Source organism: Peromyscus maniculatus, chromosome 11 (assembly GCF_049852395.1).
Source record: "Peromyscus maniculatus bairdii isolate BWxNUB_F1_BW_parent chromosome 11, HU_Pman_BW_mat_3.1, whole genome shotgun sequence".
Taxonomy (NCBI): domain Eukaryota; kingdom Metazoa; phylum Chordata; class Mammalia; order Rodentia; family Cricetidae; genus Peromyscus; species Peromyscus maniculatus.
In genome coordinates, this window is record NC_134862.1 from 75,541,976 (window position 1) to 75,610,537 (window position 68,562).

Below are 68,562 nucleotides of genomic sequence, written 5' to 3' on the forward strand. Positions count from 1 at the left end.
ATAAAATGACTCCTAATGGTATTTCAATATACTCACAGACCAGTGCCTTGTTTAGCCATCATCAGAGACGCTTCCTCCCGCAACAGATGGGAACAAATACATAATTTGTTACGTATTATAATTTGATATACCTTAACTGCACTGAATGAGCTTTAACTAAATGAGCATCCAGTGCGTTAGGCACTGGAAACACGAAGAAGATGGCGATTCATTCTTTCCTGCTTGCCATGACATGGCTGTTTGGCTGTCTCATAGTTGCCAGAGGGAGGAGAGAAATATGTGCAGGAGAAAGTGTTTATTTTATCCCAATTCTATCAAAGCAAAGATGTTGAGATTGCAAGGAACTTGAATCACATGCGTGGTTGAAACCAGAATGAGCGCATGCGTGCTTCCTAATCAGCTTACTTTCTCCGCTCTTATGCAGTCTAGGGAATAGTGCCGTCCAGAGTGGCCTGGGGTTCCCCCCTCCCCCCCTGCAGACGTGCCTGCAGGCCAGCCTGATCTAGGCAATCCTACATTGAGACTTTCTTACCAGGTGATTTTTACATTGTGTCAAGTTGACAATTAAAAAGAACCATCACAAGAGACTGGAGAGAAGCTCTGGCCCTGGAGTGTCCTAAACTGCCTGGAGATTAGCCTGACTGCTGACAGGCTCCCATGTTGTTAAGACAGAACACATGGAAAAACTCAAGGCTGCACAGAGAGACAAAACAGAGAACATCCCTATTCCTCCAGCTCTAGCCACCATCAGACTGCAGTCTAATGAGAAACTTTTGCCAGAACCTTCTATTGAAATGAAGAGAGGTAATACATTTTTTTTTCAGGTGCTAAGCCCTGGGTTGATTTATTATGTAACAATAGCGAACTCAAATAAGCACTACTCATTTTTCAAATCTTGAATTATTTGTTTTTGTTTTATCCACTGGACTAAAAATCATCGAGGAGAATAATTTTTGTTTCCATGTCTTTTCCTTGTCATTTTATTTATTTATTTTTATTGCACCTGAAGAGAGAGTGCCACGTAGAGGGGAGAACTGTTGAGGGCCCCACATAAATTGTGCTTATTGACTCCGCCATTGACATGTAAGGAGTGACTAATTGGCTTCTGTTCCTGACTTAAGGCTGACATGATGATTCTGTTATGGTGAGAACGTGATGTAAGGTTGGAAGATTCAGGTTTAATCCCTGTGAGTCATTGTGGCTCCTGAGCCCATACTACCCAATACATTAGTTTTATTGCTTCTGAGATGATAAACAGATATTAAAGCTTATCAGCATGTGAGGGCTGTGATACAGGATAGTCCCTGGCGCATACAGAACTACCTCGTGCTTTTAAAACTTGAACCTTGATTTTGGATGACATTATCCATGGTTTGGGGTCCCAGGCTGAATAAAAATGGGAAAAGGAGAAAAAGTCAGCTGATCGGGGGCATTCTCCTCTCTTGGCTCTGGGATCTACGTAGATGTGAGCAAGCCTCATCACCACAGGTGCACGTCATCAGCCCTTTGCCATGTGTTTTCTGTCACAATGGACTGTTCCCATAAATCATCAGGCAAAACAAATTCTTGATCTCTAATGCTGTTTTATATCAGAAATTTTGTTTTGTTATAATAGTTGGAAATACAGTTATTGCAGAAAAAATTGGTTGAGGGGGGTAGGGCTATTGCTATGATAAACCTGACCATGGAGTTGTTAGGTCTTCAGATCCAGGAATAGGGAAGGCCATCTTGACTTAGTCCTATCATCAATATATCAAGTGCCTGATCACATCTACTTGCATTTTAGATATATATGTTTTGTACCTGAGAGTAAACAACTAATTTCTAGGTTGTACAGATCCATAGAGGATTGATTTTTAAAAATAATATTACTTTTTGCCTTTTTATAAGAAGTGCTGTCATACTAAGAACTTACTATATGTTTAATTCTTTTTGTGGGAGTATAAGTATATGTGCATACATGTGTGTGTTTATGTTCACATGCATGTATTGATATGAACTCACATGTGTGTATGTGGAAGCAAGAGGAGTACTTTGGGCACCATTTTGCAGGCACTATCCATCTTGTAAAAATAATATTTTTTGAGACAGGGCCTCAGTATGTAGCCCAGGCTAGCCGGGAACTTGCTCTGTAGACCAGGCTGGCCTTTAACTCACAGACATCCACCTGCCTCTGCTTCTCAAGTGCTGGGATTAAAAGCACACACACCAGGCCTGCATTATTTGTCTTTTGTTTTTGAAACAGGACCTTTCATTGGCCTGGAGCTTGACAAGTAGACTGGATAGCTATCTACTTGCCTATGTTTTCACGGCACTGTGATTACAAACATGTACTCCATTCCTGGTCTATAGAGCAAATTCCAGGCCAGCTTGGACTACACAATGAGGTCCTGTCTAAAATAATATTTTTATTATGTAAACAGTATGTATGACTGCAGGCCAGAAGAGGGCATCAGATCTCATTACAGCTGGTTATGAGCCACCATGTGGTTGCCAGGAATTGAACTCAGGACCTCTGGGAGAGCAGTCAGTGCTCTTAACCTCTGAGCCATCTCTCCAGCCCTAAAATAATATTTTTAAAAGATGGATAGTGCCTGAGTAATGACACACAAAGTAGTCCTCTCCATATACACACATGTCCATTCACATCAATAGTACAAGTGCACACAAACTTACACACATGCATGGACATGAGCCTCAGGTTCTGTTGCTTTCAAGGCAAGCACTTGACCAACTGAGCCACATCCCTAGCCCCACAGTGAGGATTGATAATGCTACGTCTCCTTTCTACTGACTCTTGAAACAGGAGATAGAGACTTGGGGGAGTTAAGTGAGGCGTCATGGTGCACTTAACAATAAACGTGGAGGCAGAGGGCCGCAATTTGGGCATTTTTTTTTCACATTTTCACTGTATGTCCTTAGGTCAATGAATGAATCATTCGGAGCCACAGCTTATCATTCTGGGGAATATGGATGGTATTTAGTGTACAGAGGCCCTCATGAGGCCCAAAGTCACAAGATTTTGTGGATGATTGATACAATAGGGGATGGAATTCATGTTTCCTTCCATAATCCTGCAGTAACTAAACTGCTTTCCAAGACAAGGAAATCTTCCTTTCACTTACTGTAACACCTCATTTCCTTTAAGTTTAATGTGTGTTTGCAATATATTTATTCCCAGTAGTAAGATGGGTTTTGTTCTATGTTCCTCCTGGAAACATTGAAAAAGTGAAACCCTTACCCTCTGCTCTCCCAGCTTGGATTTCCCCTAGCAGGTGTGGATAATAGCTCCTGTTAGCATGGTCCTCGGAAGTAGAAAAAAATGTCGGAGCAGCATGCTGCCTTGGGAGCTCAGGGTCTGATCGTGGATAAACTTGTGACAGGATCCTTCCATCCCTAGTTCCAGTGTCTGTTTCAGGACTGGGTTGTCCAGATTGTCCTATGCCCATGGGGAATATTCTAAAGCTTGTGGCGTGGATGAGGATGTGGTTTTCATGGAATCTCAAAGCTGCTTGTGTTTTAGGCTGAAGCTCACTAGTACTGCCAATGTTGGAAGTGAACAAACCTTTCCCAATCTTAAACTTTTAAACTAGTGTGAGAAGAAGGAGACTCATATCCATAATTCTTATAAAATTTCCTGGGTTTCAAATAATCAGCAGTGTCTTGGGATATAAGAATAATTAATGGCACCAAGCAGAGAACATCATCAACACAGAAAAATTTTAATTGGTACATGTAAGGGCGCTTGAATATATAATTGAACTAAAAGCCCAGAGGGGTTACTCATACAAATGAGAGGACAGGTTTTTGTTGTTTTTTTTTTTTTATTAATTTATTTTTTACATATCGACCACAGTTTCCCCTCTCCTCTCATCCTGTTCCCTCTCCCCACCCCTTCCTACCCCTCCCCCATCCACTCCTTAGAAGGGGTAAGACCTCCCATGGAGTCAACAACTCATGCATATCAAGTTGAGGCAGGACTAAACTCTTCCCCACTGCATCAAGGCTGAGCGAGGCATCCCACCATAGAGAACAGGTTCCAAAAGCCTGCTCATGCACCAGGGAAAGATCCTGGTCCCACTGCTAGGGGCCCCACAAACAGACCAAGCTATACAACTGTCTCCCACATGCAGAGGGCCTAGGTCAGTCCCATGCAGGCTCCCCAGCTGTCAGTCTAGAGTCCATGAGCTCCCAGGAGCTCCAGTCAGCTGTCTCTGTGGGTTTCCAAGTCAGCGTGGTCATGAAGCCCCCTGGCTCCTACAATCCTTCTTCCCTCTCTTCAACAGGACTCCCGGAGCTCTGTCCAATGCTTGGATCTCTGCATCTCCTTCTATCAGTTATTGGATGAAGGCTTTCTGATGACAATTAGGGTAGTAACCAGTCTGATTATAGAAGAAGGCCAGTTCAGGCACCCTCTCCACTATTGCTAAGACTCTTATCTGGTGTCATCCCTTGTGGATTCCTGAGGTTTTCCCTGGTGCCATGTTTCTCCCTAACACCATAATGGCCCGCTCTATCAAGGTATTTCTTTCTTTGCTCTTCTTCTCCATCCCTCTCCCAACTTGACCATCCCGATCCCTCATGTTCCCATTCTACAACCTCTCCCCTCTACCCCCTCACACACCCTCAGTTTACCCAGGAGATCTCATCTATTTTTCCTTCCCAGGGTGATCTATGCATCTTTCTTAGGGTCCTCCTTGTTACCTAATTTCTCTAGGGCTGTGGATTCTAGTCTAGTTATCCTTTGCTTTACTTCTAGTATCCACTTAAGAGTGAGTACATACCATGTTTGTCTTTCTGAGTCTGGGCTACCTCACTCGGGATGATTTTTTTCTAGTTCTATCCATTCGCCTGCAAATTCATGATGTCATTGTTTTTTACTGCTGAGTAATACTCCACTGTGTACATGTACCACATTTTCTTCATCCATTCTTTGGTTGAGGGGCATCTAGGTTGTTTCCAGGTTCTGGCTATTACAAATAATGCTGCTATGAACATCATTGAGCAAATGTCCTTGTGGTATGATTGAGCATTCTTTGAATATATGCCCAAGAGTGGTATTGCTGGGTCTTGAGGTAGATTGATTCCTAGTTTTCTGAGAAACTGTCATGCTGATTTCCAGAGTGGCTGTACAAGTTTGCAGTGGAGGAGTGTTCCACTTGCTCTACATCCTCTCCAACATAGCCGTCTTAAGTGTTTGTAGCTAGAGTTTTTCTGGTCCTGCCTGGCCCACAGTCAGGACAAATCTGTGTCACCCGCCAGTCCCACAGCCGCTCAGACTGAACCAAGTAAACACAGGGACTTATATTGCTTACAAACTGTATGGCCATGGCAGGCTTCTTGCTAACTGTTCTTATAGCTTAAATTAATCCATTTCCATAAATATATACCTTGCCACGTGGCTCGTGGTTTACCGGCATCTTCACATGCTGCTTGTCATGGTGGCAACTGGCAGTGACTCCTTCCTCCTTCCTGTTCTTTCCATTCTCCTCTCTGTTAGTCCCGCCTATACTTCCTGCCTGGACACTGGCCAATCAGTGTTTTATTTATTGACCAATCAGAGCAAATTGACATACAGACCATCTCACAGCAAGTGTTTTTGATCTTAGCCATTCTGACAGGTGTAAAATGTTATCTCACAGTCATTTTGATTTGCATTTCCCTGATGAGTAAGGATGTTAAGTAATTCCTTAAATGTCTTTTGGCCATTTGAGATTCTTCTGTTGAGAATTCTCTATTTAGATCTGTATCCCATTTTTAAATTGGATTACTTGGTATTTTGATGTCTAGTTTCTTGAGTTCTTTATATATTTTGGAAATCAGCCCTCTGTGAGATGTGGGGTTGGTGAAGATCTTTTCCCATTCTGTAGGCTGGAATTTTGTCTTATTGACAGTATCCTTTGCTTTACAGAAGCTTTTCAGTTTTAGGAAGTCCTATTTAGTAATTGTCAATCTCAGTGTCTGTGTTACTGGTGTTATATTCAGGAAGTAGTCTCCTGTGCCAATGCATTCAAGGCTACTTCCTACTTTCTCTTCTATCAGGTTCAGTGTGACTGGACTTATGTTGAGGTCTTTGACCCACTTGGACTTGAGTTTTGTGCAGACTGATAGATATGGATTTATTTGCATTCTTCCACATGTCCAGATCCAGTTATGCCAACACCATTTGCTGAAGTAGCTTTCTTTTTTCCACTGTACAAATTTGGCTTCTTTGTCAAAAATCAAGTGTTCATATGTGTGCAGATTTATATCAGGGTCTTTGGTTCAATTCCATTGATGCTGGAGAGGTCTTTCTGTATTCTGTGAATGTGTTGCTCTGATTGATTGATAAATAAAATGCTGATTGGCCAGTAGCCAGGTAGGAAGTATAAACAGAGAGGAGAATGCTGGGAAGTGGAAGGCTGAGTCAGGAGATACTGCCAGCCACTGCTGCCATGAGAAACAAGATGTAAAGTACTGGTAAGCCACAAGTCACGTGGCAACTTATAGATTAATAGACATGGGTTAATTTAAGATATAAGAACTACATAGTAAGAAGCCTGCCATGGCCATACAGTTTATGAGTAATATAAGTCTCTGTGTGTTTACTTGGGTCTGAGAGACTTCAAGCCCTATAGAGACTGGAGAAAACTCCAACTACACAATGATCCACGTGTCTGTTTTTATTACTATAGATCCATAGATAGAGCTTGAATTCAGGGATGGTGATACCTCTGGAAGTTCCTTTATTGTATAGGATTGTTTTAGCTATCCTGGATTTTTTGTTTTTCCAAATGAAGTTGAATATTGTTCTTTCAAAGTCTTTGAAGAATTGTGTTGGGATTTTGATGGGAATTGCATTGAATCTGTAGATTGCTTTTGGTAAGATTGCCATTTTTATTATGTTGGTTCTACCTATCCATGAGCATGAGAGATCTTTCCATTTGCTGATATCTTCTTCAATTTCTTTCTTCAAAGACTTAAAGTTGTCGTATAGGTCTTTCACTTGTTTGGTTAGAGTCACCCCAAGATATTTTATATTATTTGTAGTTAGCATGTTGTTTCTTTGATTTCTTTCTCAGCCCATTTATAATTTGTATATAGGAGGGCTACTGATTTTTTTGAGTTAATCTTGTATCCTGTCACATTACTGAAGGTGTTTATCAGCTGTAGGAGTTCCCTGGTAGAATTTTTGGGGTTACTTATGTATACTATCATATCATCTGCAAATAGCCAAAGTTTGACTTCTTCCTTCCAATTTGTATCCCCTTGATCTCCTTTTACTGTTTTATTGCTCTAGCTAGAACTTCGAGTACTATATTGAATAGATATGGAGAGAGTGGACAGCCTTGTCTTGTTCCTGCTTTTAGTGAAATGACCTTGAGTTTCTCTCCATTTAATTGATGTTGGCTTTTGGCTTGCTGTATATTGCTTTTATTACATTTTCGAATGTTCCTTGTATCCCTGATCGCTCCAAGACCTTTATCATGAAGGGGTTTTTAATTTTGTCAAAGGCTTTTTCAGCTTCTAATGAGATGATCATGTGTTTTTTTTTTTCTTTTAGTTTGTTTAAATGGTGGATCACATTGACAGATTTTCATATGTTGAACCATCTCTGCATCTCTGGGATGAAGCCTACTTGATCATGGTGGATCACTTTTTTTTTTTTTTTTTTGGTATGTTCTGGGATTCGGTTTGCCAATATTTTATTGAGTGTTTTTGTATCAATATTCATGATGGAGATTGGTCTGTAATTTTCTTTGTTGCATCTTTGTGTGGTTTGGGTATCAGGGTAACTGTAGCCTCATAAAAAGAGTTTGGCAATGTTCCTTCTGTTTCTATTGTATGGAACAACTTGAGCAGTATTGGTATTCACTCTTTGAAATTCTGGTAGAATTCTGTGCTGAAATCATCTGGCCCTGGGCTTTTTATGGTTGGGAGACTTTTAATGACTGCTTGTATTTCTTTGAGGGCTATAGGTCTATTTAAATTGTTTATCTGGTCTTGATTCAAATTTGGTATATGATATCTATCCATAAAATTGTCCATTTCTTTTAGATTTTCCAATTTTGTGGAGTACAGGTTTCTGAAGCATGACCTGGTGATTCTCTGGATTTCCTCATTGTCTCTTGTTATATCCCACTTTTCATATCTGATTTTGTTAATTTGGATATTATCTCTCTGCCTTTTGGTTAGTTTGGATAAGAGTTTGTCTATCTTGTTGATTTTCTCAAAGAACTAACTCTTTGCTTCATAGATTCTTTGTATTGTTTTCTTTGTTTCTATTTTATTGATTTCAGCCCTCAGTTTGTTTATTTCCTAGCATCTATTCCTCCTGGGTGAGCTTGCTTCTTTTTGTTCTAGAGCTTTCCGGTGTGCTGTTAAGTCACTAGTGTGAGAGTTCTCCAAATTTTTTATGTGGGCACCTAGTGCTATGAACTTTCCTCTTAGCACTGTTTTCATAAGTTTGGGTATGTTGTACATTCATTTTCAATGACTTCTAGGAAGTCTTTAATTTCTTTCTTTATCTCTTCCATGACCCAGTGGTGATTCAGTTGGGCATTATTCAGTTTCCATGAGTTTGTAGTCTTTCTGTAATTTGAGTTATTGTTGAATTCTAACTTTAACCCATGGTGATCTGATAAGATACAGGGGATTATTCCAATTTTTTTCTATCTTTTGAGATTTGCTTTGTGACTGAGTATGTGGCCAATTTTAGAGAAAGTTCCATGAGGTGCTGAGAAGAAAGTATTTTCTTCTATGTTTGAGTGAAATGTTCTCTAGATGTCTGTTAAGTCCATTTGAGTCATAACATTTTTTAGTTTCCTTGTTTCTCTGCTAAGTTTCTGCCTGGTAGACCTTTCCATTGGTAAGAATGTGGTGTTGAAGTCTCCCACTATTAGTGTGTGGGATTTGATGTGTGATTTAAGCTTTAGTGATGTTTCTTTTACAAATGTGGGTGCCCTTGTAATTTGGGGCATAAATGTTCAGAATTGAGATTTTATCTTGATGAATTTTTCCTGTGATGAATATGAAATGACCTTCTCCATTTCTTTTGATTAATTTTAGTTTGAAGTCTATTTTGTTATAGATTAGGATAGCTACACCAGCTTGTTTCTTAGGTCCATTTGATTGGAAAATATTTTCCCAACCCTTTACTCTAAGGTAATGTCTGCCTTTGAAGTTGAGGTGTGTTTCTTGTATGCAGCAGAAGATGGATCCTGTTTTCATATCCATTCTGTGTCTTTTTATAGGTGAACTGAGTTCATTGATATTAAGAGATATTAATGACCAGTGATTGTTAATTCCTGTTATTTTTTGGTTTTGTTGTTGGTGTTAGTAGTGTGTGTGTGTGTGTGTGTGTGTGTATGTGTGTGTGTGTTTCCCTTCTTTGAGATTTGCTGGTGTGAGATTATCTATTGCTTGTGTTTTTGTGGGTGCAGTTAACTTTCTTGGTTTGGAGTTTTCCTTCTAGTACTTTCTGTAGGACTGGCTTTGTGGAGAGGTATTGTTTAAATCTGGTTTTGTCATGGAATATATTGTTTTCTCCATCTACAGTGATTGAAAGTTTTGCTGGGTATAGTAGTCTGGGCTGGCATCCATGGTCTCTTAGTGTCTGCAAAATGTCTGTCCAGGACCTTCTGGCTTTCAGAGTCTCCATTGAGAAGTCAGGTGTAATTCTAATAGGTCTGCCTTTATATGTTACTTGGCCTTTTTCCTTTTCAGCTCTTAATATTCTTTCCTTTATCTGTATGTTTGGTGTTTTGATTGTTATATGGTGAGGGCCTCCCCTTTTTTTGTCCAGTCTTTTGGTTTCTTGTACTTTCATAGGCATGTCCTTCTTTAGATTGGGAAAGTTTTCTTCTTGATTTTGTTGAATGTATTTTCTGTGCCTTTGAGTTGGATTTCTTCTCCTTCTATTATTCTTAGGTTTTGTCTTTTCATGGTGTCTCAGATTTCCTGGATGTTTTCTGTTAAGAATTTGTTGGATTTAACATTTTTTTTTGATGGATGAATCTATTTTCTCTATCGTATCTTTAAGGCCTGAGATTCTCTCTTCCATCTCTTGTATTCTGTTGGTTATGCTTGCATCTGGAGTTCCTGTTCGTTTACCCAGATTTTCCATTTCCAGAAATTCCTTGGTTTGTGTTTTCTTCTTTGCTTCTATTTCAATTTTCAAGTCTTTAACAGTTTCTTCACCTGTTTGATTGTTTTTCTTGGCTTTCTTTAAGGGATTTATTGATTTCTTCCAATGTTTTTTGTCTTTTCCTCAATTTCTTGGGAATTTTTCATTTTCTCTTTAAGGGCTTCTATCATCTTCTTAACATTGTTTTTAATGTTGTTTTCTCCTGCTTCATCTGCATTGAGGTGTTCAGGTCTTGCTGTTGTAGAATCACTAGGTTCTGGTGGTGTCATATTACTTTTTTATGTTGTTGAATGTATTCTTACATTGCCGTCTACCCATCTGGGCTTGAGATATAATAAAATATAATATAAGTACAGGTGTTAATTCTTGCGATGTTCCTTTATTCCTTTATTGTCTGTTTCCTTTATTGTCTTTTCCCCTGAACGACAATGGGTTTTGGTGGTTGGCAGGTTGTCTGGTTGAGTAGGGTTGCCTCAGCTGAGGTTTGTGGGGGTTTGGGTGCCTAGATCTAGCCTATTGTCCAGTTCTTCTGGCTGGAGTGGGCTTTACTTGGGCTTATGGGCTCAGTTCTTCCAACTGGTGTGGGTTGTGCCCTTCTGATTGGTGTAGGTTTTGCCTGTGCCTGTTCTTCCAAATGGTGTGGGTGGCACTTGTGCCTATAGGGTGTGTTGATGTTGCTGGAGAGGGCCGTTCATGGGGGGAATGCTCTTCTTCCAATTGGTGCAGGTGGTGCTTGTGTCTCTAGGGGCTGCTGATTTGTGGGGGATGGTTGGCCGCAGAGGCGGGGGGGGGGGGTGATGGGTTGCATAAGTTTGGGCAGCTGAGTGAGTCTTGTACGTTACAGGGTCTAATGAGTGGCGGCCGTGGTGTAGTGGCCTGCTAGCAGGACCCTTACTTGCTGGTTGGCTGGTGGGGCTGAGATGGGAGGCAGAGGGGCACGGGATGTGCCCTGGGGTTTAGGATCTATGGATTGGGGCAGTTTATCTGGGAGACCAGTCACTCACGTCTTGTTCCAAATGGTGCAAGTGGTGCTTGTGCCTCTGGGAACTGCTGATTTTTTGGGGAATGGGGATGGTTGTGGCAGGGGGTGATGAGTTCCATAGGTTTGGGTGGATAAGATGGGTCCAGTGGGTGGTGGTGGTGTAGAAGCCTGCCAGCAATGAGAGGACAGTTCTGAAGACATGATTTTGTGACTTGGATTTCAGGGATAAATCTTCTTCCACAGGCTTGGATCCTTGAGAACAGAAATATGGAAAATACAAAAAGCGGAAACAAATTATGACCAAGACACTTCTGATTTTATAGTTTGTGAATGGATATATTATCATATAGTTATTTATTCTCAAAAGCTGTCATACATATGATGCATATAAGTGAAACAATACTCATTTTTAGAGCTGTTTGAGGTTCACAGCAGGTACAGAGGTTTCCACATATTTCTTGCCCCTACACTTGATTAATCTCCATGATTATCAAAATCTCCCACCAGACATACTGGATTTACATATGAAACTGATGGACCACTACTCAACTCCGGAAATTAAAACCCAGGTATCAACTTACCGTGGCTATTGCCAGGTATGGGGCAGTGCAATGCCACAGCTGTTGTATAAATATTGAACGTGACCCACTTAAAGCAGCAGTGTTTCTTGGTATTTCACTTGTGTGATATGTAAGACTTAAATATACCCAGAGGTGTCAACGTTTTCCCAGCTCACTCAGCCTCAACATGTAACTAACAAGAATAATAAATAATCAACTGTTTGTCTCCCAGATGTTGAATTTGAATAAGCTTTGGGTTTCACATCTATAATAAGTAAGTGCTCAACTTGGAATAGTCTTAATACTGTATTTCTTTATTTGGTTTGAAAATTCTGAGGGCTAATTCTTTAAAATATTTGACACATTTCCAGTGTAAGTTTTGATAAATGGTGGTCTTTATTCTAACATTTTTGGTCATTTATAATTTTTCCCTGAATTATAACTATTGGTTAAGATTTCAAGTATACTTACTAGTAGTATTGGTTCATAATAATAGTTGTATAACTTTGTAATCTTTTCTCTTTCTATTCTAATATGCTTTTCTTTCAATTTTGTGTGTGTATAAAAGTATCTTATTGATACCTTGTTGACTGGTCAATGTGAAAAGATCAAAAGACTATGGAATGCTCAGCCTTAAATGGGACATCTATCTCACACCCCTTCCCCCAAAGGATCAGAGATTATAGCACTATAGGTGGATGAAAAGATTTTAAGAACCAGAGGTCAGGGAGGGCTGCGGCAAAACAGTGTTTTCTGGACATGAGAAGGCTGTTGCACACATGATAGGGACTGTTTGCACAAGACCTGCATAAGATTAAACCAGCCATAAACCTCATTGTGGATGACTTGGGGGCTATGAAGGCCCATCTCTAGCTGCAGAACCTATCGACAACTGATTGCAGCCGATGAGGGCGGGTTTCAGCTTGCTTCAGGGATGCCACTCCTGATAAATTGCCCGTGCTCTTGTGGATGGCATCATACACACACCAGCAGCACTGAATGGACTCCGTGGGCTAAAAAGAGTACAGCAAGTTGGGAGGGCAAGTGGTAGGAGTCATGGGAGGATTTGATTCTGGTATTATATGCATATATGAAATTCTCAGGTAGTAAATAAAAAGGAAAAAAAACATTCAATACCTTGCTTGCCGTCTCACATTCTACATTGAAATTCTCTGGGTTTCAGGATATTTGTGTTTGGAACTTATAAGCAGTACTTAAACTTGTTTCTTTTGCTCACTCTGCCCTGTCTTGATCTCTGTGATAGAGATCCCCCAGTATGATGGGTGCAATAGCGCTGACTAGGCTCTTTTTTTGTTCTGCCTGCACCCACACCCTTAGAACTGGCACAAGTTGCTCAGGGCTGCGTTGGAAGGCACCTGAGAGAAGATTATGCAATGGCCTTTTGTAAAGAGGATTTCTTGAGGCTTTGTTATGTTTAGGTAAAAGACTGAGCCCAGTTTGAGATGTTATCTTGCCAAATGATCTCAAGCGGCTGTTCGAGGATGCTACTTCAGGAATCTCTTCAAGATAAAACACGCCTTCAGTTCTTAAAAAGTCACAACTCCTGTTTACTTTTCATCTTAGTCATTCCACGAGCCAATGGAGACCATATCAAGTGCTCTTTTAATTAAAACATGGTAAGTACAGATATTTCTCAGTCCCTCTTACTCACTTAGTGTGTGGGTCGCATTGGCTAAATCCCCAAATAGGCTTCCTTAGGCTGAGATCCTTCACAAATCGACACTCTCACATTAAATGTAGTTTCTTTGAAATATGCATCTTTTTGTTTTCTATTTTGACAAAGCTATTTGAGTGACTTTAGTTATCTTTTGGTTGAGAAGAAGTCAAGCGCTTTGGTCTCACTTACGGAGTGTTTTCTAATGTCCTAGAAACTTCAGGGCAGATAATATACTAAAATACATAGCTTCCATACCATATCATCATCATTATCACTGGTGGATTGAGATGAATCTGCCATTGCCCTTTGACATCAGGAAAAAGCTATCAGTCTTAAAAACATTGAAAATCTGTGCTAGTTGGAAGCCTGTTGATTCAAGACAAGTTGCAGCTTAGCTTCCAATAGGTACAGTGTGAAGGAGAGTTGTTTTCAGGGAGGAATTTTTCTGTTGACTACATGCACATTTGTGATACTGTTTGATTATATTTTAATTCTGCAGTTACATGAATCTTTCCTTATCAGTCATTTGTTGAGACACAGCCCTGCTTAACTTTGCATTAAGGGAGGTAATCCAAAGTGAAAATTGATTGACATTTCAGTTGAAGCTATATCAAGCTTCTAAATTTAATGTCTGAATCCTGGTGGCTATGTTTAGGATTTATTTTGGTTTATATGCACAGTATAGATGTGTGTGGTAAAGGATCAGAGGGTTCTGGTCCTAGGAAAGTAGCCTTCTATGCCTTTGAAGACTCATGTTCCTGAAACAGAACCATCTCCCTGAAAAGAGTTTGAGAATGCTATGAGTCATCTTTGGTGACAGTTGTGGGACACAATGACTATCTATCAGATGAAACAGAGCCATACAATGCTTGTGTAACAATATAGTCCTTGCATTTGATTATGGCTTTGTTTTCATACTCTACATGTTGCTAATCAAAATTTACATTCTGCAGAAAACCAATGTGTTTCAGTCACATTTGAAGAGGAACCTAGTTCCAACTTCCAAAGGGACTTATGTGAGTTTTCCACTTATCTATGGGGGCTGGTTGCCGAGAAGGGAAGTGGACACAAGCCCCCATCACTAACCTAACCCAGAAGTTATCTCCAACTCATAATCACTCACAAAGGGAAAATGAGTTCTCTCCAATGGAGTCTTTCTGTGTATACATACCACACCGAAGCGCAGATCCCATGCTCAGCAGTAGAAGGACAACACAAAGCAAATGAAAGAATGCTTAGTCTGGGCATTTTTGTAGCCTTATAGGTCTTTTGCTTATATATTACAGTTTTGTGATTTTTATGGGAATGTGAATGCATGAGTCTGCATCTTCATGTGTTTCTTGTGCTTTTTCCTTGTCTCTCCTTTTCTGTTTATTTTGTTCTCTTCTGGTTTGTTTGCTTTAATTTCATCTTCTTTTTATTATTATTTTGGATGCTGAAAGGAAAAGTATCAGCTCAGTGGCACCAAGACCAAGTTCTCAGCACAAGGGAGATTTATTTGCCCCAGAAGGACAAAGGACAGGAAGTAAGACACAAAGACAGGAGAGAGAGGATGAGGGAGAAGGGGAAGAGAAAAGGAAGGGGGGAAGAGGTTATTTGTCCTGGGAGGACAAAGGATAGAGAGGAGACAGGCGTGGCACATAGGCAAGTGTCAGTTTATAAAGGTAAGAGGGTAAACCTCATGTTAGGACGAGGTGTTTCATTTTAATTGGGCATGCTCATTAGGTGAGTCAAAGGGGGCTTTTGATTGCTGGGCTTCAATACTTTGATAGCTGGACCTTGGTGGTCAGCCTCAGGAGGAGGATGTCACCAAATAAGGTACTAGACCTTGGTGGCCAGCTTTAGAAATATAATCTAATGGTTTTTAGCAAGGAGAGGGAATGGGAGAGAAGGACAAGGCCTGCCAGAGCCATGCTTGCCATGCTCCAGCTGGCTAGAGTCCCTTCAGAGAGCTGTTTGATTTCTAATGAGAGAGAGAAGGAAGAGTGTAGATTTGGGTGGGTGGGGAGGTGGGATGATTTGGGAGGAGTTGGAGGAGAGAAAACTATGAACAGAATATATTGTATGAAAAAAATCTATTTTCTTTTTTTTTTTTTTTTTTTTTTTTTGGTTTTTCGAGACAGGGTTTCTCTGTGTAGCTTTGCGCCTTTCCTGGAGCTCACTTGGTAGACCAGGCTGGCCTCGAACTCACAGAGATCCGCCTGGCTCTGCCTCCCAAGTGCTGGGATTAAAGGCGTGCGCCACCACCGCCCGGCGAAAAAAATCTATTTTCAGCAACAACAACAACAACAACAACAACAACAACAATAGTAAAAGATGGGCTGGAGAGATAGCACAGCAGTTTAAGAGCATTTCCTGCTTGTCCCAAGCACTGGGATTCAATTCCCAGTACCTACATGGAGGCTCACAAACATCTCTAACTCCAATTTCAGGGATTCCAATGTCCTCTTCTGGCCTCCATGGTCACCGCCCAAATGTGGTACACAGACAATCATGTAGGCACAAAACTAACACACAAATAAAATAACATCTCAAGAAAAAAATTTTAAAGTTAAGACACTGGAAATTTAAAAAATATAAAATCCAAGTCAAGTTCATCATTGTAACAAACTTGTTACGATTTATTAAAGTGGAGTTGTAAGGTTATTACTGAATATTTTCTAGATCTATTTTATCCTAATAATATTATTGTCATTTGAGTACACACACACACACACACACACACACACACACACACACACACACACGTAATTAAAAATTTTAGAAAGAATACAAGTTATAACTTCAAAGGCAGGTCACTTATATTGCTTGTATTCCAGTCAACTAAACACACACCACACACACACACACCACACACACACACACACACACACACACACACACACACACACACCCTCAGTGGAACAAAATACCATTTTTACTCAGAGGGTAGTGGCCAGGTACCATCACGAGAGAGAAATTATTCTTAGAAACTGAACTACCCTGGGAGCCTGAGACCCGGGAACAACTTTAGTCCAGGAGCCTCGGTTTGGTCTGCCACAGCGTCTGGGTGAGAAAGGCCCAGGGAGGCAGGAGAGGAAGTCAAGAGGGTTGGATGCTGACAAGCTGAAGGGTACGTGTGGCTTGTACGTGTGCAGGTCCATGAAGCTTGCGCTGAAGGAGGGAGGCAGTGAAGCACACAGGGAGAGTTAATGGCCAGGAGCAGACGTTATCAGCTGAGCGTAACCTCGGAGTCTGATAGCTCTCAGCCTGAATCCAGTGACCAGATCAACCTCTGAAGTCACTTTTCTGTCCACCCCCCACCGTGGAAGAGGCTGTGAATTCAAGTTTCAAGGGTTTACTTGGTGTCCACGGCTACCTTCTTTTGGGAAGGTGATGGAACCCCAGGATATCTGGAAAGTGTGAACACAGTCCCTTTGCCTTTCTCAGCCTTAATGCTGAAGTTGCTTCCCACACTCCCAATGCATGTGGGGTCCTCTACACCCCAGTAACGCATTGGCTACCCCAATACACTAGAAGGATGCAGCCACCGCTAATCTCTCTAGTGTATAAAGCAGGCATGCCCAATCAATCTGCGATGGCAGTGATGATGGGCTACAGGTTGGTCCTATGTACCCTGGACTCACAGAATTTCTATGTTAATGGCCCTCCCCCACCCTCACGTTTATAGCACAGCTGGTCTTTTCTTCTTACCACAGTTCTGCCCACAACTTCCTCAAAGTGTTCCTCGTTGGCTTCCTCTTGGATTATACTTCTCCATTCAGGCATATCTGTGTCTGTGAATCCCAGTTCAAGTGGGTACCAGGCTTCTGAGTCCACACTGACCCCCAGGGTGGCCCACACCCTGTTCAGCATAGGAGATGAGGCCTTTGGGGTTTAAAGATGTAAAGATGCATGATCTTCTTTCCTTGGCCAAAATTTTGACTGTAAGACCTCTCCTCAAAGGATTTCCGTCTAGGGCACCAGGGAGCAAGCTAAGAAGTACAGGGAACATCCTTTTCCAGTTTCTGCTTGCTGTGTGGTAGGACTTCTTGGTTCTCGAGTATCCCAGGCTGATGTCAAACAGATAGTCAGTAAGGAGGACCTTGTACACCTGAGCTTGCATGCATTTTTCAAGTGTTAGGACCACAGGCACCTGCCGCCATGACTGGCCACGTCATGTCTCCCATTTTAAACTTTAGTTTCTTCAACGTGTCAGTGTGGGTCCTAGTGCCTTGGTGCTTTCTTTTTCTCTTTGGCTCATAGCTCTGCTGGGAGTTCTTCTCCTCTTTCCTTACTGTTTGCTCAGTGCCCCACCAGTCCTTATAGTTTCTCTGCTCAAGTTGACCTGGTTTCTATCTACTGTTGACCGTTCTTCTCCAGACCACGTGTGTCTCAGGTGTACCGATGCCGGGCTTCAGGCTCATGGAGGCATAGGAAAGCGATGTTGTCTCAAACCCGCTCTCCTCCCCTTCGTTCCCACATCTTTTAGCCATTTTAAGTATATTTTAACATCTCCACTTTTCCACCTCCATGTTTCTTCTATTTTGTCCATTTTCTGTGGAACAGCTGAATCACAGTATGGCATGTCCCTGGTTGAACTTCTTCAAAAAGTTTCCATCACAATTCAAAGTATGCCTACGTGTTTCTTCTGTCTGTTTTCTTTGCTATTACCTCATGTATATGCCAAGTCCGCTCCTTATTTTAAGCCCTCACTCAAGTATCACCTAACAGGCATGTCTTTCTATTAGATGATGCTGTTATGTTGAATCATATATGCCTTCTCTCTTAGTCCAGCCACTTCGGTGATGGTACTGCATGTACTCATCTAGCCTCAGGTTGACAGCGTCTGCCCTAAACCCACCCACCAAGTCTCACGTCATCTCCAGGTTCTTGGGACTCTCACACAAGCACACTCAGCTTTGCACACACACAGACACGCTTTGGAAGTGCACAGGAGCTGACATCCCCATGGCTGATTCTCATCTAGTAGCAGATGAGACCCAGTAACTAATCTAGTTTCTTATGCTTTGTGAGGGTAACCGTAATTATACAAAGCGGGGAACGGGAAGCCTTGGTACCCTGGCAGCAATAATGCACACTTACATTGGTGCCTTCTGCCTTCTTCTGTTCTTACTATTTATAAATTAATTAACGTGTGTGTGTGTGTGTGTGTGTGTGTGTGTGTGTGTGTGTGTGATGTACATGCACATATGTGCATACGAGTGCTTGTGGGGGCCAGAGGTTGATGTAGGGTGTCTTCCTCCACTGCTTTTTGTCTGGTTTTTTGAGACAGGTTCTCTCACTAAACTCCAAGTTCATGCTAGGTGAATGGCTGGACACGCTGGTCGGAGAGCTCCACGGATCTGACTGTTCTGCGTGCCCACATGTTTGCAGTCACGTGCCACGGCCCTCAGCTCTTCTGTGTGTGGGAGATGTGAGTTCAAGTCCTCATACTTACACAGCGGGCATGTTACCAAATGAGCCCTCCTGTTCCTCCCTAATTAACCACCCGCACGCAAACCCTTGTTTTAGCCTCTGCTTTTGAGTGAATTTGAGGTAAGGCATCTCCCGTTACCACCTTATGTAAAATTATATTCAATTCTGTTGGTCCTTACCTCGGTTTGCTTTTAATCTGAACTTAATATACGTCGCTGCTTGATCATATTTTCATTTCACACTTCAGTGGTGCTTCTCTTGTAAATAGCCCTTCACTCTGTCTGGCCAAGGCAATTTCTGAATCAACTCTAATTTTGTTGCTGATGTCTGATGACACACTTGCATGGACAGTGACACTGGCTGGTTAGTTTGACAGTGTAGATAATAGATCCAGTTAGTAGAGACCTTGAATAAAAAAAACACTTCATGTTCAGAGTCCCCAATTGAACACCCTGTTAGATCTGCTGTAATTGTATACTCCTCCACGCCTGGCTGTCCATGAAAGCTAAACTTCCTGGAGTGCTTAATTTGAGTGTGAAGTATTTTGCTATGTGAGCAAAAGCTCAGGCTCAAAGGAAGACTGACTGGAGAGGTGCCTCGGTGGGTGAAGCTCCCGTCACACAAGTACGGGGACCTAGGTTCAGAAGCTCAGCATCCACATTAAAAAAAAAAAAAAAAAAGCCAGGTGTGGTCCTGCACATCTGTAATTTTAGTAGAAGGCAAAGACAGATCCCTGGAGCTCTCTGCCTGGCTGATAGGTTCAAGAGATAAGTTGATAAGCACTCTGGAGGCAGAGACAGGTGGATGTCTGTGAGTTCGAGGCCAGCCTGGTCTACAAAGTGAGTTCTAGGACAGACACCAAAAGCTACAGAGAAACCTTGCCTTGAAAAACAGAAACAAAACAACAACAAAAAAGTAAGATGATAAAGAGTGATAAAGAGGTATTTAGGAAGATATCTGACTTTGACCTCTGACCTCTACATCAATGTGCCCATGCATCCACAATGCCATGTGTATGAACTACACATGTACACATGTCTGTTGTCAGAATATGTTGAATAAGGAAAGATCCATCTGAGACACTTGCTGGCTTTTCCTCTGCCTCTGAGTATGTGATTGGCTCTCAGTAATACACTATAAGGCTTGTCACCATGGTGGGACCACTATTTTTGTTTGTTTGTTTGTTTGTTTGTTTGTTTGTTTGTTTTTTGGTTTTTTGAGACAGGGTTTCTCTATGTAGCTTTGCGCCTTTCCTGGAACTCACTTGGTAGCCCAGGCTGGCCTCAAACTCACAGAGATCTGCCTGCCTCTGCCTCCCAAGTGCTGGGATTAAAGGCGTGTGCCACCATTATTTTGTAACGGGCCGTATAGCCTTGCAAACCCAGGAGCAGAGCCGGGGTCAGACTTCAGACACCAGCACATCCTCTCAGCCGTGGGGACAGCTGCGCAGTAGAGCCTGCTGAAGTCCCTCTGTATTCGATTATTCTGCATGGCAAGGGGCAGTGGTGGCTAGAGGGAGTTGCTGGGGGCTCTGTGTCTCCTGTGGTGCCAATCGATAAGGCATTCACAGTCTGATCCACAAAGATTACTGGGGATAGCAAACAGGTCTTGATCTTCCTGATTCTGACGTTTGCCACTTGAGGCAGAGATGCTGAGGCCTATAGAGATAAAGCCCCTTCCAGGCAAGAGCTGCTCAGTCCTTCCTCAGGCTGCATTGGCTTGTCTACAGGCGTGGTGAGCTAACTGTACTCCTGAAACACAGTTCCAGTGATTACAACAGGCACATACCCATCCAGGGGCCGGCTCAGTGGGAGAATCCGAATTCTGGAGGTACCGCCCTGCCTCTGGGCCCAAGTCTTGGGCTGCAGGTCTTGAAAATTCCTCGTGCACCTGACTGGCCCAGCTGGTGGTGTGCACCAGGGCCCCGATGCTCATCTCGCAGCAGACTCAGGTATCTGCTACAAGTCTGTGCTAACAATGGTGGCTGAGCAGTGCTGTGGACCAGATGCCCCTCTGGGACACAGACCTCTGAAGACGGTGGTGGCAGATGAGAAGGCATCCTGTTGGTCCACCAACTCTAGGAGGCAGAACTGCTCTAGGCCACCTTGGCTTCACCTTCTGTCTTTTCAAGGATCCCATGCGCTTTCCCAGCCCTTTCCTCTTCACTGTTGATGGTCGGCTGCATCTTTACCATGGCAATTAAGTGAGGGAGGGGTCATTTTTTCCAAAGTCACAGCATGGCAAACTCTTAACCACTGGGCTTTCCTGCCCCTTGTGGGCTTCTTTTTGTCTTATGCTTTTTTAGGTTTTCTTATCTTGCTTCCTGTGTCCTGTGTTTGGGGAAGAAGACTTTTTACTAATGGCCACATTGAGAATGTTTCTAAAATATTCCTCAGCATGTATTTTTCTATATTTCTTAAAGTGTGTTAAGCAGACATTGGCACTTTCTGGTAACATGGTAACTTTTTAATACTATGTTTTCTAAAATTATGAAAATCTAGAAATACGGACATTGCAACTAACTGACATTAACTCCATTTAAGTTTAAATTTGCTTTAGCTTATTTATTTATTTATTTTTGGTTTTTCAAGACAGGGTTTCTCTGTGTAGCTTTGCGCCTTTCCTGGAACTCACTTTGGAGACCAGGCTGGCCTCAAACTCACAGAGATCCGCCTGCCTCTGCCTCCCAGTGCTGGGATTAAAGGCATGCGCCACCACTGCCCGGCAACTTTAGCTTATTTTTGAAAGGCCAGGGGCTGCTGTCCTCTGATGTTTATCTAGTTTATGCCTTTCTCAGCTTTATAGTTAGTGAACTGTGCTACGGAAGAATTTCCATCAGCTTGTAAAATTTTTCCTTTTCTTTCTTTTTCTTTTGATTTCTTCCTTCCTTCCTCTCTCTCTCCCTTCTTTCCTCCCTCCATCCTTCTCTCTCTCTCTCCTTCTTTCTTTCTTTCTCTCTCTCTCTCTCTCTCTCTCTCTCTCTCTCTCTTTCTTTCTTTCTTTCTTTCTTTCTTTCTTTCTTTCTGGTGGTGTTTTCAAGACAGGGTTTCTCTGTGTAGCCTTGGTTGTCCTGGAACTCACTCTGTAGACCAGGCTGGCCTCAAACTCACAGAGATCCACCTGCCTTTGGATTAAAGGCGTGTGACATTCCTGCCCTGCTACATTTCCCTTTTCCTAGTTACTTCTTTGTTGGTGCCCTTTTGAGTTACTCAGTTGTGTGTGGCCCAGTCAAAACTGCCAAATTATCCTTGCACAGACTCTAGTTATATATATTTACTTCTGTAGAAGAGAGAAAATGACAGGTGCAAGATTCGGTTAGCCTCACAGTGGGAAAATGTAAATTGCTGTCAGCAATAAAAGGAAATATTCTCGTCGCATTATGGAAAACATCTAGGCTACTCTAGTGTTTTGCAGCAGTTGCATAATCCTATTTATTTGTTAGTATTCACACCATTCACAAATTACACATGGCTGAGAGTGTAGCTTCAAAAATGTGTCTCAAATGGAAGTTTCCGCAGTGGCTGGCAGTCACCTTATTTTCATCTGCTTAATAATCACAGTCCTTCTTGTGCATCTTTGTGACTGGAATTCTTATTTTTGGGCTTTGCATTCACCTATGTAGGTGTTTATAGCACTCCTGCTCCAGTTTTTTACTCTTCTGCATCACAGATATGGAAAGAGGGATACTGAGTGGGGCAAGACGCTGCAAGATGCTAGAGACTCCTAAAGGTGGTATGTGCACCATGCGGGTAGGAGAGGGCACCAGTGTGGGTGGGAGAGGGCACCTATTCTGTGTTTGTGGGGCGTTGCTCATCTAGGTGTCCTGAGGCCAATCACTGCAACCTAATTACACTCTTCTAGAGAGTCACATTTTATATGAATTTAATTCAGTGCTCCAAACTGCTGTCTGTATAAAAAAAATCACATTGTCCTTTTACTCATTTTTCAAGTTCTTTCATTCATGACACACATATATCTAAATTAAAGTGGTTGTGAGCCCATGCCATGTTCTCTGTTGTGTGTGTTCCTGACCTCAATGGAAGGAGCCCGAGAACAGTTTGAGGTAAGCCAAATCTACATGCACCCGGAGAATTTATAGCACACACAGGTTCTCTAGTTAAGGGTGGTGCCTCACTGATAGTTCTTTACAGGAACAGAACTTGTAGAATGAATGTATGTTAAAGAGAGTTTATGAGATGGACTCATATGATGTCATGGAAAACTTAGACATACAGCCATGGGGAACATAGGGTGGCTGGGAGAGCATGAGGTGGCTGGGACAGATGCTGGGGAGGTCCCAGCAGCTTCAGACTGTTCCAGCAAAGAAAGAAGCCCCTGCTATGGAAATACTGGCCAGGGATACAGCAGGAAACGTCAGAGAAGTTGCAAATATAGTAGGCGGGAACCTGGCATATTCTCTGAACAGGTGAATAGACCAAGGGTACTCTGCTCTCCCTCTGTATCATAAAGTCTCTAAGAACATAAAGTTCCCAATATTTTTCTCAGAAAGGAAACTCAGGTCTTTCTATGTACCTATTTACTGTAAACATCTTGAAGGATCTATTTAATTCTCAGCAACTTCATTACCTGCCCGTTATTTATGGGTGGGTCTTCCAACAGACGTGCATATAGAATACCCCTCCCAGTTCCAGGTTGCCACCGTTGCTTCGTCCTCCTTTCTAATAAAACTCCCTGGGGTTACTTCTGCTTTTAACTTTCAGGACACAATTACTGTGCAAAAGAATGACACCAAGTACTAGGAGGTACTTGCATTCAGATGACACCATGTATGATGTCCCTAACAAAATAGCACATGGAGAGGGTAATGCATTTAATAGTCCTGTCATTGGAATTTCTTGCGTGGTTTGGGTAAACAAGCAGGCAAGTTACTTGAGTTTCATTTTTTTTTTGGGGGGGGGAGGACATGGGTGATTCTGCCAATTAAGGTGTTTTCTAGCTCTGTTCATGCTGCCTTGTCAAAGATCATGACCTAATTTGTATTTCCAACTTCCTCAGGCGACTGGGATGCAGCCAAGAATTGTAGCCATCACGTCATTTAACATTTATGAGGCTCAGGACTGAGAGGCCTCACTCATGCTGTATTTATTTATTTGTTACAGTATTCTGTAGGGTAAAGAATGTTACGATTCACTCATCACAGATGAGAGCTGTGAAAGATGATTTTGGTTGTCACCCTAACTGGATTGGGGTGGTGGTTGACTGAGGATTGGTAAAGCAGGTATACTTTGGGGTATCTGTGGGAATCCCTCCAGGGAACAGTGGTAGCATGTCAGTGAACTGAGATTGGGGATAGCTGCTCTGAGTCACAGTCGAGCAGGCTGGGAGCCTAGACTGAACGGGACAGTAGAAGAGTGAAGATGTCTCATGTAGGTACTGCAGTCACCCATAGACATCAGATTCCAGGTTCTTCAGCCTTTTCCCTGGTGGCTCTCCAGGGCAGATTCAGGCCTTCAGCCTCAACTCAGGGCATCTTTAATGTTCCAAGGCTGCCAGCTTCTTTGACTGGACATTGGTGGATTTCCTTATTTATGCCGCCTACGGATGGCACTTGTGGGACTAGTCAGCCTCTAATTGCAACAGGCTCTCTAATGGACTCCTTTTATAATCATGTATATTCTGTTACTTGTGATCCTTTGGTGAACTCTGCCTTGCACAAGATCACAGAGCCTTGCTCAGGCGAGTCAGCTTGTCCAGTGTTAGCAGTATGGGGTGAGACGAGGGTTTGAACTGTGGTCTTACATTGGAGCCTCGGGGCTATAGCAATATATTTCTGGGCTCCTCTTATGGTCTGGATTTTTGGATATTCAGTGTAAAGAAAGAGTTAAGGATGGTGTTATTAAAACTTTGTTCAATGAAGTATGAAATAGAATAGCCAAAAACATTTCAAGATATGCCACATACTGCATTTGTTTTTGCTATAACATTTAAATATTAAAATATTAACTTTTTGGATGAATAAAGACATCAAAATGAATAATATGAATTTAATTTAAATGAATTATATTATTAGGGATGAGAAATTAATAACTTGCCCATTGCCACTTGGAATTTGATGCCAGAATTGAAGTCCAGCTCTTAGTCAGAACTTATTCATTCTCCTTATTTAATGCTCTGGCCCAGAGGCCTGGATGCTCCGCCAGCCCTGACCTTGTGTCTTTGAGACTGCACTTTCCTTTTTCTATACTGAGATGTCAACAGTGACCTTGAAACTGGTCCCTGGGGTGTGTGAAGGTGGGGCATCGGCTGGCATGGGGATGGTAGAGAGTCCGCATAACTCTGCAGCTTGGGAAAACAGAAAGACATGTTGGCATTGAGGCTTCTCACTGAGGTTCAGCTCATCAAGGAACTAGTGACAGAGGCAGAAGCAGTGTGTTAAAGAGACCTGAAGGACAGGAGGATAGCCAGAAACTGGGCCGTTAGCAGGAAACTGAGTAAACCATCCACCCTCTAAGCTTCTGTCCACCAGAGACTGCTACTGCCAATGGAGAGAGGCATAGGAGAAACTGAGTCAATAAAAGGGGGGGTCTTTGGAGAACAGAACATTTCTGTATTGGTGGTTTTCTTTTTATTTTTTTTCCTTTTTATTTTTGGTTTTTCAAGACAGGGTTTCTCTGTGTAGCTTTGTGCCTTTCCTAGAACTCACTCTGTACCCCAGGCTGGGCTCGAACTCACAGAGATCCACCTGGCTCTGCCTCCCAAGTGCTAGCATTAAAGGCGTGTGCCGCCACCGCCTAGTGTTGGTGGTTTTCTTAATGAATACACAAGCACGTCACAGCAGCAGGCAGAGAACATCATGTTTGAAGAAGAAACGGCACAAACATCTCAGTGCACCTGAAATAACAGGAAATGAAAATGTGTAGACAGATTTCTAAACATCATATTAAATAAGAAACACAGAGCCAAATACAGGGGTAACAGCCGAAGAGATCAGAGAAATAGCGAAGAGTCACTGACTAACTTTAGCTTACCACCACATCGTAGCTTCCCAAGAGAGAGCTTTTTCCTGTCTAACCTGCGCTTTTATTGCCTTCCTGTTCTGCCTTCTCACTGGCTCTGAGCCCAGCCACATCACTTCCTTGTCACTGTCTGTCTGTACAGACCTCCAGGTCTCTATGGTTGGTACTGGGATTAAAGGCTCGTGTCACCACACTTGGCTGTGTCCTTGAACACACAGAGACTCTGCCTGCCATGTGATCAGATTAAGGGCATGTGCTACCACTGCCTGACTTCTGTTTATGGCTCGCTATGACCTCTGATCTCCAGGCAAACTTTATTTATTAACATACGAATAAAATATCACATTTCATCACAAATAAAATATCACCACAGAAATGACCTTGCCAAGTGCTTTGAATGTGGCATCCTCTAGGTTCCACACCAGAGATTATCACATCAGGATCACAAAAGGGCCGCGTATAGGGGAGTGTGGGAAGTAAAACTGACATCTGGTGACCAGGCCAGTTCTCAAGTGTGAATGATTTCACAAATGCTATTTTAACCTCCCACAGCTCCTGGACTTATTTGAAATCCTAAATCATGATTCCCATTTTACAGATGACGAGATGAACATTAATGAGAACAGAAATCTGCTCGTCTAAACTTACAGAGCCTGGAGAACTCAGAGCCGTCTGACTCCAAAGCAAAAGCTTTTAGACGCTGACCCACGCTCCTCTTGTTCAGTGAGCACCCCAGGTCACCTGGATCGTTAGCACATACCGCAGACAGATGTGGACGAGACATATGTCAACCTCTACAAGTCTCTTAGGACCTTAAGAGGTGGATTCTGACTCTGCTTGAGTCGATGTATTCATTGACTCATGAGAAAACTTGTCAGCTGACATCATGTGGCCATCCACACTGCCTCACACTGATACTCAACGTAGCATACCGTGACATATTATTCATTTCTTCCCTTCTAACAAAGTTATAGCAAAGACATATACAAATAGTCTGAAGCTTAAGAGCACTTTTTTTTTTTTTTTTTGAGACAGGGTTTCTCTGTGTAGCTTTGCACCTTTCCTGGGACTCACTTGGTAGTCCAGGCTGGCCTCAAACTCACAGAGATCCGCCTGGCTCTGCCTTCCGAGTACTGGGATTAAAGGCGTGAGCCATCACCACCCGGCAAGAGCATACATTTTGATAAGGAGTTATTTTTAAAACTATGAGACTCACTAATTTTATTATAGAAAAGAATAAATCCTGACTGAGTCAGCTGTTGTAATTTTGGAGTCTTAAAATGTTCAGAAAAATTCATATTTTCTGAATAGAGTGGATGAAAGGTATTTAGCATTAAGTGAATTTCTGGAAAAATATGCAGATGTATTATTTCTGATAAATATTAATAAACTGACATATACTTGATAAGCTTACATTAATATAATACATAGGAATGTGCACTTGATATGGAAATGGTCTTAGGCATAAGTTAGTAAGTTTTCTGAGTTTTCTTTCATGAGAATAACTACATCAAGGCCACCAACAATTACATTTTGTTATTCTGAAGCAATATCAGGCCTATTTCATAAGCCATAATTTATTGAATTTTATACCTGTGGTGTTGGTTAAAGTAGTCATTTGAAAACCCACTGGATGTTCTTGTAAATTGAAATTAATGGGAGTTAATGAAAAAGTGCAGAAACTTTTACTGGAAAAGTGGATTAAAAATCAAGAGAGGATTTAGCTAGAATAGGAGCATGAAAATAAAAGGACTCAGGGAACAGGGCAAGGAACGAGCTACATATAAAAGAAATCAGAAAGGATCCCATTTAGAATAGATGCACACACACACACACACACACACACACAGACACAGACACACACACACACACACACACACACACACACACACACACACTGCTAGGAATAAATTACGTATTCCTTAGGAAAACCTCCAAGCAAAGAGGAAATCAAGAATTTCATGGACGGCTGGCCTTAATATTTGAAGTGTTTAGGAAGAATGAATTAATCTCACTTATAAGTCACTGGGGGAGTGGAGTATTACACACTAATAGACAGTATTACTAGACAGAGTGTTACACTGTCTAATAAACTTGACCTTCTTTCTACACCCATTGAAGTTCCTAGAGAAGTTAGTCTGATACGTCTGCCTTATGATCTGCTAACTTGTCATGTATCAGGCAAGTTTCCACTGCTTCTCTGTGGTGAGGGACAGAGGTGTGCAGGGTCAGGTGAAGTAGCAGGATCTTACTTGCTGATTGCATATCTCCTCACCTAGGACCCTCTGCTCTATACATACATCTCCAGCCTCCCTCGTTCGGCATTGCAGAAGGCGCCCAGATTTCATGCTTGTCATCTCTCATTATGTACCCATCCTTTCGTTCCCCCATCTCCTAAATGAGTCCTTTTTCCCCCTTTTTGTTTGTGTTTGGACCACAGTTACGTGAGTCATTATATCTCTCCTGAACCCAGAGACAAATTGGGATGAATACATAGGAAAAAAGTGCATGGAATTGAAAATATGACTTGGATTGCTGGTTATTCTGACACAAGACTGTAGCTTCCACATGCAGCTGGTTTTGGCTTCCTCATAGTGCCCGAGTTGATCTTCGGGTGACCCTCAAGGGAGTTTAGGTTTGAAATTTATCCACAGTGGCTGTTTCACACCTGTGAGATCTCATAGACAGAAAGGGAGAGATCTCAGATACATGAGGAGACTTTTGCTTGATGAAAAAAGAATGGGTCCCTTGGACTTCACAGTCACTGGGTTGGGACAGTGGAGGTGACTTTGGGGTTAGCATGGGCCTCCACATAGAAGAGGAGAACACTGAAATAGTCTGTCTGTTATGCATGTAGTCAGTTAACTCTGAAATAGTTTTCACTACTTAGAGCTATGGAGGTGGATTTTTTGGTAGTGGATTTTACCTAAGAAGGGGGGAAAAAGCCTTGCTAAGTTTCAAACCATTGGTCCTTTGGATATCTAAGTCAACACTCTGAATGGGAGAAAAGCAGTGACCGTTCTGTGGCCTTTCCATAATGTAACGCTGGAATTTTAACCTAGAATAATGAATATTTTTATCCTCTCCTACTCCCCATATCTTTTATTTTTAAGGCAATATATTTTTAGTTTTGGGCTCTGAGGGGAACTAACTAGACAAATGATCCTGTTAGTTGGTTGTTACTAGGGGAAAAATGGGCAAGTTTTTCTGTTCTAAACCATGTATAAACTTAAAGATTTTGATGGGCGTTTCTTTTCACTTTTGTAAATTGCGATTTTCACAATAAATTACATCATGTTGGGGGTGTATGTCAGAGTTAAAATACTCAGCAGGAAGTTCAGAGATGAATGAGGATGTGGGAAGCTTGCCCGAATTGTTTTTCCCTTTAAACTCTTCTGGCTTTGCTAAAGCCTGTACAGCTCCGGGGTTTCAGGCAAACGTTTGTCTGTGTGCAGTGGACTTAACGTGGTTTACCGAAAACTGTCGGGATCCCCAAAGTGTGTCTTTTTGAGGCCCAGATCTTTGGTAAAAGGTGACCTCCCTTATAGAAGCTGCTCATTCTTGTTCATAATTCCTCAAAAGGGCTGGAGCCCCACTCTATTATATATTGAGATAGACATACAATTAAAACAGCAACCATTGAATTATAAGTAACTTTTTCCCAGAGATTTTCTGAGATTATGCTCCCTATATTCATTAAAATATATGTTGGTTGTAAAAATATTTTGAAAGGTGTGTTTTATATTAGCCCACTATCCCCAAAACACTGATCATAATTAAGTTCACTATGAGATGGGAAATCAGGTCACAATGAATGTGTGTTGTCCTTAGGCTACACATGTCTTCAAGACATTTTTATTAAACATAACGTCTCATGAACCTCATCACTTTTTTTGTCTAGGTTTCCTTTTTGTGGTTAGGCTAATAAAAACAAATGCTGAATTTGTGGTCTCCCTGTGGCACACATATAAATCATCACACGGGTATGCCTTTTATTTTGAAATGTCTTTTATTTTGAAATTCTCCAACTTACAAAAGAGCTTAAGGGATAGATAGTACAATGAATATTTTTATCACCTTTGCCCTAGAATCACCATATATTTAAAATTTTACTTTCCTTCCACGCCCTCACAAAGACTTTTTAAAAATTAATCAACCATTTTAGCCAACTCATTCAGCACATGGCATCTTCTGCTTATGAGGGTCTTTATTTATAATCTTAGCACCCATTGATATTATCATGAATTCAGTAAGATCACACAAAACAGTGCACATCAAGATTTGTCCGGTTGTCCTAAAATATTGGTCTATGCCTTCTTAATTTCCACTATGATAGAAAGATTTACTGATATTTTTATTTGATAACACTGACTTCCTGCTAGACTGTCCGTGAGATATCTTGAGAATGTTTTACTATCTTCATTTCTCTGATTTTTTTTCATGATCACATTCAAGTTAAGCACTTTTTGTAAGACCACGCAGTGTTGGACTTCTTACTGTATAATGACGATGTGAAAAGCGATAGACCTGAGTTTTCAGCATTGTTTGATCAGTGAAAGCGATACCTCTCAGATTTTCTACTGCAAAGGCACATTTTCCTCATCTGGGGGAGATATACTGAGGCCATATAATGTACTTCTGAGCATTGTGCCTGGCTTAATCTTCCCTGTACCATTGTTTATTTATTGAACCCCACTTATTATGTTCCATACCATCATGTTTTGGGTAAACTTATAAGGCATGTCCTTTCACCTCTGGAATAAAGTAGAAACAAGCTATGATATACATAATAAAGATAATAATAATAAGCTGTTTTCAAACTCCTTCCATATAAAGCTCTTGGGAGAATCATAACAGAGTAGCTGTTTTCATTTAAATCTCTGAACGTTTCCTAGTCAGTCTAATGAACATCTCTTCCCTTATTCTCACTTGGCGCTGAAGCATGCATGTCTAATAATAATGACTGGTTCTCTCTAGTGCTTGCCTCTCTCTGTCAGTGTGACTTTAGGAATATATCACTTGCACGATGACTAACACGGGAACAAAGAGAAAGATGACGACAACACAGATACATCTGAGCCAAAACAGACTAGAGGGCGATGCCTCAGGGTGTTTGAGCACACGGGTTCTCAGGGGTTTGAGGATCCGTTCTCTCTGAGTGAGGATGGCTGCCCGAGCCCCCGCCCATTTCCCTGGCCCCTGTAGACGGTACTGGTATGGGGTGCAGGGTCCCCAGAAAATCTCCTTGGCCAGCTTTATGTCCCAGAGGAAGAGAGAGAGCAGGCTGGGTTTGACACCTAACTCTGAAGCGATTTCATCCATGTAGTCGATGTACTGCACTCGATGTATGCCTCTGGGGCTTTTCACAAACCTGGAACAAGAAGAAAAATACTCGGACGCCTGTGTTAGATCTCACCCCTGAGTTTCCAGTGGACTTGGTTTCTGCTTTGTTGCATGTTTATTTTCTTCTGTTCACAAATCATCTACCTTCATTTTGTACACATGATTTACCACAGGTTTTAAGGATAAGTCATATTTTACTGACATCTTTAAGCTTCCCAAAGGAACCAGTAAAGTGACATAAACATAGAAATTGTTAAATGAATGATTAGATTAATTCTTGGAGAGATATGTGTGTTTTTTCCAGACAGAGAGTCCAGTTCCATTATATAAAAGTGATAGGCAAGAATCATGAGTTGAGTAGAACACTGTGATAAACTGTACTATTTCATGGTTCCTAGCTACATAAAATATCTTGTTATATATCAATTTCTGGATACAAATTATGGTCTAGAATACTCTTAGGCAAGAGCAACTTGGTCCACAACCTTGGAAATTTAGAAGCCCTTGGCTAAATTTTTCTTGAGTAAAAGCGAAACAAAACCAATATTATAGACAACTTATGAACTACCAAAAGTTTTCAAAATGTTTAAAAGACACTAATGAGTATTTTAAAAATATCATAAAATGTGAATGAGCATCTAACTAAATGAAAAAGTTAGTTGGGAACACAAACCAAGGCATAAGAGAACAGCAATAACCCATTAATTAAGGCAAAAATTGAATCCATGAAATCCAGAAAAGGAGAATTGGTGTATAATAAAGGTAGTTTCTTGAAAAAGAAAGCCAGATAGTAAAATAATCACGTTTCTTAAAGTTATGAAGTTGTGATAAGAATATTTTATCATGTCTCTGGTTTCCCTAGGGATGCTCTTGAGGAAAATGCCCAGAGTAGCTGATAAACCAATCAAAATAACTGCGTATCTAGCTACCAGCTACTGCATTAAAATGTTTGTTTGTCTCCTGGATTCTGAATTTAGCTATTTATTAAGTATTCTTCTTACAAGGAGTGATTGACTGCCTCCTGTGGGTTTTTTTTCTTTTGTGGTTTGTTTGGAGACTGCTGGCTGCGTAGACTAGAGCATTCTGGGGCGGTTCCCTTAGTGTAGGGACTCGTGCTCCATTTGCGGGGCGTGTTTACACACTCACCCTTTGTGCCATTGAACAGAAGCAATCATATCAGATCACAGTGAGGCACAAAGCATGTGAACAGAAAAACAAGGAGTTCCCTCTGGACGGGTGTCATTGACTTTGACAACAACACCAACCAAACTCCCCCAACCAAGCTCCTTACTCCTTCTCCATTTTCTGTTTCCTTCTGTTGATGGCTGCCAGCATGTCACTCTGTGAGGGCAACTTTTTCAGTCCTGAGAAAACAAGACAGGCTTTGGAGGACTGTCAGGAGGGCTGGGTAAGAGAAGCAAAAAAAAAAAAAAAAAAAAAAGGCTGGCTCTGAAGTAGAATGGTTACAGCCATCGAATCTCCACGGAACACACAGTCAAAGCCACGCATAGAAAACTCCCCAGAAGGCCATTCTCTCTTCAAATCAGCTTTAGATTATCAGCAAGGGGAGTCAGTTTTGTCTCACAAGAAAAATAGGTTTTTGAGTTTTTTTTTTTCAGTTTAAATCTATGCTTAAAACTCATGAATATTAAACATTCATGTTAATATGGCTTTTCGATCAATACATAATATTTGCATATATTTATAAAATACGATGTGAGGCTTTAATTCATGTATATATGGGGTAATAACGAGCTTGGAATAATTAACATATCTGTTACCTGAAACCTTTTCATTCCTTTTAAAAAGTTTTTAATTAACTTACAAAGTAGTAGGTTTCCTTATGGCAGAACTGCAGAGATAAAATAAAGTTGGGCTCATAGTACCATAGTGATGGGGGGGGGCAGGCATAACTGATGGTATGCAAGTAAAAGCCATAAGAGGAGGCAGAGAGATGGCTCAGCAGTTAAGAACACTTGCTTCTCTTCCAGAAGATACAGGTTCAGTTGCTAGCATCCACATTAGGCCACTTGCAGCTATCTATATAATTCCAGTTTCAGGGTTTCTAAAAACACTCCTCTGGGTTCTAGGAGCACCCGCATGCACCTGGTACACATACATACACTCAGGCACAAATACGTACATATAATAAAAGAAAACAAAATTAAAATAAAAAAAAGCCACCAAGTCATTTGCCACTAAGAGTAAGTTTCCCCTGTGAAAGTTAGATTGCTCACAGGATGGACAACTAGGGTGTTCCTTAAATTAAAGGGACAGATATGAAAGATAGATTGTAACCCCGCCCCCAGCTCCCCTTTTCCAATAGATCAGGGCTATCAGCCACTCTAACAATAGAGTCCCCAAGTCAGCTGAGGGATCTCATTTTTCAATGTTAAGATTCAACCAGAACTAGAATCGTGGGGGAACCCAGGCCAGTGCTCTACCACTGAGCTACAACCTCTGGCCTTGGCAGAATAGGAAATAGACAGAAGAGAAAACTAGGTACCCTTAGCATCTGAGTGTGCGGTCAGGGGCACAGGTGCTCCTGTGGAGACTCTCATACCTGCAAACACACGTGCAACCCATCGGCTTTGGAGCTCTGAGGTGGGAATGGTGGCCCCCACTGGCTGGAGGATGCCAATGAAAGCTAGGGTTGGCTTCTCCAACTTGGGAGGGAAGATGAACTTAAACATTGTGTGTTTGCTGTCCAGGATCTCAGAGTTGTCATCCAAGAAAGGGAAAGAGAAGGTGTAGCCTGTGGCAAAGACGACCACATCTACAGCCTCCTCAGTGCCATCCTCAAAGATGGCGGACGTCGAGGTGAATTCTTTCACGTTTGCCTTCACCTGCACTTTCCCAGTAATGATGCGATTTGGCAGGTCGTCACTGAAGATAGACTGATGGCTGAGAAATCTGCATATTAAGGAGTATAATAATATGGAATGAGATTGAATATCCTCATAAAGAAGCTGAGGTTGTTAGCAACTAAAAAACCACAGCAGTATTTCAATAATTTCAATATTGTTTGCTACCCTCTCTGGACACCTGATAGTGTTTACTGGTGAAGAACTAGGTTTTGGAGTCAGAATGGGCTTTATACTTATTCTACTTTTTCTCACTGTGACTTTCTGGGCAGGTCATGAAACAGTTTATTCTCAACTTCCAAATCTGTAAGACAGTAATAATGACATAACAATCAAACCAGACCTCACTAGTCACATCATGGTAACATGGGATTTTTACTAGAAGCAAAGTTCTTCAATATTGACTTAGGCATTTGTGTTTGGGATCATGTAAAAATCGACGTAAATTGGTGACCAGTCTCTTTTAAGGGTCCTAAGAGGTGTAACTGCATGACGTTAATATTAAATCTTCACTGGGAAATAGCTGCACTTAGTGACACACTGATGTCGTGAGTATAAAGTCGAGTTACAAATTTCTTGCACAAAGCCCCATTCCCAGGCATGCTTCATAGTTGGCACATTTGTCTTCTCTCCTCTTTTACCAGGCTTACACACCCAATATCATAAAACTAGGCAGGTTCTTACTCTGTAGCTCAGGCTGGCCTGGAATGCATTGTGTAGTGTAGGCTGCATTTGTACTTAGTTTTGCCACAGCTTCTGGAGTGCTGAGATCATAAGCATGATCCACTATGCCTGGTTTACTTAGCCTTTTCAAACACAGAAATCGATGTCATGTGGGGAGGAAAGAGGACCAAGAGAGACCATATGATGACACCAAATTATAAGTGTCAGTTTCTGGCAAAGCACCGAGAAATGAAATAGAAGGAGAATATCTATGGAATTGGAAGAATCAGTGAAGCATGAGAGGGATGAGAAAACTAGATAGATTGAGAAAACTGGATTGGGTGGAATGGTTGTGAGGAGGAAGAGGGAGAATCAACCCACAGATGTCATCTGAAACCACAATAGCTCTGGGAAGTAGGGTTTCATGTGGTGGTGAGTGTGGATGGTATAAGTGGCTGATGGGATGATGGAAGAACAGATCAGAACAGCCAGATTCAGATATGTCTGCACTGCATGAGTGTGGGGTGGTCAGAACTATGGATGATGAAACTGTCCTAGCTGACAGCAGGCTTGAAGGTTACTATGGAACCATCCATGCAAATCCGGAAGATGAATAGAAAGCACTTGACAGGTGATAGTGGAAGAGGTAAGTGAGGTATAAAGGGGCACAGTGAGACAGGGTGAATAAGACTGGTGGTTGAATGTAAGACTGCTTCACCAACGTGTATCCCACATGCATTCTTTTATAGCTCAGCAGAATGGCCAGAACACCTAGTTGGCAGGAAACAACTTTGGTATTTCCAGTTAAGATAAATTCTATTAAGACTCAGAATGTCACCCTTTAGTTTTTATTTCACACATCTACCTTATAGCATCACTGACTGGCATTGCGTTTTTGTTTTTGTTTTAAATCATTTGTTTTAAATTGTATGTGGTGTGTGTGTGTGTGTGTGTGTGTGTGTGTGTGTGTGTGTGTGTGTGTGTGTGTGTGTGTGCAGTGTCCTTGGAGGCCACTAGAGGGCGTCAGATCCCTAGGACCTGGAGTTACAGGCAGTCGTGAGCCTCTAGATATGGGTGCTTGGAACAGAACTCTGGTCCTCCGCAAGAGCAGTAAGTGCTACTAACTGCTGAGCCATCTCTTCAGCTCTGGCATAGCAGCTTAAAAATATTTGTTTGTCTTAAATTCGGTCTAGATCTTACCTGTGTTTTGCCTGCAGTCCATAATTGGCATGATTAAACCTTGCATTTAATTTATTCTCTGCCCATCTGTTGATCAAGAATGTGGGATAGAACCTTTGGATGGTTCTGTTATAACGGGTGAAGAGTGTGGTGTCCAAGGGATTCCCATTATCCCAAACTCGGTTCCATATCCATGCCCCTCTTCTTGTGCTGAGGAAAACCTGTGTAGAGGAGTGGTCACCCGGTAAACCTTTTGTTTCTAATCATATTGGCCTAAAATTCTGATAGTTTCACCTTTTAATTGCCAAGGAGGTAGGATTAACTGCTCACATCGCCTGCCTGCTTCTCTCCTCTTACGCTGTGAACATGTCTAGTAACTTAGCAGCTTTTCAGTTCACTTACTGTTTGTCATGGGTCTTTCTTCCCCTACCTGTGCCAGATGTCTGAAATGTGTTAGGCTCCAGAATGTGAAGCCTTGATCCCAAATAACTGACTACATTGGGAGTTATAAGTTCACCCACACATTCCCGGAAAGCCACATCATTCTATAGTCCACGGTGATGGAAAAATAGCTGAACACAAAGTACGTAGTAACAACCAAAGTGAACGGGGAAAATTCACTCTGCAAATGTCCTCATATTTACAGATGGACAATCCCATACAAATAGTATACCGTCACAAAGCCCAGGATATACCTATGAGAACTAGCTCTGCTCCCTAGTTGGAGTCATTTAACTGAGATTTTGAAGCAGGATGCAGCTTTTTAATGAAGACATAACCACTGTCTTGCAAGGTCATAATCACAGAGATTTATGATTCATGTTTTATATACACAAAGCCTGGTGTGAGTCAGTAGACCACAGAATGGCTGGTTATATACTATGTGGGCAGAAAGCATCCGGTGTTTGAAAACTCATGTGTTCCTGAGCTATCTTGAATTAATATCAAAGACTAACTGTGAATGACAGAGAGTGACCTTCCATGCTCTCTAGAAGTCAGCAGCATTTGTAGCCGAGAGGGCTGCTTGTTTTTTCTTACTCTTTATATTCTTAATTAGTGAGATCCCATGGACCTGCTGCTCTGTGCTTAGCTATTCGTTCATAAATCAGCAGAGTACCTCCATTCATGTCCATGCATATTGTTCTCTATAAAATCATGTCCACTATGAGCACTTGGGATTTTTCTGTAGATTTAATTTCAGTTTTTAAATATTTATCTCCCCAGTGTAGCCACAAGCTGATAATTCCAGTAATTGACTCTAGTTCACTATCTTTCACAGCTCATTCATTACGTAAAAGAATATCAGTATTTAGGTATCTTTCTATTATTTCCTTTATATATATATCCAGAAGAAAATAACGCATAATCGCCTTTCTCAGCTTTCAGCCAAAATAGGAGCACTGCTGCTAGAGCCAGAGAGAAAGCCTGGACTCACGCTCTCTGCAGGTATCAAGGTTATCCCCACGAGCAGAATCAGGGTAGGACACCAAACCTGTTCAGCAACACGGCTGATCTCGCCTGCCACATCTGCTCCAGAATTCCCGATGCCGATCACGACCACTCTCTTCCCCACAAAATTGTCTGGGTGCTTATACTCCCAGCTGTGGAGATGGCTGCCTTGGAACTTGGTGATTCCTGTGAAGGAAGAGTCACATGCCCCAAGTCACAAGCAGAAGTGGCAAATACGCACGGGGCAGATTTCATTCCTAAACTCTAAGTTCATGTGTTATGTAACCCCCTTCTCTGATCTTGGCCATTTATTGCCAGTGTTACAGAATAGGATTCTCCAAGGAAGGAAATATTCACCTGCAGCAACTCTGTGCTTAAGTTCAAAATCTAAGCACATGAATGTTTTTCTTTCTTTTTCTTTTTCTTTCTTTCTTTCTTTCTTTCTTTCTTTCTTTCTTTCTTTCTTTCTTTCTTTCTTTCTTTCTTTCTTTCTTTCTTTCTCTCTCTCTCTCTCTCTCTCTCTCTCTCTCTCTCTCTCTCTCTCTCTCTCTCCCTCCCTCCCTCCCTCCCTCCTTCCTTCCTTCCTTCCTTCCTTCTTTCTTCCTTTCTTTTCTTTTTCTTTTTTTTGAGACAGAGTTCTTCTGTGTAGCTTTGGAGCCTTTCCTGGAAATCACTCTGTAGCCCAGGCTGGCCTCAAACTTATTCAGATCTGCCTGCCTCTGCCTCCAGAGTGCTGGGATTAAAGGCATGCTCTACCACTGCCCGGCTTGCATGTTTCTTTTAAATTGTCCGATTTTAATTTGCCCAATATGATCACTTGTAGCTAGAGTTTTCCTGCCTTGCCCACAGTCAGGACAAATCTTTGTCACCCGCCAGTCTCACCACCGCTCAGGCCCAACCAAGTAAACACAGAGACTTATATTGTTTACAAACTGTATGGCTGTGGCAGGCTTCTTGCTAACTGTTCTTATAGCTTAAATTAATCCATTTCCATAAATCTATACCTTGCCACGCGGCTGGTGGCTTACCTGCGTCTTCACATGCTGCTGGTCATGGCGGCAGCTGGCAGTGTCTCTCTGCCTCAGCCTTCCTCTCTCCTTGTTCCACCTACTTCCTGCCTGGCCACTGGCCAATCAGTGTTTTATTTATTGACCAATCAGAGCAATTTGACATACAGACCATCCCACAGCAATCACTCACGCAGCAAGAAGAGGCCATTGACTTTTCATTGCTCTCTGTTTCTCTGTGTGCAACTGTTGGTCATTCTCTGTGACTCTGATTATGCATCTCACAAATAAGTGAGCACCTTCCCATATACAACAAAAACTGTTGTTTAAAAGGAACTGAATACAAACCATATATACAATTTTGTAACAGTCACATAAAAATAAGAACAAATGATATTTTCTATTATTATTTTTAGGGGTTTTTGTGTGTCTGCATGTGAATATGTGCACATGAGTACAGCTGCCTGGGGAGTTTAGAAAACTGTGTTGAGTCCCCTGGAGCTGGAGTTACAGACAGTTACGAGCCACCTGACGGGGTGCTGGGAACCAAACCTGAGTCCTCTAGAAATGCAGCAAGTAGTCCTAACTGCTGAGCCGTCTCTCCATCCCCAATTTCAATGACATTTCTTATTCAAACATTATCGAAAATATTAATATATAATCAACACACAAAAGCATTGATGAGATATTTTGTACATTTTTCTGTACAGTCTCTGAAATCAGATGTTTATTTTACATTGAATGTTTGTCTCAGTTTGTGTCAGACGTATTTCTTTAAAAATTTAAGAAATGGGCAAGGGTAACTATGGTCAATACTTAAAATAAATGGAAAAAATGTTAATTAAATAAAAATTTAAGAAATGGTCTGTAGGGTAACCTCCCTTTGCGTATATATCTCTGCTTCCATTTTAGTGTTTTTATGGGGTTCCTGTGTGTGAGAATGAGTGGGTCTCTGTTTCTTGTGCCTTCTCTTGGGTTCTTTTCCTCCAGTTTGCTCCCTTTATCCAATTCTGATGTGTTAGTGTTTGTTTTATCTCATACTTTATTTCATTTTTTTATTACGCTTTAGATGCCTGTTTGTTTTCTGACAGAAAAGGAGTGGATCCGGATGGGAGGGGCATTGGGGAGGAACAGTGAGAAGTAAAGGCAGGGGAAACCGTAATCAGATACATTATGTGAAGGAAAAAACCCTCTATTTTCAATAAAGGGAAATGAATTAGGAAATGGTTTATTTGTTTTTATTTTATGTGTATGGGTGTTTTGCCTTTCATGTATATCTGTGCACCACATGTGCGCATTGCTGTGGGGGCCAGGAAAGAGTGTTGTGTCCCCTTGAACTGGCGTTCCAGACAGTTGGGAGCTGCTGTCATGTGGACGGTAAGAACTGAGCCCAGGTCCTCTGGAAGAGCAACTAATGCTCTCAACCCGAGTCCTCTCTCCAGACCTCGTGTGAGTTGTGTTTCTAGTGCTCAATAATAACACATGGCTATTTGCTATTTTATTAAATCAGGTCAAATTTTGAATATTAGAATCTTTTTATTTGTTTATTAAATTGTTTTCATAAAACATCTATTGATCATGTTTTCCCAACTCCTTCCAGATCCTCCCTGTTCCCTATCCACTTTTATGTTCTTTCTTTCATTTCATTTTTTAAGATTGAAAATAGAGTTTAAAACATCTTTAAAACGAAATTAGTTATACCTCAAAAATATTAACCAATATTGGTGTAAAGTCCAGTTTTGAGGGGGCACTGTCTACAATTCAACGGTACTGTGGCCTCTGCAATGTCTTCAGTTTTGTCTTCCTGTTCCAGTAGTCATCATCCTCCCCCTCCTCTCCTTACTGATGACCTTGCCTTTATTCTCCTCTCAATTTGTCTTCCATCCCACTGACATACCAATGATATAAAAATATGATCAGGTATCTTCTCCACACACAGTCAGTCAGTCAGTCAGTCAGTCAGTGAGTCAACCAGTCAGTCAGACAGACAGAGACACCACCTTCTCCCTCAGTGGTTTTCCATAGACTCTCCATACTCCTCTCTGCCAGCCACATCAAATGTGAGTCATTCTCTAAGTTCACAGTCTCACACCCACTGCTTCTCACACGGTTTCTTTTCCAGAAAGGCCCTTCTCCAGGCTTGTGTTTGTGGCAGGGACTCTAGTTTCCAGTTTGATTGTTGCGTCTATTGTCAGAGCTTTCCTGACTGTTAAGGGAGTGCCTTCCTCTGTAGCCATTCTGTATCAAATAAACACATCTGCCCAGGTCTGTGACAGTACAGCAATGCAACTCTTGCAATATTAGGACTTTTCTTGTACTTCATTCAATTAAATACCTGTAAAGTCCTGCAAGGGCAGATACTTCTCAGTGTAGTGACCACTGCAGACCATGACCCCATCAAAGATATATGTTTTCTGCTTTCCGTCAACCTCCACCACAACGTCCCACTGGCCAGAGGATGAAAAATCAGGGCGCTTCCTCACCCTGCACACCTTTGTCTGGGAAACAAGAAACAAACGGGAACAGCTAATCCTAGAGCACTCCATATCTTCTCCTGTTTCTTTTTCCTTAACCTGGACATTTTGTGTTTCCATAAATAACATAGTTATTCCTTCTGCTCAGAGCTCCTGGTTCCTTTGGATTTCAATACAAAATCAATAAATGTAGTCCTTCTCAAGGATTGTGGTGTGTTGGGAAAATAATACATTAACTCCTCCCCAATCCATCTCACATTTTAGTTTTAGTAAAATTAATTGGAAACCAGATTTTAGGGATACCCCCTGCAACAAGGCTTTTATGCTGAGGAAAAACTTAATACAGAGATATGTCTTCACTATTCATGAGAGTGGCAGAGACATGGATGGGAAATGCAGACTGAAACTGTGCCCCAGCTGGCTCTGACAGTGCACACTTTACCTCAACCAATGAGCAGGTGGTAGGCGGGGTTTCACTTCTTACCTGGAACTGGATGTGTTTTATCAGCCCGAAGTGCCTGGCATACATCCTGAGATACTCCATCATTTTGGTGTTGTGCATGTAGTTGGGGTAATGGTCAGGGATGGGAAAGTCGCTGAAGCCTGTCATCTCCTTGGATGTATTGCAGGTCAAAGATTTGTATATCCCAGGCCTTCCACTTTCTGGTGTCTCCTAAAGGAAACAAACCAACCCTTGGCTACCAGAAATTTAGGAAAGAATGCACACTGAGTTTAGGGATGGTGAGAGCTGTGATGTTGGGTGTATATTTTATTAAAAATTCTTATCACTGTTGGGGTCTGTAATAATGCTCAATTGTACAACAGCATTAGAATCTTTTAGAAGGAAGTCCTTAGAATTTTTATGGTGACAGACCCAAAATGACACCAGTAATTCAGTCGCTCTAAAAGTAAGATAATAAATTCTTGAAACGCAAGAAATAAAATGAAAACAAAATGAAAGGGATTTGGGGTGAGAAACCTGCAAAGGATGAAATGAGACTGTCAGTTTGATTGGCTTGGGAAGAACCTAGGAGATAGCAAAGTACGCCTCTGGTTTCATCTGTGAAGGCATTTCCAGAGAAGCTTACCCAGGGGGAAAACCTACCACGGATATGGGTGGGACAATTTAATAGGCTGGTGTCCTGGTTGGAAGGAAGAGGGAAAGAGCAGAAAGCCGGTCTGTGCGGCCATTCTCTTTGCTTTCTGGCTGCCTTGATGTGAGCTGCTCAGCTCAGTCATGCCATCCCTGCCCTGACGGACCAAAGCATAGGAAACCATGAGCCCAAATTAACCTGCACTCTTAGGTTGCTTTTCTGAGGTATGCTGTCACACGGACTAGAAAGCTAACAGGATTCAGAGATTCTTCATGCACTTGAGAAGTTTCAAGTTTATATAAATAGAAGATAATGCCACTTTGTAAAGAATAGTTACCTTATTTAAAAATCTATGTGAGCTAATTCATGTTAGAAAGTATCCCTCTCTCTCTCATGCACAGATATCATCATACTTTATGAGAATATAATTTATAAAATCACCTCGTATCTCCACAGCCCTCCAATGTCACTGCTTTTTTCAAAACATGTAGGCTCAAGTCCTTCCTCCAAGCAGCTCTTAATGGCACCCAGTCCGCTGACCCCGGCACCTATGACCGCAATCTGTTTTACTTCCATGGTCTCTGAATAAAGAAGAGTTCTTTCTGTTTTGCCTGAGGAGCAAAATCAAGTTCATCACCAGGTCGGTTCTCCCATTAGTGTTAGCAACATTGCCGTTTGTTCTGATAGAAATTTGATTTTTTTTTCTACCATGGCTTCTATTGTCTTGATTTGGAACACACAAGTACACATGCATGTGTGCACACACGCAAATATACACATCAACATACTATGCACACACACAACCACTTACCCCCACACAAACACTCCTCCAATACCAGATTGTTTGGTCATTTTATTCTTTGGATTTCCTTGGTGTCTGTTAATTTCTGATTTCGTTAATTTGGATATTCTCTCTCTGCCTTTTAGCTAGTTTCGATAAGGGTTTGTCTACCTTGTTGATTTTCTCAAAGAACCAACTCTCTGTTTCATTAATTCTTTGTATTGTTCTCTTGGTTTCTACGTTATTGATTTTAGCTCTCAGTTTATTTCCTGCCTACTACTCCTCTTGGGTGTGTCTGCTTCTTTTTGTTCTATATCTTTCAGGTGTGCTGTTAATTCACTCATATGAGAATTCTCTAATTTCCTTATGTAGGCACTTAGTGATAGGAACTTTCTTCTTAGCTCTGCTTTCATTGTGTCCCATAAGTATGGGTATGGTGTGCACTCATTTTCATTGAATTCTAGGAAGTCTTTAATTCTTTCTTATTTCTTCCTTGACCAGGTGGTAATTCAGTAGAGAGTTGCTCATTTTCCATGAGTTTGTAGGCTTTCTGTTGTTGACGAAAAGGTAATTTTGTTCTAAAAATAAAATTTTTCTAATTTAAACAAAATAGAGTTGCATGTAGTTACAGATCATGAAAAATACCATTAATAATAGAAACATCCAAGGTTTTTCATATTGCATTAAATTTTGTCTTAAAAAATATATATATAATTGGAAGTGACTATGATTTTGGCCTACTCACTCAGGGCTGGCATAAAGTTGCATGGGGATATTGTAATTAGTCTCAAGTGAACAGAAACCAAGATATCAATATCAATATATATATATGTATATATACATACATACATACATATATATATATTCAGATGAGCTATATATCGTGACTCAACACTTGGTAAGTTGACATGGAATATTTTGGGGAGTAGTCTTAGTTTTGATGATATGGGGGGCAATGGTAGAAAAAGCATATTTATTCCTTATTTAATCAGAGCTCTGGGCTGGCGAGATGGCTCCAAGGGTAAAGGAACTTGCCAGGAAAGCCCAGTTATCTGAATTCTGTCCTTGGAACCCATGTGAAAGTGGAATGAGAAAACTGGCTCCGTAGAGTTGTCCCCTGTCCTCCACAGGTTGCTATGGCATGTGCCCGATAACAATAGGTTAACAAAGTTAAAACAGAATCCATGTGTCCATCTCGCTTTTAGAGCCCTCCAGGAACCAGGCTCTATCGTACCATGTTTCTCTCCGTTTGCCTCTTCCTCTTGCGTGCTATCACTCACTGCACAGAATATTGGTGACACCCCCTAGTCTGGTATTTTCTTAATCCCTTCATCAGAATACCTTCTCTTTCCCTGTGTATCCAAGCACATCATCAAGACTGAGTTCCGAGAGAAATATTGTTGCTGGTCCCCTTTTACCTTTTCTTTGACACCCTTTAGTTAGCATATACTAACTGTAGAAATAGTGGGATTGTGACATTTTATACACACGTGAAGAGTAATTTGCTTATATTTGCCCCCGTTACCCTCTTCCATTTCTCTGGTCTCTTCTGGATCCCCCTTCTTTCTTAAAGTTGTCCCCATGCCTTTTTTTATCTTCTAGAATCCACATGTAAGAGAAAGCATGCAATACTTGACTGAGCCTGGCTTCTTAGCTTAAGCTGATGATCTCAATTTCCATCCATTTTTGGGCAAATGACCCGATTTTGCTCTTCTTTGTGACTGAGTAAAGCTGTCTAGCACCTTTATTTATCCATCTATTGACCAGCAAGAGGGCCGACTTCATAACTTAACTACTGCGAATGAATCTGGCCATTTTAAATGTCCTTGTGCTTCTCTTGTTTACCATCGGTTGTCACATTTAGAAATTCACTCTAGTCATCTCACTTTCTTTTGCACTACATTATATTGGACACATCACATTCTTCTGCAATTAGATGGTGAAGCATGATGGGGACATCACATTCTCTATGAGTCTGCATCATAATGCCAAGGGACAGCATGGAACTCAATGACACAGAAATGTGCTCGGTTCTCTTAAGACTACGTCCTTATCTCTATCTTGGTTTGATGGGGTTGGGGTTCCAGCTCTACTCCCACCTGGGATAAATCGGAGGGCCTTTGCTTCTTGTTTTTCTTCTCTCTACACTATGATCATGGTTCATGTGGAAGGGGAAATGGCCCCTCTGGAGGGCGACATGCAGACTCTGGTACCTATGTTAGGAGCTATAGCAAGCCTGGGACTGTGTCCTCTTTCTGAAGCTCTTTCCTATGTCCTGGAATGGTGTAAAGTGAACTGTGGTCACCCATGTATCCAACATGATGTGGTCTCTGAGAAATACATTCTCCCAGGAAGTTTCCAGTCTAGACTTGAGGAAGAAGAACTAGGAATTCTATTCAGGTTGTTGGGTAAGCTACCTTCTCTAACACAGCTTTGCACTTTGGGCAACAAGCCTCCATGGTTTTAATGCCTGGTTTCTTCCAATGTTCTTTCTTCACTTGTAAGAATCAGTAATGAGACATGTTTATATTTTAAGTACCTCCACATTCAAAATAATTGCATACAGTCCATTCTTTCATTTCTCAAAATACAGATTCTATGCTTATTTCAAAATGGTGTTTATAATTCACTTAATCTCATGATAAATAAACTCATACCATTTAAACTTTCATATACATTTACCATCTAGAATGTTCATAGAGAGCTACTGTAGTTACGAATTGTTACACAAACTCAGGAATTTTGTTTATTCTTTTTTTCTATTTTACAATCTTGCTTGCTAATTTTGCAAAAATCATGAGATAGATAACTAAAAAAAAAAAAAAAAAAAAAAAAAAAGGGAACAGGATTACAAGTTCTACCAAGAAGTTGTCCAGTATACTATACATGGGTTTAGACTGTTATTTTATGAATATGCTTATATGTATATCTATGCATTGATACCCACAAAACTTTAATATGCTACACAGCATGCCACTTGATTTTCAGTGAAAAATATTGTAAAGATATTTCTATTTATATGGAGGCTCTCAGGAAATGTTTGGTAAATGAATTGGTGAATTTTAATAGGATAGGATATTCGGTTGTGTAATATTCTGTGGCAGTTTAGAATCTTCTTGCTTGTCACTGCTGCAAAGAAACAAAGGTTATTTTACTTTTCAAAAGTTCTTCTCTGGCTACAAATGTTCTGTTGCTTTACTTTCTTTCTATGAAAATAGAACCACTGACGATCCAGGCTATGAGACATAATTGTCTCTGTCGGACAGTGCCTGGAAGGTAGCACTTGCTCAGTACATGGGAGTCAGCATTTTAATGAGTACTTGGAAAGTTCCGTTATATAAAAAAAATACAACAAAAAATGTAATCATTGGGAGGAGGGGGTGTATCTATTAAATTCTTGTTCAGTTATCAGTAGTTCCCCATCCAGTTTTATGCAGTGTTATTTCATTTTCTCTAGTTTCTGGCTTTCCCCAGATTTCAATGTCACATCCCTATGGAATTTTGAATCCAGAGAAGCGGTGTATTATGAGAAATAAGATTTGAATCTTCCCAGGAATTTTTGTGTACACTGGGGGGACAAAACCAGTATAGTGAGGATATGACTCACGATATCACATGAGTGTTATGAATATAATTAACATTTTTCTGAATATAAAACTTGCATTTTTTCTATTTATGTTTCAATCTATGACAAACTATTTAAAATAAAACATCCCAGAACAAGCTCAGTCAAGCCATTTGTCCACAATGCCATGAATATTTACGGCTAGGCTCAGGACTAGGATGCTACCCCTTGCCTTGAGTTTCCTTAGCAGCTCACAGCTAAATGGCCCTGGACAAGTTGCTTGGTATGCCAATTAGTCCTGTTCAACCCTAATAAAAAACGAAACAAAACCCAATTAGAATGTAACTGTACACGCTTCTTTGGTCAGATACAAATATTCTATTTTTTTTTTTTTTTTTAGTATCTGACCAAAATGGGTCCATAAAAATAAAGTCAATGTATTTCATTTCCATCCTTGATTTATGTTAATTGTATTCCACATCCACTTTACTGTTTATAATCATTATTTCCAAATCTGCTTGTAGTAGCAATTTGAAGCCTATGGAATAATATGAGATATATATTTCTTCAATGTATTATGCTAAGAAATGCCTTACCTTAGGTAATCTATTGTAAATTGCCTCAATATCCACTATATTATGCATTTCACAGTGTTTTGCCTCTTTTATTAAAACTTAGTCCCTTGGAAAATTTAGAGGGGGCGGTGGAGTGGGGGGAAGGGAGGGAGGGAGGAAGAAATCCTGGCATTTTGGGGCTGTATTTTCGTGACTAGAAACGGGTGGTTGGAACCAAAGAAACAGAAGTTTAGGATGGGAAGACAGAAGGAAACAGGAGTAATTGCTTTTGCTAACCACAGTCTTTTGATGTCCCCGTGGGCATCAGAAGCTAGAGGAAGGGCTGTCCAACTCACAGTCTTTGAAAAGGAAGCGTCCTATTCCTGGATTGAGCTGTGTCCCGTGCTGTTGGTTTTCTGGCTTTGAATCCTCGGGCTAAGTTGCTTCTTACCAAGAAAGGAGATACAGCCACTCTTTTCTCTGCCGGTTTTCGGTGATCTTCCCCTTAGATATCATCCTCCAGAGGAACCACAGTGCTGATCCTCCTTGATCCTCTTTTATAGGCATTTAGTTTCCCCCTGGCCCCACCGGAGAGCAGGATCTTCACACCTATTGCTAGAAGGACCCACCCATATTTCTTGAAATGTGTGATCACTGTAGATTGAAGCAAAGTGTTTCCACATCACTGCTACAAATCACTTCTGAGGATATAAGTCTTCAGTCTCCCACCTTGGGGCTCTCAAGCACAGAAAATCCCCTTTTTACAGATAATATCAGGATTTTTTCACTGACAATACAGTGCTCACATTTCCAAAGCAATGTGTCCACACTTCACATCTTACCTAGGGTTCTCCAGAGAGACATATAAATATAGTAGAAGAGATTTATTAGAGAAATCGAGTGATATAATCATGACAACCAAGAAGTCCTCAGGGCATCGGTAAGCCTGAGACACTGTAGTGCAGCCAATGTCTGATGACTTCAGAAAGAGAGAAGCTGATGGAAAGCCTCTTCATGAGGCCAAAGGTACAAGAATGGAGGGAGCTGCTTGTTTATGTCCTGATGTCCAGAGGCCAGAGGGCCTGGCATTGGCATTCTCATATACAAAGGCAGAAGAGAATTTCTGTAAGAGAGAGAGAGAAAGCTGCATTTGCTATGCCTTTATGCTCTGTTCATACACCAGTCCATTAGGTGTCTGCTCACACTAACCATGGTTTCTCCTTGCTCACCTTATTGAATTGCAGCTTGATCTTTGGAAACATTCTTACACACCTGAGTCAGAACAATTATTCTGACTAAAATTCAAAGCACCTGGGTGTCCATCCAGGAGAAGAGGAATGGGCTCAGTGCATGCTAGATTTAAGTATAATTAATGCTTTCCTAGTCCTTCATCCAGTGAGGTTAGCTTTTACAAATAAGCATTGCAAGTCTACCCTTTGTTACCAGGGCACCCATGCACATCTCCTTGAACCACACTTGATCTCCAAATGAAGCAATAAGATCCATTAACTGGACACAATTATCTGGTGTGCAACCAAAAGGCCTAGTCCCTTCTCCACAGAGGAAATAAAATTCCCAGATAATGCTTCCCATCTTTTGATATGCTAAAACTCACACATTATGGTGCAATTATTTTATATAAACCTCTATTTTTAATATTATTAGTAATATTTAAATGCCAATATAAATTAAGTCTTGTTTTATATGATAAAAGAATAATAAGTGTGAAACAAATGTATACACATTTATACATACCAAGAATGAGTACAGAGAAAAAATATTCCACCACAGCCACCATAACATATTCTCAATAAAATAAGTAGGAAGTAATTGTGACAATTAGGATATTAATCTCTGTAACTAGTCACATGATTAAAACTGGTGATTGACTGATGAATTGAGACAGTATAGACTTGACCTCACATCAGTCTTCTTGCATCTGTCTCCTAAGTGCTGGGCTGATATGGGCTTCTCTGCAGGTTCCACCAAGCCCCGCAGTCCCACAAACCACGTATAAAATAATCACTCAGACGCTTATATTACTTATAAACTGTATGGCCATGACAGGCTTCTTGCTAACTGTTCTTATATCTTAAATTAACCCATTTCTATCAATCTATACCTTGCCACGTGGCTGGTGGCTTACCGGCGTCTTACATGCTGCTTATCCTGGCGGTGGCTGCAGTGTCTCCCTCTCCTTCTTCCTGTTTCCCCAATTCTCCTTTCTCTTTGTCCCGCCTATACTTCCTGCCTGGTCACTGGCCATCAGTGTTTTATTTATATAGAGTGATATCCGCAGCACTGATAGGCATGTGCCATCAAGCCTGGGTAAGACTGATAGTTAAAACTACTTTTTTGTTCTCAGGGTCTTTAGAAAACATTCTAAATATTTAAAAATAACTTACACAATCCTCAGTCCTAAGTGAAGCTGGTTCAGATGTGTTCAGACATTCACAACCCTCTCGTATTCCTACACGTTTCACTCTCACCAAAAAAGAAAGGGACGTGTCAAAGGGCAAAGTGTGTCCATCATTCAAAGCAACAAAGATTGAGTTGTTTTACTGAATAAGCTAACTGTTCCTCGTTTGGAAGAACCAACTGCAGATGGCGTTAATTCAGAGAGAACTGGCAGACTGACCCCATGTTTCTCGGAGTTCAGCTGTTAGAGATACCAACAGAAACATGGTACAAGCAAGCCCAAGGACGTCCCTACGATTTTGGCTATGTATAGGGTGTTCAGGACAAAAGTGACCAAGCTTGAATGCATCCTTTTAATATTGTGCTAATGTCAAAAAGTCAGGTGCATTCCCAGCACCACAATCAACTAACTCCTAAAACTCCACATATACCACAGCTTCTAGTCTGCTGGGTGGCTACGCAGGGACAACTGACTAGGTTCCTCAAGGCTGATGGGGCAATCACCGTGGCGATATTTCAAGATGGCTGCTAAGCTGAGCCAATGCTTGTAACTAGCTCTTAAGATCTTATAGCGTCATCCCCTCACCACACACACCTTTGGCAATAATTCCTGGGCCTGGAATGGGTTTGACATTTGTGTAGCAGTGTTTTGTGAGGCCTGTCATCTGGCTTGTCAGCAGAGTCCATGTCAACAGTAGAGGCTCACGCACCAAGACAGACTAAGACCATTAATGCAAGGGAAAATATCAACCTTTGTTTTCCCACACGTAACCAAATCAACGATCAACGTCTTTCCTTTAGAAGGAGCAAGATCAGACAAGGAATTAATTCAAGTTTAACAGGTTCTAGAAAAAAGTAGTATGTGAACCCATATATGTATGTAAAAACAAATGTTTGGTAGGGATTTGTAAAGGTAGATCTATACCACCCCGTAAGATACTATTGTTAATACACTAGCCACGTAGTAAGGCTGGTTCCCTGAGGGGAAAACTTCTATTTTTAATGTACTTTCAAATGTCCTTTCCTTTTGTTTTAGCTAGAATTTTTTTTAGGGGAAACTGAGTTCATTCAGAGGCATTTTTGTGTATCATTTCTATGAAACAAGATGAATATTTCCTAAGGTGTTCCTGCCTATCATTGTAATTTCTTCAACATGTACTCTATCATTTTGAGCAGAGCAGACCCCAAAAGGTGTCTGCCATCTTCCTTCTTGAATTATGACTGAAACTGAGCATGCTCACAAATGTGCCCATTTACATGATAAAAGAATAATAGGTGTGAATTTATTTATCAAATAAATTCTTAATGTGCTTTCCTATAAGAGTTTATATAAGTGTTCTAAATAAACTCCAACACTCTTTTTGTTTGAGGGGGGAGTTATTGCTCCAGAGAGATCACCTATGCTTTCCTTCCCTGCTGCAGTGGGTAGATCCCTTTCCATTCTTTTATTTCTTGGATGCACTTGTTTTGGCTGTGTGTGTACTGAGATGTGAAGTCACAGTGTGTGATTACAAACACAGCCATAGCCATCAGGGAGAGGAACCAGCCGCCGGCCAACAGGACAGGGTCCCTGGATGACTGCCCCAAGTGATCATGAAAATAACAGTTTAGACAAACTGTGAACCTACCAGATACTTTCTGTACCCTACTCAGGGCATAAACTATGGCTACACAGCTAGACTAGGAGAGGATAGATGGAACTGAGGGTCATTCCTCACACTGGGAGGAAAACTCACAGGACAATCCGGGGTACATAGACCACTTGTGAACCAATCAAACCATCTCATCTTTTGATTGTTTGCAAAGGACAAAGCAACAGCACTGTCCTTGCATTAACTGTGGCCACACAGGGTCTGTACCCACAGTCTGGGTGTGGATGGTATCAGTGGCAAGTGCACCCAGCCACTTATATGTGACGATTATGTCAGCCACATGATTATGCCATGATTTATCAAGTGTTTAGGCTCATTCCTGGGTGGTGTGTCCTGGTCATTGTCCATCTGTCATGCACACACCTGTATCACACTTACCTCCTTAGGACTTTTGACAGTGGTGATTTCATTGGCTCTCTTTGTAGGACTGATGAGATCAGTAGACCATGTTTTGCTTGTCACAGTGACATCCACAGTATAAGTGCTTAATGTGCTGTCCAGTCTTAAGTACAGCTGGCTAGTGACATGGACCTTATGCCACTCATAGCCCACTGACTCCTCTGGTTGCTTTCCACTTCAGAACAGTGCAAGTGACAGATTATACTGCAGCAGTAGTCCAAACATGTACCCCACCCCCAATGGACCCATGTGTTTACCATATGTTTTCATGTGTGGAGACCACCTTCTCTAGTAGTTGGAGGGTCAAAGACACTACACAGCATCAGGGCTTGTGGGGTAGTTTCGTAGATAACCAGGAATCATCACAACCCACAGCTCAGGAGCCAGCATGTTACATGGTTGTAGAACTCTCACCACTGATTAGAGTAGGGAGGTATATCATAGTGGATTGTATTGATCAGATATCCACACATTTCTTTTATAGGCTGGCAAGTTCCCAGTGTCACTCAGTGAGCACTGGCCAGTGGTTCCAGTTGTGGTAGGGCATGGTATACCACTAGACGCTGGTGTTCTAGGGAAGCCATCTGCTTCAGTTTCTCTAAAGCTGTGACTATAATGTTAGTGGCCATCTTCTTGCCCTTGTTTTTGCCAGAGAGCCCCCCTCATGCCATCTGTTATGCTAGCGACATCCAATTGCCCAGCATTCTTGATTCCCCAGGTACCCCCATCCTTGACTTTTACATGCTCCTTTCTAGGGAAAATCCTGTTCGACTCTGTCTTTAGTTTGCCAATATATTGAGCACTGACATTGGTCTGACTAAGGAATAAATGTCTACCAATAACACAGGGACCCTACAAATGCCTGCACATCATTGATCACATAAATATGGAGATGTTTTGCTGCTGCTGCTGTTGTTGTTGTTTTAACCTAATACTACATCTGGAATCAAATAAGTCTTATTCATGCAGATACTTGTAGGTACTTTTTGTGTATTTCGCAGCCTAGGACCTCATTGGAATTGAAAGCCCATTCTTGTATGCAGAGGTGAGTGAGCTCCCTCTGTTCTGCTCAGTCGTGTAAGTGAGTCTAATTTCCACAAATGAGCATATCATCTGGATAATTGGACTAGAAAATCAATAGAGAAAATGATCAGAGGAGGACCTGGGCAACTATGACATGACATACAGAGGTATTGTGTAGTTACCTGGAATGCTCACGGTCCTTTTTCTCAAATAAAGGCAAACTGGTTTTGTAAGTTTGGCTGCAAAAGAGTCCTTAAAGAGGCACTTGCTGAATCTAGAACAGAGTAAACAAAGCCAAGGGAGGCCTTAAAAAATATCTAAGTGATGTTAGGCACTGTGGGATGGATAGGATCTTCCTATCCATCCTAATTAGGCAACTTGTAGTCAAAAGTCAACATTTTTTTTTTTTTAAATCTGGCCAAACAAAGCTAGCCAAGGCGTTACAGACAGGTAGAGTTACAAACTGTTCTTACTTCTACGTCCTATCTCATGTCTTAATATGACCACTTGTATTGCCTGAGGTTCACCCACTTAGGCCAGGACAACTAGCGGGTGCCATACACCCCTTTAACTACCTTTGCTATCCAAACTTTGAGTATCCATTTTTCTTCCAGAGTCTGTAGTGTCTTTCTGAGTACAACATCCTTCCCCAGAAAGTTTTAAAGAAGGCCCAGAAATCAGTAGAAGTTCTTTGCTTTTCCTCTCTTTTAAAAAAATGGTTCTTTGGGAATTTCATACAATGTGTTTTGATCATATTCACCCCCTCCCCAAAATCTTGCTGGATTTAGTTTCTCTTCCCTACACAGCCAACTTTATGTCCTCTTTTTTGTTTTATTAAAAATGTTTTTAGACTTATCTATCTTAAATGTACTAGTGTTTTGCCTGCATGAGTGTGGGTGTACCATATATGTGCATGGTGCCTGCTGAAGTCAGAAGAGGGTGTCGAATCTCCTGCAATTGGAGTTACTGATGGTTGTGAGCCACCATGTGAACTGAACCTGGGTCCTCTATAAGAGTAGCCTGTGATTTTAACTGCTGAGCCATCTCCCCAGCCCTCTCTTTTTAAATTTTATTTTAAACACATCAAGTACAGTTGGTGCTGACTATACGCTCTTCCATGTATGACCCTCCCCGGGACCATGATCAACTCACCAGGGGCCACACCTGTAAAGTAAAGTGACTATTGTTCTCCTGGACGCTGTCAGTTGTCAATAGCTCCTAAGCTAGGGTGGGACTTGCTGCCTGCCTTCCCTCTCTGGAGCCTGCTCAGGTCTTGTGCATGCTGTCTCAATTGCTGCAAATTCCTATGTGCAACTGCCTTGTTGTGTTGAGAAAACAGTTTCTTTCTTATCACCGACATCCTCTGGCTCTTACAATCTTTCCACTCCCTCTTTCAAAATAATCCCCGAGCTTTGAAAGGAGGGGGTGGGCTGAGGTTCTTTCCCAATTCTAGAAGGGGCAATCCTGGCTTCCCTTTGTTGGTCTCACTGTTCTTGGAAAACTGTAGTCTTTGCTCTGATGGTCTTTTTGTTCCTGAAGGATCAGCAGCAGTGGTTCTCAAGGGAGGCCTCTGTTAAGTCCTGGTGTCCCTCATTCTGATGTGACATTGGCGCCACCTTAAGTAAAAGGAGTGGGAAGAAAGTATTACTCACAGCTGTTGAGGCCAGCTCCCAAGCTCTTCCTCTGAGAGCCATGGATGGGAAGGATTGGAGCGGCTGCTAAAGCCAAGGCTCCTCCCACAAATCTACCAAGCTTGCAAAGGGCTTTTAATCTATCTTTTCTTCAGAGGGTCAGCACAACCATGTCACACCTGCTTCTTACCTTAACCAGCTTCGAATTTCTTTTGTTTCCCATTTTAAACTTGTTTCTTTCCCTTGTCAGTTTTCGTGACAAGACACTCCCAGTCCCAAACATGCAACAGCCTCACCCACAAGATAAACATCATCTCCAACATTTTAACCAAGGAGGGAGAGAACAAGTCATATTCTTCTTCTTCTTCTTTTTTAATGTTGCTTGTTTTGTGCCAACCATGAAACCAGCCTTTTCAGGTCCTAGAAATACTTGGAAATAAATGGCCTCTCCCATGCCTAATACTTGCAGAATACTCTGCCTGATTTTTCTTTTCCGTGGAGTACCTGTTCTGGGGGACCACTAGTATAAATCTGGAGTCCAAGAGATATAGAGTTTAGTGTTAGAATAGCTAAGGGCACAATTAGAGAAGGAGAGAGAGAGAAAAAAGGAGGAGGAAGGGGGAGGGGGAGGACGACAAAGAAGACGAGGACGTGGGTGTGGGGGTGGGGAGGTGAGGGGGAGGGAAAGGGAGGGGAGGAAGGAGATGATCTTCTGTCTGTTTTAAGTAGCAAGCTGACTGGAGAATGCCTGTCTTTCTGAGTGTGGGTCTTCTCCACTCAGTCCACGCACTAACACCCGTCTCCTTTGGAAACATCTTCACAGACCCACCGAGAAATCCCGCTTCACTAATACTTCCGGATGCCATTCTACATCGCAGTCAAGTTGATAGCCCCAATTAACCACTGTAACCCAATGGATGAAACTGAAAACTCTCACAATCACCGTGGGTTGAATTAGTTTATTGATTCTGGGAGCAGAACTAGGCTCTAAAGGGAAATACGCCGAGTGTTCCTCTTCCATGCGCGCACGAAAGGCAGGGTGAATGTGATGGAGAAAGTCATCCAAGACACCGACGGGATCTCAGTAGATCCGAGCCACACTCATCTGAGATCCTCTTTTTATTTTCTTTCCTGTTTTAAGAGAGGAATGGCGTCTCAGTGAAAGCAACACCGTTGCTTCTGTCTTATTGAAAACCGTGGTTACACAGAAATTCGGAGACTTTTGTAGCTTATTGGATTAATGAATGATCCTTTCCCATGACCCTCCCAGTGTGGACTAAACATTTTCCACGGGTATTTACTAAAGGGGTTCGTGCTGGTTATTTTTTGTCACCTCGACACAAAGTAGAGGAGGAGGAGGAGGAGGAGGAAGAGGAACCTCAGTTGAGGAAACACCTCAGATTGTAGGCACGACTGTGGCCATTTTCTTGATTGCCGATTGATGTGGGAGGGCCCAGCCCCCTGTGAGCAGTGAGACCTAAGGGCAGGTGATCCTGGGTGGTACAAGATATAATAAAGAACAAGCCACGGAGAGCAGGCCAGTAAGGAGCCTTCCCCCGCGGTTTCTGCTTTGGTTCTTGCCTTGAGTTCCTGGCCTGGCAGAGCCTCAATGATGGACCTCTAAGCTGAAAAAAACCCTTTCCTCTTCCAAGTTGGTTTTTGGGTAGTGTTTTTATCATGGAAACAGAAAGCAAAGTAGGGCAGGATTGTTGTTGTTTGATTTTGGTCTTTTGCTCTTTTGGGGGGCTCTCCACCCAGCTCCCAAATAAATCACTCACAGAGGCTTATTTTCTTTTTTTTCGAGACAGGGTTTCTCTGTGTAGCTTTGCACCTTTCCTGGAACTCACTTGGTAGCCCAGGCTGGCCTCGAACTCACAGAGAACCACCTGGCTCTGCCTCCCGAGTGCTGGGATTAAAGGCATGAGCCACCACCGCCCGGCAACAGAGGCTTATTCTTAATTATAAATGCCTGGCCTTAGTTTCTTGCCAACTTTTTTTTTTTAAGATTTATTTATTATGTATACAGAAGAGGGTGCCAGATCTCATTACAGGTGGTTGTGAGCCACCATGTGGTTGCTGGGAATTGAACTTAGGACCTCTAGAAGAGCAGTCAGTGCTCTTAACCTCTGAGCCATCTCTCCAGTCCCTCTTGCCAACTTTTCTTAACTTTAAATTATCCCATCTATCTTTTGCCTCTGGGCTTTTCCTTTTCTATTCTGGTATACCTTTCTTTGTTTCTTACTCTGTGGCTTGCTGTGTAGCTGGGTGGCTGGCCCCTGGAGTCCCCCTGGAGTCTTCCTCAGTCCTCCTCAGTCTTCCTCAGTCCTCCTCAGTCCTCCTTAGTCCTCCTCAGTCCTCCTCAGTCCTCCTCCTCTTCTTTCTTCTTCACTCCGCCATCTCTCTTTACATATTCTCTCTGCCTGTCAGCCCCGCCTACCCTTTCTCCTGCCTTGCTATTGGCCAGTTCTTTATTAGACCACCAGGTGTTTGAGACAGGCACGGTAACACAGCCTCCCAGAGTTAAACAAATGCAACATAAACAGAAGTACCACACCTTAAAATAACATTCTACTACACAGGCTCATTTCTAACTCACTGCAAGCCGAAATTCTCCCACTGGCACTGCCAGGCAAGGAGCAGATCTCTTAGTGTGAATGGCCCTGTGCGTGTGAGCAGCTTATGCTTTCAACCCTTGAGGCTTACGCGGCTTTCAGAACTGAGGTTGCTTCTGAGAATGCAAATGGTTGATTTAGGAGGAAAAGTCAAAGGAGACACAGCCACAGGTGTTTACAGGTAAAGAGAGAGTGGTTTTTCTGACACCTTGGTTCTTTTCACAGCAGGGGGGGGGGGATTCCTAATGGAGTAACACAGGTTGAAGATATTAGAGAGGAGAATTGATGTGGCCCTTCAAGCAGCAGGAGGAGGTGGATGCCATAGCTTCCACAGAGATGCTGCTTTGGACCCCGAGGAAAGACTGGAGGGAAGGACATCGTGAAGATAGGTTAGCAGGAGTTTGAGTCAGTTTATATCTGACTGCTTTGATTATCTGAATGATATAGGAGATAAAACCGTGTTCTGTGGGAGCTGAGGTTGGGGATTCGTCTGGGATGTGAGAAAAATATGAACGATGAGTCATTAAGAACAGTATCGAAAGGGAAGGTTGGTAGTCTTGGAGTGAGGCTGGTCCTGATAGCACTACGCAACATGCAGTGTCCTCTGTGTCTGCCTCCAGCTCTCTCTCTTCTGATGTGTGTGTGTGTGTGTGTGTGTGTGTGTGTGTGTGTGTGTGTGTGTGAACATTGTGTTTAATGTCTTACTCATTTAAATCTGGTCAGCGTAGATCTCCCACTGTTAGAATGTAAGCTCCACGCTGTCTGTTCTGATTTCTGATGTAGTCCTGCTGCAGACTGGTACAGAACAGGCACAAGTACCCATTTGTTGAAAACATGAACTGCTAAGCAGCATTGAGAGTGGAAAATGGAGCTGCTTAGAAATTCCAGAATCCAGAGGTGTAGTTTTACTCATCAGTACTTAAAGAAGTGAAAATTGATCTGAGTCTTGGATGAAGAATTTACTAAGTGGATACTGCAGAAAAACAGGACCTGGGATGATATTGGAGTTGTTAGGGCCAAACCTGGGCCCTAGTGGCCTTAACAGGCTTCTCTTAACTACTTATTATCCTCAATGGACCAATGAAAGAGACAAATAAGAGTGAAAAGCAGAAGGGAGATTTATTCAATGTAGACACTTTAGAAATGAAAAAAATAAAGAGGCCCATTGACTTTTCAAGTCCGTCCTCAGGATCCTGTCATGAAGATGAGGTTTAAATATTGGGCAAGCAGTGTTCCTAAGTCAGTAGTGCTGGTCAGTGTTTTGTCTCACTCATCAGCTGCTCTTCAGTCTCCCCCATAGGGGGTCGAATGATCTGTCAGAACTGTGTGAAATGTCTGTCTGGCACTTTACCGACTCACCCATCTCCCAACTCCAGATCTTAAAACAAGACAACTAAACTCTAAAACTGCTGGAGGAAAACAGAGAGAAAATACTTCAAGACGCATGTACAGGCAAGAAGCACTTTCCGAGAGCTCCGAGGTCTCAGGAAATAATCTCAAGAACTGGCCTGTGGGATTGCACGAAATGAGAAAGCTTCTGTACAGCAGCAAAGCAAACAACCGACAGAATGAAGCGTCAGCCTGCAGAATGAGAGCCCGCCTTTCCACATCTGAGGGGGGCTAGTACCTAAATATGGAAAATAATGAAAAGGGAATATCAGTAAGAACAAAGAATCCAGTTAGCATGTGGGAAAATAAAATTACAGACCCTTCTCGAAAGGCGAAGAACAGAGAGCCAATAGACAAATGAAAACCCTCAGCATCAGACACACGTCAAGTGCAGATAAAAGCCGTATTGAGATGCGATCTCATCTCCGTCACAATGGCGGTCATTAAAAACAGCAGCAGCTGGCAGGGCTGTCTGAGATATAGCACTGATGAGAATGTAAAGTAGTCCAGACTATAGAAATCAGTGCAGAGGTTCCTCAGAAAGTTAAAAATATAACTACTATATGATTAACCACACCACTTCTGGGAATATACTCAAAAAAACCCAAGTCAGCAAACTACAGAGAAAACTGGTTATTCATGTTTACTGAAGCAACATTCAGGACAGCCAAGTTACAAAATCAGCATGAAGTGTGCATTAAAACATGAATGGGGGGGGCTGGAGAGATGGCTCAGAGGTTAAGAGCACCGACTGCTCTTCCAGAGGTCCTGAGTTCAATTCCCAGTAACCACATGGTGGCTCACTACCATCTGTAATGAGATCTGGCACCCTCCTCTGTATACATAATAAATAAATAAATCTTAGAAAAAAAAAACATGAATGGGTAAGAAAAATGTAGTACATGCACACAATGGGGTTTTATTTAGTCATAAAGGACAAAATTATGTCATTTGCAGGAAAGTAGATCGAAGTTGATATTATAGCAAGCAAATTAAATCAAATCCAGAAAGACTCATAACATATATTTTTCTTCATACATGTTATCCAGGTTTTACACACACACACACACACACACACACACACACACACACACACTGAAAACATAAGGAAGACTACTTGAGAAGAGGAAGAGCTACTAGTTACCAGTGCTGGGTAGGTAGACAGGTATTAGCAAGCTTGGGGGCCACTGAAGATGGACCCCCTCTGGCCAAAGCAACTTTGGACTCCACGTGCCGTTTTCCTGATAATACAGCAGTTTTCTGAAAGGAGGGAAGGAGAAACACGAATGTCCTTCCCTGAGATTTAGCACATGGTATAAAGGGGAGGAAGATGGGCCGGTGTTAAGTCCCATTCGGGGAAAACCATTGCCTCCTGGTAACATATGGTTATTTTCTAGATATTTTTGATTTTTTTAAAATTCTCTCTAGTATGTTCTATTACATGAGGTCTGAATAAAATAATGAGATCTGAGTTGTTTCTCTGAGACTGAGTGGAGACAGCATACTCTTAATTGCCCATAACATAAGATTTCTAATACTTGTGGTTCCTTCCCTTAAGAATTAATGCATTTGGGCCTGTTAATCACATGGCCTAAAGACCACTGCTCAGGAAAGCTGATACACCTGAAGACTTGTCAAGAAAGTGGAAGTAATAATTATCTCTTAGTGAGATAATGTACTCAGGCATCTCAGGGGCTCCTCTCTCAATGCACTTGCTTACAAGTCTTCACTGCTAAATATTTCTCTTTCCTAAGTTCTAACTCAGAAAATGTAGATTTTTCCCTTTACTCCCATGTATCTCTTCTTTGGATACCTGCCCAAATCCCAAGTATGCTTACCTTGACTCTCTAGGCATTCTCACTTGTACAGAGACACCTCCCATCATGTTGCTGCTGTTATACTTGTCTCTAGCTCAAAGAGCATGGTTGTCTCTATTCCTCTTCGTTTTCTTCCTCTTCCTAGGAGCTGCTAAGATTTATGGTTTGTCTGTCTTGCTGTTTTTTTCTCTTAAACTCCAGTGCAATTGTCCTTGACCTTCTTTCTGAGTTCATTTTTAAATTATTTTGTATACGAGGCTGAACCTGCAAAAGGAGGCCCATGTTTTCCAGTGGCACAGGGGAGGGAGGCAGGCAGGAGAGGGTAGTGGTGAATGAGCATGGTCAGTGTACTTTATATACTTTGAGAAAAATCTCATGAAACTCACTGCCTTTTATCACAGACTCACTACCTTGTATTATATGCATAAGAATGAATTAAAGAAAGAATAATACAGAAGTGAAGATTTTAAAAACAGTGAAATACTATTATAGCATCTGTCAATATTCTTTCCTTGTTGGGATGGGTGATAGCTTGCCTACCCTGAGTTATTGTTTGTAACTAATTCTGCTGGTCGGGGAGCAGTCACGCGTATCTCCTAAGTTCAAACAGGTTAGAGCAGATAGGGCTATGCCAGGCTGCCTTCTCTCTTCCTTACTGTCATGAATTCCTGAGCAGGAACAAGCAACAAGATAGTCTTTCCTGTTGGACAGGGGTGTTTCTCATCCTCAGCATAGGGTTTCCACAGTGGAAGGTGCCCGCTCTGTCAGCCACCATTTTCCATATGTGCTGGGTGATGGTGTTAGATTTAAATATCCGAGGCATTGACCTCATCTTATGTTTACACCCACCTCCTTATCATGTCTTCATGTGCTTGGAGTTACTTCAAAGCTAGATAGTGCCTGACCAGGGCTCAGCTGCTTTTCCGCCAGTGGCAGCAAACTTTGCCTGGGTATATTTGCTTCACTTGGTTAAGAGCAGTTCTGTGGTTCTCAGGGTTGCCATGAGCTTAGTCGGTGGAGTGGGTGGGGCTCTGAAGTTGGAGCTATAGTAGTACTGAACTGTCCATACTTCCTGGCATGGTGCATAGTGGTTTTGGAATTTTTTCTTCTTCTTCCTCCTCCTCCTCTTCTTCTTCTCTCCTCTCCTCTGCCTTCTCCTTCCCTTCCTCCTCCTCCTCCTCCTCCTCCTCCTCCTCCTCCTCCTCTTTCTCTTATTCTGAGAGAGAGGAAGAGAGCTATATTTAGGGCAAGATACTGCCCTCAAGGATATGCCCTCAGTGACCAACTCCCTTCAACAATGTCCCACCTCCTAAAGTTTCTAGCATCTCTCAAATTAGTTTCAAGAACTGGGTTCTATACCCTCAAAACATGAGTCTATGCCAGACATATTAAAACCTAACAACATACTTCAAAAACCTTAAAAACTCCTCTAAAAGACTCAGGCTTGACAAACAAATTCAATAAAGTAACTGGCAATGATAACAATCGAGCCAGCACTGCAGAAAATTTTAAAAGACTATGACACAGAAAGGAAGAAGACAGCCTCCTCCAGAAGAGCACGTGGAAGTGTCCACTCTATGATGGAAGCAGATGAACCAAGTAGAGCCAGGAAAGAATAAGCCCTCTCCAACATGGCACATAAGAGGAAAGAAGGAAGGAAACGCCAACAACCCACCAAGCTGGAACAGAAGCAGCCACATTCCCAGCAAAGAGCAAACCCCTTTCAGTGATGACATTAAATGTGAATTGCTTCCACCCACCAGTAAGAAATCGCAGACTAACCAACTGGGTTAAAACACAAGAACTAGCCCAAACCAGCACTAATCAGAAGAGATTATATTAATAAAGGAAACAACTCATCGAGAAGATGTCATAATTGTAAATATTTATGTACTAGTGAAGCCTTCAACTCCTCAATAAGAAACATTAAACTCCGCCAAAACCACAATCAAAACCCCACACCCATATTTTGATAGGTCTTCCAAACGAAAAAGAAACAAAGAAACCTCAGAGTAAAATACACTGTAGATAACTTAACCTAACAGATATGTGTAGAATATTTCACTTAACAGGTAGGGAATACATGGTCTCAGTGGTATATGGATTCTTCTCCAAAGCTGATCACATCATAGGCCAAAAAACAAGCTGTAACAAGTACAGAAGTATTCAGATAACATAATAAAATATGAGAAGTAGAAATCAGCAACAAGATAAACTATAGAAACTACAAAAGTACTTGGAGATCAAACAATAAACTTAAAAACGTTTTTCTCTTGTTTTTTGAGATTATTGTGGAATTGCACCATTTCCCACTTATTTCATTTCAAACTCTTTCATATATCCCTCCTTGCTCTCTTTCAAATTCATGGCCTCTTTTTTTCATTAATTGTTGTTATATGCATATATGTCTATGTCTCTCTCTCTCTTTATACACACACACACACACACACACACACACACACACACACACACACACGCATATGTATAGATTCCTAAATATAACTTGCTCAGTCTGTATAATTTTACTTATATGTATGTTTTCTGGGCTGACCATTTGATGGACAATCAATTGGTCTGCTCTTTCCAGGGGGAGACATTCTCCCAATCACAGTGTTCCTAAGCTGCCTGCAGTTTCTTTGTGTAGAATTGAGGTTTCATGATCATTCTCCTGTCTACTTTAGCTTTTTGATTGTTGTAATCATGGTTCAGCTCATGTTTAGACTCTTGTTGGTGAGACTTTATGGGTGTAGCTTCAGACATGAATAGGAGACACAGTGTCACACTGAACTCCTTGATCCTCTGGCTCTTATACACATTCTGTACTTCTTTTGCAATGTTCCCTGAGCCTTAGGTGTGGAGGAACAATACACTTTTGAATGAACAATCAGAGAGAAAAAGCAAAAATTCCTAGAGTCAAATGAAAATGAGAATATAACCCACTAGAACATTCTGGACACTGCCAAAGCAGTCCTAAGAGGGAAGTTTATAGCTCATAAGGGCTCATGTTAAAACAAAAAAAGTAAGCCGGGCGGTGGTGGCGCACGCCTTTAATCCCAGCACTCGGGAGGCAGAGCCAGGTGGATCTCTGTGAGTTCTAGGCCAGCCTGGTCTCCAAAGCGAGTTCCAGGAAAGGCGCAAAGCTACACAGAGAAACCCTGTCTCGAAAAACCAAAAAAAAAAAAACAAAACAAAAAAAGTAGAGGGATATCAAATTAAGAAACCAATGATTCACCTCAAGACCCTAGGTAAATGTGCGAATGTGAACAGTGTCACATACCAAGATGTCTTTTTGTCGGGGAACACTTGTGATATATACTGGCAAAATAAAAGTTCTGTATAGGAAGATACTCCTAGCATAACACACATTGGCAAAAGCAAAACGAACCAAAACCAAAACAACAACAACAACAAAACAGAAGAGACCCCAGCCCACAGCTCTTTAAACAATCACTTTTTAGTTTTACCACACAAAGTAAAATCCAGCATCCCAATGTTGTAATGACCCAATATAGTGCTTTCCTTTCATCTCTTCCCGTTCAGTTCATCGGAAGGTATAGGAGGTGGAGATGCCGCAGACTTACTCAAGTTACTGAAACATGCAAAGCAGAGTTTCTTATTCTAGATTGTACCTACTCCTTATTTTCTTTGTTATTTTCTTCTCTTTGCAAAATTCCCACAGGTCAGGCTTTTTCCTTTCACCTTTCGTGGGCCGTATTTGAAGGAACAGAAACTCTCATCCCGGGGTCTTCTCCTGCTTGCTCCTATTAAGCAAACACCATCTCTTGAAACTGCTTTTCCTACACTTGTGTATAAACTGCTTCCTTGAATGTAGGTATTGAGGAAAGAGAGATAATTCTAGAGTTTTAACTGAGGAATATTTCCACCCTAAACCATTTCTAAAATCCTGCTTTCTGAAATAAAAAAAATACAAGGAAGCAGAGATTTGAACTATGTTTGAAACACGAGGAGTATGTGTGTTGTCTCCTGTGTCCTCTCTTGGATTAAGTTTATTCTTTTGGGATGGCTCACCACAAAGCAGAGTCCTGTTGGTGTTTCTCTTCAGCTTAGCTTTCAGAAGCCCAACATGGTTATAGAACAGAATATGATGTCAACATTTTCCAAATCCAGCAGCATGGATAACTTGTCAAAGCTGAAATGATTAAAGGGTTTGTATTAAAGAAAATAATCTTGGATTTAGAAGCTTAATCCCACTGTAGAAATGGAAACGAACAGTGATCTGATGGTATTGAACTATCACCACGCCCTCTGTACTGTCTGCAGTTACTCTGGTCTGGTTCACAGCAAACCCCGAGTGCTGCTTCCCACGCTTAACGAAAGTATTCTCTGAGCTCGTGGTTCCTCATTCCTCTGGGCTATTTATGTTTCTACAGTACATTTTATTTCCTAACTGTGTTAATGTGTGACAGCACAAAGTGACACAGGAATAGAATACAACCTTCCTGAATTTTGTAAAACTTTGTGTGTCTTTGTCTCTCTGTATCTGTCTCGGTTTGTTCCATTCTTTTCCTACCTCTGTGTATGTTCTACGTATATTTGTATACGTGGATATTGTATTCTGTTTCATTTCCTGGAAGATATTCTGAAGTATAGAATGTATATCATTCATCTATGTTGTAGTGATATAGGTAACGAAATGAAAATCAAGAAAAAGAATTGTAAACGAAAGTATTGTAGTATGGCGGCCAGAGTCTGAAGGAACTGAGCCAGTGTTCAGTCAGTACACATTCTAATTGAATTTCCCCATACCATAATGTACCCTTTTTTTTTTTTTTGTTTCTTTATGGAAACTTAAGACATGAGGGCCAGGCGGTGGTGGCGCACGCCTTTAATCCCAGCACTCGGGAGGCAGAGCCAGGCGGATCTCTGTGAGTTCGAGGCCAGCCTGGGCTACCAAGTGAGTTCCAGGAAAGGCGCAAAGCTACACAGAGAAACCCTGTCTCAAAAAACCAAAAAAAAAAAAAAAAAAAAAAAAAAAAAAAAAAAGACATGAGTTAAACATGTATTAAAACAGCAGAGCTAGCTCCAAGTCTCTGTGTTCCAGGCTTTTCAGAATAGTGCCTCCCTGTGTCCTTTTGTGTTAAGACGTGTTAACACAGGGAGGTGGTTCTTCACAATCAGTTCAGGCAAAACTCTGGCACTTCCGTGACGAAGGATTGAAAGTACAAAGGACATTTCTGGCTTCATCATGCTTAGGAAGAAATCTTATTACTATCCCGCTTCTATCTACCTACTTTTTTTGAGAATTTTCCACTGAGGACTGTGAGGGGTGTGGATTCTCTTCTGACCAGCTTTTTAGCCAGGCAGAGGCACATGAAAACATACAGAATGGTACAGAGCAGCACTTCTCAGCCGTGTGCAGAGGACAGTGGGTATGCGGGTGCTGGGATGTTATCAATGTGTTAAGTCTGTGCTGCTGGAGGACAGAGTTCTGGAGTCGCTGCCTTCCTGCTTGCACTGATTGACAAGTTCCCTCAGTGCCCTCTCACTGAGCCAGAGATTTACATTGTTCCACTTGTTAATGTGTCTCTAAGTCAAACTAGTTTGGAAGCACTAGTATGGGAAGCTAGTAGACACACTAGCCAGGTAAAGTACCAGCCAGAGCTCTGTGATGTTCTCACCCCCATGTACAGAGAGCGAAAGTCTTTGAAATACTCAGTCCTAAAAGGGATATCTCTATCACATTCCTTCCCTTAGGGTTCAGGGAACCCTGTAGAAGAGAAGTCAAGAGAAGGTGGAAAGAATTTTTTCCCTCCCATAACTCCTTAGAGATCCTCTCAACTCCATTGGAGAGAACTAATTTTTCACTTGTGAGTGGTTATCAACTGGAGATAGCTTCTGGGTTAGGGATGGGGCATGTGTCCACGTGATCTTTCAGCACTGGGAGCCCATCTTTCTCAGACCTATGTAGTTGGAATCTTCTTTCCTATAAGAGTTCATATAAGTGTTCTAAATAAACCCCAACACTCTTTTTGTTTGGGGGGGCTGGGTTATTGCCCCAGAGAGATCACCTATGCTATCCTTCCCTGCTGCAGTGAGTAGATCCCTTTCCATTCTTTTATTTCTTGGATGCACTTGTTTTGCTGTGTGTGTACTGAGATGTGAAGTCACAGTGTGTGATTACAAACACAGCCATAGTGGTCAGGGAGAGCAACCAGCTGCCGGTCAACAGGACAGGGTCCCTGGATGACTGCCCCAAGTGATCATGAAAATAGCAGTTTAGACCAACTGTGGACCTACCAGATACTTTCTGTACCCTACTCAGGGCATAAACTATGGCTACGCAGCTAGACTTTGAGAGGATAGAGCCTCAGATGAATAGAAATGGGTTATTTAAGTTAAAGGGAAAAAGCTAGCTGAGGTCAACACATTTCAGCACTGGAAGTTTCATTTGATGATGAGAGATGTCCAGGGGGTTCCATCTCTCCTTATTTGGCAATCTCATTTAAATCACCTTCATACATGTATACATTTTAGGAATCTCTTATAGTATTCAGTTTCCATATAACTGCTTGAATGTCCTTTAGTTTTGTTAGTTTCTCCCCATAAAAAGGTAGGGGGTACCTTTTTAATTTTCACTTATTGAATTTTTTGTTTTCTGATATTTTATTTTCCTCTACTAAAAGTTATTTATTTTCTACTGTTCTTTAAACTTACTGGTTTTGAGTTGCATCTCATATCCTTTTGCTTCTGTTTTTACTAAGCTTCTACTCTGTGCCTTAGACTTCTTTCTATGAGGACCAGGAAACCATAAATTCCATCTCTGTAAAAACCAACAACCACAACACGCAATGAAAATTACTTTTTCTTTGTCTAATTACTCTAGTTTTTTAACTCTAAAGATATTTTTCCCCAGTAAAGATATTTAACTCTTTCATATTTTTTTTTCTGACAAGAGATTGTTAATGTGCTTGTTGCTTCTTGGATGATCATTTTTCCTTGCTGTGTGCTTAAGATTTTTGCTTTGTCCTTGGCATTATGAATTTTCATTTTATCTTAAAACATACCCTGCTCTAAATTATGCATGAATCTGCAGAATCAGTTTAAGGGAATGTATGTAAAATTCTCAGTCGGGTTGTTTGATTACTGTTCTAGGTTGCGTCATCAGGAACTCCCATCACCAATGTGGTGATCACTCCCTCCCTCAGTAAGCACTCTAGGACCTGGGATCACACAGCTTCCCAAGTCAGCCTATTTGATTATGGACGCTCCAATCATTAGAATGCTCTTCCAGGCTTGGAGCAGAACTCTATTTCTCTAGAATCTTTTCTTACAAGCTCTAGTTTTGTTTTCTTAGATGATACAGACTTAGTACATTTCTTTAAGTGACAAATCCCAGATGTTTGAAAAGCCAATGCTGAGTTTTCTTTTCTTGGTGAAAATCTGAAGTTCAATGTGTATCTTTAAGGAGTTCCTTTGGCGACAATGCAGACAATACAATAATCATGCCTCATTAAAAATGTTCTGTAGAGAGTGCAGGAATCATGGACGGTAGTGCTTCTGGTGTTTGGAGAAGGAAGATGAGGTGTGAACTTTTATTGTGGAATGACTAAATTTAGGTATATAAAGGTAGGAGTCATACGCATATGATTTCATGCTACAAAAATGGGTAACTTTGCTGGGGAAAATATGCTGAAAGGTTAAGTGAGTGGGTGTTTAAAGGAAGTGTTGACAAAGTATTTTAATTATAATACTCTTTAAGCAGATACACATTTCTTGTAATTATATGTCACAAGAAGACCAAAATTTAGAGCAGGTCAGAGGCAGAAGCATCACATTCTGAACCCGCCCAAAGATGACAATAAGGCTTAATGCATGTCATCCCATCAGAACAGAGTGAATACCTGGAACAGGCTGCACCTGCAGATGATAGCACTTAGTGACTTCTGCTGACCAGAGAAAACAGGACAGAGGAGAGATAAGAAAGAACTTCTGGCAAGTTCTAAGGAGTACAGCTTAAAATGGAAGATTATCTGTGATTTGATGTTGGGTGTGGCTGTAAGTATGGTCGACATGTACACCAGGTTTCTGATCTTCAAAAAAGGGCCAATGAGTCAGTCCGTTCATGGAGGAGAAGGAGAAAATATTGACTTGCATTAAAGTTTTATTCTAAATCTAAGAGTAAGTAATGCATTATGTTTCATTTTACTTAATATTTGGTTTGATGTTGGCACAGGTCTCGTGTCAAAGGTCCAAGGCAGAGCCATTTGTTGTGACTCTAAGGAGTGATGAGGTTTGGACTGAGCATTCTCAGTTTGTTTTTCCTCAGTACATTGTAGACTGGCGGTTTCCCTAGGCTGAGGTAGATTCACAGGTGAGATTATTGTAGCCCAGTAAAAATGATAATTTGCAAAAGGTATATGTGGCTTAAAGATTATTGCCTTGAAATTCTTTTTTTAAAAAGATTTATTTATTTATTATGTATACAGAAGAGGGTGCCAGATCTCATTACAGATGGTTGTGAGGCATGTGGGTGCTGTGAATTGAACTCAGGACCTCTGGAAGAGCAGTCGGTGCTCTTAATCTCTGAACCATCTCTCCAGCCCACCTTGAAATTCTTAACTGAAGACATTAATAATGTCAAGAAGAAAGTCTGAGCTGACACTTCTCTGATTACCAGTGTGGATTCAATGAAGAATTGTATGCAAATAGAACTTGACAATCTCTTAGGTAGTCCTTTCCTCGACTGTCATAAGCCTGGAAGTTCTACCAGCCCTGAATTTGAGATGTAGTTGAGGCTTCACCAAACAAAAGTCCACCCTAGTACTGCTAATGACTCATAAAACCTGCATTTCTGGAGCTTTCTTCCCAGCTTGCAAGCAATTCCACTAGAGTCTCCTTTCTCCAGCTATTGTTTATGGCCTTTCTAGCCAGGGGCGGGGCCTTGTG

At 41.5% G+C, this 68,562-nt stretch overlaps 1 protein-coding gene across 1 annotated transcript; it reads right to left on the reverse strand.

Annotated features, from left to right (window-relative positions):
• Nucleotides 1–30,566: 30,566 nt before the first annotated feature.
• Nucleotides 30,567–42,551, reverse strand: LOC102909717 (flavin-containing monooxygenase 5-like). Its single transcript, XM_006983242.3, has 8 exons — nt 42,256–42,551; nt 41,205–41,393; nt 40,582–40,744; nt 37,283–37,425; nt 35,812–36,011; nt 33,648–33,997; nt 32,376–32,448; nt 30,567–31,112 (listed from the first exon to the last, which is right to left on the reverse strand). Exons 1-8 carry the CDS (start codon nt 42,388–42,390, stop codon nt 30,746–30,748), a joined length of 1,620 nt encoding a protein of 539 aa, XP_006983304.3. The 5' UTR covers nt 42,391–42,551; the 3' UTR covers nt 30,567–30,745.
• Between the last annotated feature and the right edge of the window lie 26,011 nt (nt 42,552–68,562).

Coding starts and splice junctions, on each gene's coding strand:
- LOC102909717 (XM_006983242.3), bottom strand. CDS start 42,390: ATGGAAGTAAAACAGATTGCGGTCATAGGTGCCGGGGTCAGCGGACTG. Junction 40,745..41,204: donor TAAAACACATCCAGTTCCAG/GTAAGAAGTGAA, acceptor CTTGTTTCCCAG/ACAAAGGTGTGCAGGGTGAG. Junction 36,012..37,282: donor TCAGCCGTGTTGCTGAACAG/GTTTGGTGTCCT, acceptor TCCTCTACACAG/GTTTTCCTCAGCACAAGAAG.